Source organism: Protopterus annectens, chromosome 5.part0, assembly GCF_019279795.1.
Source record: "Protopterus annectens isolate FY-2018-M chromosome 5.part0, PAN1.0, whole genome shotgun sequence".
Classification (NCBI taxonomy): Eukaryota; Metazoa; Chordata; order Ceratodontiformes; family Protopteridae; genus Protopterus; species Protopterus annectens.
The window spans coordinates 552,109,220-552,181,308 of NC_056735.1; positions in this window are offsets into that span (position 1 = coordinate 552,109,220).

Consider the following 72,089-nt stretch of genomic DNA (forward strand, 5'->3'; position numbering starts at 1 on the left):
CCTACTCCTAATACTCCTCTCTCAGCTCCAAATTATACACTCCATTATTTATTCACCATCTTACTATCCAGCACTAGGCACCATAATTTCCCACTATGTCCCATCCAGACTACTCAGGAGTTCCACCCAAGACCTTTTACAAATTTACAAGCCCAAGTCCAAAATAGGAGCCATTACATACAGCTACCATCCCTCTATTGCTTGGAACAAACTCCCACAAGAAGTTAGATCACTTTTGCATCCTAAAATATTCAAACTAGCCACTAAAGAGTACTAAACAAGTCACTAGATCTGTACCTGTTCTCAGCCTCCATGAATATACCTTCACTAAATAACAGACCTAACTTCCTCTGTCTTACCATCATTTCTTCTCCTCTGTACCAAAACATTTAAAACTTAAACTAGTCTACTTCATCATTTTTACCTAACACTATCTCCTTTCCTTCTGCTGCAGTATTCTTCATAACATTTTTATAGATAAGTGTAACTGCATATATATGATATCTGTTCTACAAGTTTTATTAAGAATGATTATAATATTAACTGTGTTTGTAATAGGTTATATTTTTTGTAACTCTGTTTTGGAGCTTTCCCCCCTGGGCCTCTGCTGAAAAAGGGCTTTTGCTCAGTCAGACAATCCCGGTTAACAAATATAAAATAAATAAATAATAAATAAATGTGTAAGGGTAGAAAAACAGCCTATATTAAGAGCAGAGAATTCTGCAGAATCGATGGAGTTCAATCATCTGTCTATATAGCTGGTGATGTTGGAAAAGGTGTGCACTTTCGGTCGCAGCTGTGGAGCATTCAGGAATCCAGGGTCATGGTTGGGACCTTGGCAAAAACCATGATGATAAGCTGCTGCAGGGTAGTTTCCAGAGCTCAGAGTATAAGGCAAAAGCCTGGAATCGGCTGGTCAGAGAACTTAACAGTGTTACCTGTATCCCCTGCACAGAAAAGCATTATCATCAGCACCATGACAACCTGAAAAGGCAAAAGAGGGGAATGTTGGACACCTGGGTCCAAGAAGTGAGGTCAGGGAATGCCCCACAAATATGTAAGCACTTTTTCCTCTGTTTTACCAATATGTAATCTGAATGTCTGCAAAACTGGCATGCATAATGGTGTGCTTCTCTCCCAACAGCTGCAGCTTAGAAGGCTCACAATGTTGAATCTCATGCCGAACACCAGGTTGCTCCATGAGCGTGGTGAGTATAGATGTATCATGCCAACTGTAATGCAATAAGCAAGAAAGAGTAAATCATTAACTGCAATAAAGTATATACAATAAAGTATGTAGTACAATAAATGTGGAATTAAAGCTGTAGTGCAATAAATGTGGAATTAGAGCAGTAGTGCAATAAATGAATAAAAACAACTGTAGTTCAATAAAAACAAGAAACAATACCAATAACAGCAAGGAAATAACAAAAACCAAAAACGGACAAAGAAATCCACTTATTTTATTCCAATGCTCTTAAAAACTAAGTGCTTTTGCCATTAACAAATGGCTTCTTCAGAGTTAATAAGAGATGATAGGTCCAAACCCTGCCCAGGCAGATGTAGTTGCAATTCATATAGGTTGGTTTATTTGGCCACTTGCAACACCTGCCCGGGATTTTATGTGGGAAAAACTATGCAGAGACTCAAAGATAGAATAGCAGAGCACCTCATGGCAATTAAAAATAAAGACACACACAATGCCCTGTTTATCCACAGTACTACATGTCCCAGTTATAAGAAGTTTATTTTTTTTTGTACTTGATCGAGTGCCTCCAAGTGAAAGAGGGTGAGATGATAAACTTAGAGCAGAAAAATTAGAATATAAATAACAAATCAGATTAAATGCAACATGCTCCCTGGTTTGAATGACAATATATCCATTATGCCAGTATTGAAACAAAGGGCAAATGAAATTTAGTGTTTGGTCATATTTGTATTATTTTAAACCTTAATTAAATGGATGTTGGGTCTGTAAAGTTTTGTATTATTATTTGTATTTTTGCATGAATAAGTGTGTATATATGTGTGTGTGTTTATTAGTTACCTAGTGAAATGGAGTCTTTACAGGGTATTCACATATCTATCTATCTATATATATATATATATATATATATATATATATATATATATATATATATACATATACTTTTATATACATATATTTTATCAAATTTATATATTAAAATATATTATATTTATTTATAACAAATCATTTTTAGTTTTTGTAACTCTGTTTAGACAGAATAATATAAATTATTGATGTTAGTTCTTTAATAAGGAGTCTTGTACTGAATTAATTAAATATTCATTAGTTGAGTGAAGTGATTGGATAGACAATGTGTTTTTTTTCATAAGTATGAAGTAAGTGGTGATTTTTATCTCTTATTAACTCTGAAGAAGCCATTTGTTAATGGCAAAAGCACTTAGTTTTTAAGATCATTGGAATAAAACAAGTGGATATCCTTGTCCATTTTTGTTTTTTGTTATTTCTTTACAAGTTTAATAGGGTCATAGATTCATAGGTTGGTACTAGGCTATCGGCCCTAGGACCTATACAAGCCTAGCCATAACAATTCCCTGGCTATTTCTTCCCAGAATATTTACTTCCCTGGTCCCCTGTCTAGTAGGGCAACTGACATGATCCCCAGGGTGAATTCCCTATCTCCCATCCAATCGTCAAGGTTCCCTTTGAAGAGGGCCAAAGAGGTGCTCATATTGACCATGTATGGGCAGTCTATTCCTGAGTATGCAGAGTCTCTGGGTCAGGAACCTATCACCCCAGCATGTTTTCTTCATTGTGATGACCAGGTTTAGATCCCTGGAGCGTGTGGCTCTGAGGGATTGGGATTTCTTTATGTGTAGCATGTCCAACAGTACTGGGTTTGACATGGCCTTGTAGATTAAGCAGAGATCACCTCTGAGTAGGCAATTATGTGTGTAAACAGTATAGGATGTTTTTAAATGTCAGTCTGAAAGAGGTACCTAAGGATTCGAGAAGGGGCAGTCACAGAAGTGTAGTTCAACAAACAGATGCACTTTGGCAGTTACAGGTAACAGCAGATAAGGCTCCTGATTTAAATGAGACAAGGAATCTAAAATGCCTTTTAAAATACAACAAGTTGAAGGCAAATACATTAGGCAGTGAAATGTGTATTTCCATATAATTGTGAAGAGAGTTGTACTGGGTTTTATGTGTTGTCTTTTTTTAATTATAGTGTCATACTGAATAAGTAAAAGTTAAATATTACTAGTCATGTTTGACTTGATTTACTTCAAGTGATGGTCCTAAAGGTCCTGAGTTGAATTTGAATTGTGTTCCAAGGTGATGCTTTGTGGAAGAAGGTGGAGAAGTAAGTTGTTTGACCACTAATCCAGTTCCTTGTCTTCATTGTTATGAGTCTTGGATGCTTTGTGTACACAGTAGAGCAGGTATTAATGTACTGCGTTCTACTTTCTTATTGCAGGTGACCATGGGAGTTGGAGTCTGCCCCCTATACAACCTGTCAATGTCTCCTCGGACACTGATGATGATGATGACCACAATGAGGCACAGGTGGGGGTGTCAGTGGCTGAATCTGTCCCAGAGGTAGACATTACTCTTCCCTCATTGTCACTGCACACAGTATGTATGCCCACACATACCCCATTTCCGGAGGCCACAGATATTGGACAGTCAGAGGGTGGAGACATTGAACAGGTAAGTTGGCAACTATGGCTCCAGTGAATGCAGACACTGGCAATAGCCAAACAGCTGGCAAGGTCCCACACAGGCAGATTAACAGGGTTGCCTCTAGGAGGCCTGCTGCTCATCCAACACCTGTTGCAGGTGTCACATGAGGGGTCACTCGACTCACGTTCTGGGCCATCATGAAGGCATAGGCACATTCTGAATGAAACACCAGGAATATTCTTAAGATTATGGATGCTGCAGAGTCTGACATCTCTGACAACCTCCACCACATTGGGGACACCCTGTATCAGTTAACTGATGCAGTTTACAGATGGTGGGCTGAGAAAGTGTCTGTCTTCATCCGCACATTGTCTATGCAGGAATGTGTGGTTGGAGTTGAATGTCTGACCCATGGATGTAGGCCAGCAACACCATCTGCTTAGAGCCCATGTGGCCGTGCATACTCATGCTCTTGTAGTGGCAGCACATCCAGTATTACAGAGAGGAGTGTGCTATCCACACCTGGACATGGCAGGCCATGGGCTTGTGGTCCTGGGTGGTCATGTGGGAGACACGGACCCAGCAGACAGCAGTCACTGTCAGTTACTAGCACCACTTCTGACCTTGAGCATGGAGGTGCCAGTGCAACTTCTGGCAGAACCAGTTCCCGTGCTTGGGGCCAGAGACAGTGAACTGTCAACTCTACCATGTACAGTCCAACATACACACATGTAGGGCTAGCACTAAGCTTGACTGTGTACATGCATGCACTGACGTACCACTATCAAATGCAGGTCACCTACAGACACACACACATCACCTCTCCATGGTCCATCTTACATGCTCCCCGTGACTCACACACATTCTGTCTACCACTTGTGCCAGCCTAGGCCTCCTGCATCCCCCACACAATACCCTGTGCAAGTGATGATACCTGTGCCACATTTCTGGCATCCTTGACATCGCTGCAGGGAAATGAAGCTATGGGTCTGATGCAAGGGTGACTATATTACTTAACATGTACTTGTGTAATGCAGTGCTGGTTCACCATGCCACTTGTAGTGATTAACAAGAGATACTATATGTTGGTATTTGTCATATGTATGCCACATATATTTGTGTACCATATGTGGTCCTTTTGTATGTTGTTGAATAGGCTGTATAGTTACACAATGACAGGTGTGTCACAGGCCTGTTTATGTTTCTGTTACAGGAGTTTGTTGGGATATCCTATGGATACACAGTGGAAATAAAGCAGCACAGGATGGCATGGCAGTGGACATGTGGCATCAGCAAGGTAAAGCACTATACCTGCACAGCTCCATAGGTTCCTATGTGTATAACAGGCTAACGAGGACAGTGTTGGCATTCAGCATACTCATTCATCCCTAATCTGTGAGAAGGTCTGCTACCCTTCAAAAGTGCCACCAGGGTATTGACGGAGACAATGCATCTACATATATCCTCTGTCCAGTACCAATAGTTGCCCGGTAACAGTTATGTTTATTGTGTCTTGCATCTCAATGTGTAACCTGCACATGATGTGTGTTACAGCAGATGTGTGTGTGACATGCACAGGGAACCTGTTTCATGTAGGGTATACTGTCTGTGTTACATACCTGTCTCACCGGCATGTACTATAAATACCACACTGATCTTGTTAATGTGTAGCACAGGTGACACATGTGTTAGTCCTGCCATGGATACACAGGAGGTACACAGTGGGAACTGACACCTCCTTGTATCTAGCCATACACATCCCCTCCAAAGCATTTCAGAGACAGACTACACATGTATGGTCCTTACATGGACTCCATAGGATATGTTCGCTACAATGTGTATTGGTGTACCTTGGAACCTGTGTAGCTACTGCAATTGTATGATATGCCTGAGTACTGACATGGCAAGGGTGCCATTGCACACAATGATAACTGTGATGACTGCCACATTCAGTATACCAGTGCCAGTCTGGGATGTATGCCCCAAGACTGTCAGTACTGGTTGTACAACAGCAAATGCATCTACATCTTTCTGACCAGTGACAGTCGAAGGCTACAGTACTCTCTGTGAGCAATCCACATGTCCCATGGTTCCATATCATGTTGGAAAATGCTCTAACAGGCTCAAAAACACATGGTTATATTGAAGCTAGCACTACTTCCAATCAGTGTGTACAGGACACAGGCACACATGTGTTACAGGTTGGCTGTATGTAGGTGTGCACACTTACCTATGTAATGATGCATAGTACAGATCACAGTACATGGAGCATGCAACACACTTCATGTCTGCTAGGACATATTTTGCTTGATGACATATGCAGGCCTTATTGTGGTCAGTCCTTTGGGGGCCACATCAGCCACTACAAAAAAAAACACTGCAAAACCCAACATAAGTCTCAGCTACCAAGGTTATGCCATAAAGATATATACACATGCACCAAGTGGGCTTGAGTGAGATGAGAACTCCTACCAATCTAGTCTTATACAATATAGATCACAGTATTTATCGCATGCACCACAGCTTACATCTGATATTACACTGTCAACTGTAGTCTTAAGGTGGCTGACATAATCAGGCCTTGTAGAAGAGGGCAATGTGCAAACCAGCAGCAACTTACAGGGCCAAAAAGTGCATATCCACTGCAGGTGGATAGCCCATGAGGGCATGTCCATTTATTTGCAGGAGGATACACATACACACACACACACACACACACACACACACACACACACACACACACACACACACTCTGACACAGTCACACACCAAATGGGTTGGCGTGATAGTAGAACCCATACCTATCTAGTCTTATACACTATAGATCACAGTACTTATCGTACACACCATACGTTAAGTTTATTGTATGTGTAATTGCAGGCACAGTACTTGTACATTACACAAACTAGGCCTGTGCGGGCCAGCATCTGTGGCAGCAGTGTGATATTGCTTCATACTGTTATCTGCATCTAGTATCCTAGCAGTGGGATAACTGTAATTATCTTAGCTATGTGTGTAGATTTACCAGTATGGCCATATGTGGCAGCTTGCAGTTACATAGGCATACCTGTGGGCAGGGACAAGTTGCCCTGTCCATACATGCATTGACAACATTATACATTACAGCACCTGCTCACTTGTGTCTGTCGACATGGTGACATCCATCAGGTATAGGTGGTCTGTGGGTAAGTGGAATTTCTAATGTTGTACCCTTAGCTTGGATCCTTTGAGCAACAGTATGGTGGTGTGATTGTGGAGATTTACTCAACATTATTAGGGTATGTCAGGCAATACAAATATCCACACAGATATTTCTGTATATAACAGGATGTATATATAGCTGTAGCTGTGTATGTGCATGATATGTATATGTGTTATGTAGATATATGGAGGGTGTTTATATCATTTTCACATATATATAGCTATATATAGCTTCACATATCTATTTGACAATACATAGCAATAGATATACTATGCATGTGAAAGAGAGATAGTGGCAGACAGATATGTATACGTATATCTTTATGTATTGACATTTATACATAACAGGTCATTTTGATGAAGGGGCAATGGGATTGTGCTCATTTTAACTAAGTGTATGGGCATGCCTAGTGAGACTGTCAGTACCTATAAGGTGACTCCAGTCCACACCTACCTGTAATCCCGTTGGGGATTTTGTGTATTACATACATTAACATCTGCCCCTGTTTCTGCTGTACTACACTTCACTCAAACTGTCCACAGCATTCCCCAGCTGTGTGCTGTACTTAATCTGTGACTGTGGTTGGTAATGTTACACAACCAACAGACTAACAGTCTGCAAACCTCTCAACTGTCCTGATTTATACAGAATGTCCAGAGTTTTGTCTCATATGATTGATTGATCTGTTCCTCATACATTTGTGGTCTTCTGGTGAATTATTGGATATTGACGTCACTACATAATACTACTTACAGACAAACATTTGTGTTTAAGACATTATATCCTTCAGAACATAGGTAATAATGCAACACCTTTACCACCAGTGACTTTCTAGATTTATGGGGACAATATTTGAAATCTGTCCCTATCTTTGTGCCTTTGTCCCCCCAGTCTTACCGGCTTTGTCTAGATTTCTTGCAGTAAGAGGTATGACAGTCTGTGAAAACACCAACTTAGTACTACCTCACATGCAAAATATGTGAGTTATTCCAGATTAGACTCATCAACACCATCACCCATGCTAGCTTACCTAGTCCACTGAGCCACACAGGTCTCCAGACAGAGAAGAGTCATTTATCACACAATCAACAGCATAAGTATGTACATTGTTATCCTGCTTGAGGACAGACATACAATGGTGCACACAATATCTATGTTACAGCCCTGAGTTTGCTGGCCCACTGATATGTCATAGGTGATTTTCTGTTAAAGCAGTTGTATGGCTACACTGCTATGTTGGTGGTGAGGGAACAATGGCACATGATCTGCTGGGCTATACAGTAGTCCAAATATAACATGAGCCCACTGTTTAATATCTCTCTTGACTGATGTACTGAATATTTCAACCCTAAGGCCAAGTAACTATTAAGGAACATATACTATTAGATTAGGTATCTGTAGTCCCATGTGGATGTTACATCTGTCCAATTAGCCCACTATATTCCCTTGCATAGCAGCAGCAGATCCATACATATCATATATTGTTGATCCTTCATCAATACATCAGGGTGGCATGAGCAAACACAAATAAAACTTAGTAAATAATACTTCAGAAAATGTAAATTAATCCTAAAAACAGCATTGGCATCTAGGCACAAAATCCAAGCTATAACTCACTTTGCTCTTCCTGTCATAACTTACAGTTTTGGACTGATTGACTGGCCCCAAAACATGTTGGATAGATTAGATAGGAAAACAAGAAGGATGCTTCATACTTATAAAAATCAGTGCATACCAAGATTATATATCCCCAGTTCTGAAGGAGGGATGCGCCTCCTAGAAATTGATTACCTGTATAGATCTGCAATTGTGGGACTCCACACATATCTGCTGACCTCACAAGACCCAAACATATTGAAAGTTTTGAAACATGAGGAGAATAAATCTAAGATGACTTCTCTACTTAATCTAGCAGAAGCATATCAGTGTCAATCAGGAATGGAAATCAAACCAGAAGTAGATACAAATCAGGCAGCAACTGAATGTGCAAAAAACAAAAGAAAGGATATAAGGTGAAGGACCAGAGGAGAAGGCAGGAAATGTGGAAAATGCATATATAGTTGCAAGTGTAGAAAACTTCTGGAAAAATCTCTCATTGATCAGGAATGAACGCAGGAATGGTTAAGGAGAGGCAAATTCAAACCAAGAGATGAAAGGTTAATATTGGCTGCCCAAGATAGTGGGCTGCATATACATTGGTTTACAAAGTCCATTGAACATGCAGGAGAAACAGAAAAATGTAGGTTTTATAAAACTGAATTGGAAACAGTCACACACCTCGTTGCTGGTTGTGATATACTAATGGCAGAAGAACTGTATACTAAATAGCATAATAATGTGGCAAGGTTGTTGGACTGGGGATTGTGCAAACATAATGGTATTGATGTGGCTGAAAAACACTGGAAATATAAGCCATAAAGCATCATAGAAAATGAAGAAGTCTACATCACATGGGATCACCCCTTGCCAACAGTTCAAAAGACAGATGCTAGAAAACTGGATATAGTGGTCCATGAAAAGAAGACAAAAGTAGCATTGATCACTGAAATCACCACACCCAGTGACTACAGTGTCCTGAGTACAGACAGACAGAAAATAGGATTTGCAGGCAGAAACAACAGCAATGTGGAAGAAAGATTTCCAGACAATCCCAAAAGTGGTAGGAGCAATGGGTCTTATAAAAAAGAATCTACAATCATATTTAGATATGTTACCAATACATGTAACTCCATATGAGTTGCAGAAGGAGTCATTACAGGGCAAATTGTGGGTGCTGCAAAGAGCACTCCTGGCTGACTTCAAAGATTGAAACAATACTAATTTCATGAACTTTAATTGTACTTTGACTTAGGAATGGGGTCCATACCCATCATCGTATTAGAAATCCAAATGATTTGGAGAAATTAAAAAATAAATTATATATTATAGTAATCCTTACAATTAGTGTTTAGCTTAGAGACTTACCTTGCAAATGCAGCAGTTTGGAAATCTGTAGTTCAGGGCTGACTCTGTGTGATGCAAGCTATATGCAATGCATATATGGATAGGTACAGGTTGTGTGGGTTGCCTGGCATCAACACATTTACTATATGTATGTGAGTAGGAGTAAGGTGTCAGTCCCTAGGGCACTAGGTTGTCAGTGAATGTGCTATGTGTTGTCTCTTAGCCAATGCCAGGGTGTAGTGGGCATGACTACGTCACCTACAGGGACATCATCAGAAGGCTCTTCCTCCAATTCCTCATGTGAATATGGCTGTGGTGACCTAGGCACTGGTGGGGGGCTGTGTATCCTTTCCTTTTGCTGATTCTACTGCAGCTGTTTCCACAGGATCATATTGCGCAACATGGCACATACTGTGAACATATCTGCACATACAGCTGGAGAGTACTGCAGTGCTCCACCAGATATATCGAGACAAAGGAACTGTGACTTCAGCAGCCCAAATACATACTCTATGATGATCCTAGTTTGTGCATATGTCTCATTTTGGCATTCTTACGTGGGTGTGTGTGCATTTCTGATAGGTGTAGCCAGCATCCCCTAGTAAATGGCCATATGGGCTGTCCCCCCTAGCAAACAGTACAGCTGTGATTCATACCAGATATGAGAGTCGGGACAACTGCCAGGGCTGCCAGCACACACATTCATGATAATGCCCTGGGCATTGCACACAACCTGGCAGCTGATACAGTGGTACCCCTTGTGGTTGACATAGATTCTACCTTACCACTACTGGATGGTGCCTTAATGTGTACATGAGTACAATCTATGACCCCCAGTACCTCAGGGTAGTGTGCTACATGGTAGAAGTTTTGCATATTGTTGGCCGTTGCCTCAAGGGTGAGGGGAAAATAAATGTGCTCACTGGCATATGGTAGCATGGCATCCAATAACTGGTGGAGTACCCTGGATGCTGATGCCTGTGAGACCCCCATCATGTCATCAGTTGGTCTTTGGAATGTACCTGTGGCTATTATCCTGAGGGCTACACATATCTTTGTTTCCACTGTGATGGGTTCCCCTCTGTTTGCTCTGGGTCTGAGTTGACCAGCCCCAGCAGCATCATTGATTGACTTCATCATCTAACACATACAGATGTAGCAGATCTGCAGCAGCCCCTAGCATTCTTTCACTTAAAATTCCCAACTCTGTACTCTAATGGTGCAGAATATGGGAGAAAAATCAGAATGTAGGGTATATGCATACTTTACAGTGCTCTGCTGTAGGTGCTGACTGTGTGATTGGCTACCTATGATGCATTGCACCTGCCAAGTACATCATTAAGAAGATTTAGTTGCCCTAGTTTAAGTGAAACAGAGGTCATCAGTAATTAATATATCACTGGCTTTTAGATACAATCACCACAGTGGTGCACAGTGCAAGCATGCAGAAATAAGCACCGCAAAGGTAAATAAAGCTTAGCAGTCAGTGTACACATCCCTTGCTGAGCACAGCAGCACGCTGCGCAAACAGGTGCAGCTGAGCTCCAATCAGCTTACAAGTCCTCAGACACCCACTTTCTTGATGTCAACTACTTCTTCTGTGGACACCAATATGGTTCTTTGCCTACATGGAAGGGATATGCGTACACAGATACCCATTTGTGCTATTCAGTAACCCCACCTCATATGCATAGAGATTTGTGCACACAAACTGAAAACTACATGGTTCCTGCCCTTACCTCATTAGCAACAGCACCATTCCATCATTGTAGATACTCTACAAAGGGTCCTGTAATACATTTCTGTCACATGCTATTAAATGTGACGTTTCCACTCTTCTTTTCTTTTTTCATAAAAGCATGTTTCCGCACTGTGACAGTCTGAGCAAGCATGCCCAGATCATTAAAAAAAATAAAGTTATTTTAACTTATTTCCCTTACATTTTTGGGTACCCTGTGGATAGTTTTGTTAATATCTGTATGTGCTATGCCATTTCTGTCTATCTACCTATGCTTTTAAAGCCCCTGTTGTCTGTCTAAAATCTTGTACACAGAATTTTTCCGTGTACACTACAGACACCGACACGGGTTCTGCAGGGCTGCCTATCTGCTTTCTGGATTGCTCTAACTCCCTTATTTCCATGAGATTTACCTGCTTCTGAGGTGATTTGTGTGCCACGGATGCTTCTTTGTTGACACCTGCGTGCGCACCACCCAGCTGTGTTTACTGAATTGCAAACCTGCTTACTTTTGTGTAAGAAGTGGCCACAATGCCTACATGGTAAAAAAGACCCTGCAGGTATTAAACTCCCCCTGTGAAAAGCCTTTTTTCATCCTAACTTTGCCTGCAGTTTTAAGTTTTAATCAGTGCACTAGCCTGTTAAATAACCATAAATAAATAAATAAACAAATAACCAAATAAATAAATAAATAAATAAATAAATTGTAAAACTGAGATTTCATGAAAGTGGTTAATTTTTTATTAAATTTCTATCCAGATAATCTGTATAACTTAATCAATCAATCAAATCAATCAATCATTCAATAGATAATGATTCTCGACATACTATATTAAGAGAATAACAAAAATGTTTTCTGCAAAGAATATGATGTAGAGTTTAGTGTCTGGCTTTGTTAATCAGCATAGTTATTATCGCACATTGGAAGGAATAAGAAGTGGATCATCACAGGAAAAAATAGTACCCACCTCCAAAACTTCTTCTGCAACACATCATTTCAGGTTCTCTGACGGATTATTCTTTTAATTTGCATTTGTCAGTTGCATCATACTCTCTTTCATTTATATTTTCATCTGTCCCATATAGCACCATTTTCATGGCCACACCTTTTAACCATTAGGGCTGATGTCCAGCACCACAGTAATCTAGTGTTTGGCACCAACAAATTCCTTTTTATTTTGCTGTCAGGTGAATGATGATCATATTATTTTATAGTCAGATAATATTAAAGATTTGCATTTATAGTATAGTTTGTGTAATGAAATCACATTGCTTAGATCCTCCTTCATATCCTTTGATACAGTAAGAATCTATAGCACCATGTAATGTATTTCCCTAATAATACAGATCGCCTCACATTGGTACTTTTACTGTGTGATCAGATTCAACCAGATGTAATCTTGTATCATGTGCACCTCAAACATGAATGAGAGAGTTTGTTACTTAATGGGAGCAGAATGTAAATCACCAAGAAGTCACTGTGAAGGGGCAGAATCTATCTTTTTGGTCAATGTTTTTTATTTCATTTTATTTGTTTTCTGGGGAACAGCACTGACCTGCATGGACCTTTTTCAGATTCAGCCTGTGAGCAGTGTCTGGTTAAGTGATTTGCTCAGAGTCACAGTTAAGAATTGGAGACTGAAGGATTCAAACCTTGTACTACTGGACAACAGCAAATAGCTTGTTAACAGCTCCTTAATCCACTAAGCTTATAACTGTTACAGTATAATTGTCACAATATAACTGTTTTAACATTTTTGCTGTGCTCTATTATGATAGCTACATAGGGCAAAAAAATTCCTAGATAATGCCGCAGTATGTAGGAAGTGATACTAAACTTTCTGTGGTAAGCGTTTGATTCAGAACCAAAAGACACAATTACTATCTGATTTAGCCACATAAAAGGAAACAACAAGATTGGAACAATGAGATATAAAACTTAGCTTAAAACCCTACAACTCTCTTTTTGCGCGGTTTTGCGCACTGAGCAACGTCGGGCAGCGCCGCCTAAACAGGTTCAAACTATTCCAGGCTCCACAAAGTCTGCTCTTCACTTTTTCCCTTAAAACCATTCAAACTCTCAAAGTAATCACTCTATTCTCTTTCTAAAGCCCTGCACTTGCTCAGCTCTTATAAGGAAACACTAACTAACTAAAGCACTACACCCTCCTTGACTTCACATAAGTATTAGGCTCCCGATTGGTCCTTCCTGATCAAGTGAAAAATCAGTTCCCTTCCCTAATCCACTCAGAAAAAAAAACAGTTCCCTATACTAATCTGGTATGTCCAAGGGTCAGTTTCAAGGTTACTCTCCAGTCCAGCTGGTGAATCTGGGAATTTTGAGGCAATGTTACAATTGCCTTATGTACACAGACAACCCTCTCCTCCTTCCAGCAAACTCTAATACATGTGAGAGATGCAGTTACACAGCCAAACTGGAGGCAGAGCTCTCTCAACCCAAGACTGGCACAGTCAGTCAGGAGGAAAAGGTAACCACCCACACCACAAATCCAGTCTCACACAGACCTATTGCATCTGCATACCCAACACATAAACACACAAAAACATACTCAGAGGCTCTAAATAAAAATCTGCCTAAACAGCAAAGACCTTCTAAGCAGATATCCAAGCAACAGCCACCTCTCAACAATACCCATGAATCACATACCTCACAAAATCAGTGTGCCTCACAGTCACAGCCCTTAAGGCCAAACAACACACCAAATACACTTGTTATAGGGGACTCTATTGTCCAGCACACTGACGTCCCGCTCACCACACTGAACAAGGAGAAGGGCACTATAAGCTGCCTGTCGGGTGCCAGGATCCGCCACATAACGCAAGCACTCAGGTCACTCCAAAGCAAGTACAAGTATGACTCCGTCATTGTCCATGCTGGTGTGAATGACCTGAGATGTACCTCCCTGGACTACATGAAAAGAGACAGAGAGGAGCTCTCTGACCATGTAACCCAGGCTGGTATGACCCTGACCTTGCGTAGCATCTTGCCCTCACCAAGAATGATGCCACAGTATAAAGACAAAATGATCAGTTTCAGCAATTGGCTAAAGTATTGGTGTCATTCAAACGGGATCCAGTGTCTGTCAGCCTGGGATGACATGCTCAATAAGCCACGTTGCTTCACTAGGGACGGCTTGCACCTGTCAACCCTAGGCTTTCGTATCCTGGCCAAGGCTCTTGCCACCCCCATAGTGCCTTTTTTAGGCAAGGCTCAAAGGACAAACCCACCTCCATAGACAACCCAAGGACAAAAAAACTAAAGGTAATGCTACTCAATGCCAGAAGTCTAAACCTCAAGATGCACACACTCGAGGCTCTCCTCAGTATGGAGAAAATCGATGTCTGTGCAGTAACAGAAACCTGGTTCAAGGCTCCTGAGAGCACCCCAGCACTACCAGGTTATAACTCATACCATGCATTTTGGCCCCAAAACTCGGACCAAAGCACAAAAGGTGGGGGAGTATCTATATTCATCAAAGATACCTACACCTCCAGGTTAGTGGCACTGCACGAATCATCGGAAACCATCCATGTGCAACTAACAGCAGGCAAAACTGCCTTTCAGTTTGTAGCCTGCTACAGAACACCCTCCCTATTACAGGAACCCCACTTGGCATTCCTGAGAACACTGGAGAATATGAAGGTCTCTCCAAACACTATGTTATTGGGTGACTTCAACTACCCAAGCATTGACTGGGAAAACTACTCAAGCCCAAACACCCTCGCCCAATGGTTCCTTGAATTTATAAACTCTAACGCAATGGAACAATTGGTCACTAGTCCCACAAGAGGTAATAACATATTGGACCTGGTCATCACCAACATGGGGACTCTATGTTCCACACCAGAGGTAAACCCTTCATTGGTAAGATCAGACCATAAACAAATTTCCCTGGGCATCCACATCCCGTCCCCACCCCCAGACAAGGAAATCACTGTAAAGAATTTCTCAAAAGCCATATTTGCACTTCTCAAGACTGAGGTGGAATCCTTCAAAGCCCCTGGGCCAGAGGATAATACAGCCCAATCTGCAGAATCCTTTACAAATGCATTCTATGAGCACCTGCAGGAATGCATGGATCGTGCTTTCCCAAATAAAACCAAGACTCACTCCTCCAAAAACAGGAGACCGGTCTGGTGGACCCCGGCCATAAATAAGCTATACCACAAAAGGAGGAAGCTACTACATGACAGAGCAAAATCCCAAAAAGTGAAGGCATCTCTGATCAGTATTAGCAAGAAACTTCAATCCCTCATAAAATCATCAAAGGCCAGCTTCGAAAGAAAAATTGCCCTAGACATTAAAGATAATCACAAGGCCTTCTTTAGTTATGTCAGGAACATGGGCGGAACCTCCCAGATATGCTCTGAATTGTTGCATAACGGTACAAAATATACCAAACCTACAGACGTAGCCAACATCCTGGCAGACAGATTCAGCGCAAACTTCTCCCCCCCTTCCCCCCCAAGGAGCAAATGCCTATCCCAACTGAAACAGTAACAGTAATCCAAAGCAGAAGAACGAATAAAACCAAAGAGCAAACACCAGAACCTGGAAGCAAATGATGTTCAAACAAAATTATTACATACATTATTAGGGATCCACAAACACCAAATTTAATAAACATATAAAGTAAAGTTTGTTAAGAGACCAAGTAATTGATATTAATAAAAAATGTATAAAAATTTTGACTAAAAAACAGTCTTGTTAGAGTGTAATCCTTCATAATTTTAAACAGTATTTATAAATGACTGTCATAAAACATATACATTTTTTATTAATATCAATTACTTGGTCTCTTATAAAGAAAACAAACTTTTTACTTTATATGTTTTAATTAAATTTGGTGTTTGTGGATCCCTAATAATGTATGTAATAATGTTATTTTAAATATGTTGTGAAAATGTTTGTGTAATATTTTTGTTTAATGCAGTTGAAAAGAATTTTCTAATATGACTTTAAGCACCAGGGATTGCTTAATTAAGCACAAGTAATTCAAATCAATTATAACCAATAATAGCATAATTGGGAAGGGTAAAGCATATAAAAACAGAAGGTATTCCCAGTTTTAATTGTCTTGAAAAAGCCTGGGAGAGCCCGGGCGAAAGCACTTGACTGCATCAGTGTGTTTATCTGTGAGCTGTCCGTTTTTTGTGGATATCGAATGTGCAAATAAAGGATTTTGTTTGAACATCATTTGCTTCCAGGTTCTGGTGTTTGCTCTGGCCGTGAGCTGTTGCTATCCCAACTGAATGTAACCTCCCTGACATCACAGATGCACAGGTGTAAGCTGCCCTCTCCAAAGCAAAAAATACAGCATCTATGGGACCGGACGGTGTCCCAGGCTGTGTCTTACACAAGCTCCAAGAAGAACTGAACCCTCACATTAAGTCACTGTTCAAACTTAGCCTTACTACAGGATATGTACCCAAAGAATGGCGTACAGCTACAGTGATCCCACTCCACAAAGGTGGTGCCACAACGGACCCCGGAAACTATCGCCCCATAAGCCTGACTAGTCTGGTCTGTAAAGCTATGGAGCATATTATCATGGAACTCATAAACAAAGACATTGGGAGCCTCCAGACACTGGACCCTACCCAATTCGGCTTTGTTAAGGGCAGATCTTGCCTCTTAAACCTAGTTGATTTATTTGAAACAGTTACTAAGGCCATAGATGAGGGCAAGGTAGTCCACACAGCATACCTGGACTTCGCAAAAGCCTTCGACACAATACCCCACTTGGGCATCATAAATAAGCTTACCAACTTAAATATCAACCCCTATATCACAAGATGGGTTGCAAACTGACTCAGAGATAGAACCCACATGGTCAGAATTGCAGGTGCCATGTCTAAATCCAAATCAGTTACAAGTGGCATCCCACAGGGCTCAGTTCTGGGACCTCTCTTGTTTGGTATATACTTCTCTGAGGTTCAGGCTAACACGGGGGGATTATGGCTGACCAAGTTCGCAGATGACTGCAAACTGCGGGCCATAATCGAATCTCCAGCTGACACAAGCATCCTCCAAAAGGGTCTCACAGAGATGGATGCTTGGTGCCTGAGCCACGGCCTCAAGCTAAATGCTAAAAAGTGCATAGTCATCCTCTTTGGGGAAAAAGAAGGTGCCCACAAATTACCACATAGGTGGTAATCCATTAAGTATGGAAGAAGTAATTAGAGATTTGGGGACCAACATAGATAGTAATCTCTCCTTTGATAATCACGTTGCCAAAGTGGTTAGAAAGACCTTCTATATAGCCCACCTTATCACGAAAGGGTTTGCATCTAGATCAAGAGAGGTCATTGTGACCCTCTACTCATCACTCATCAGGCCCATAATTGAATACAATGCCCGTTTTGGGATGTACCTTACCCGACACCTGCAGCAACTGGAGAGACCCCAAAAGTACCTCACCAAGAGGATCATGGGCTACAAACAGATGTCCTATGCAGCTCGACTAAAGAAACTCCAGCTCTACTCAGTTGCTTACCGCCTACTCAGAGGCGATCTATGCCTGACGTACAAAGCCATGTCAAACCCAGAATTAATGGACATGCTCCACCTCAAAAAATCTAAGTCACTTAGAGCTACACGCTCCAGGGACCTAAACCTCAGCACAAAAATAAATAGGACATGCTGGAGGGACAGATTCATTTCCCAGAGGCTCCCCTCACTCTGGAATAGAATCCCAATTCATGTTAGACATAGCCCCTTGCTGACCCTCTTCAAGCGAAATCTGGACGCGTGGATGGAAAATCGCAAATTCACCCCTGGGATCTCTTCTGTGACCTACTTTACAGAGGCACAGTAGGCTAATCTAATAGGGAGGCGGAAGCCAAATACACTCTGGCTAGGCTTATAAATGCCCTAGGGCAGATAGCCTAGTATCTACCTATGAACCTATGAACCTATAAGGGTATTTTAATGCTTTAAATAGCATCTTAATAATATTATTACTTATATATGTACTGACCACACCCATACCTCTCAAACACTAAGACCAAGAAATCTGGACAAAGCCATACATAATGGGGGGGGGGGGACAAAAGCCCCAAAACAGGGACAATATTTAAGTATTGCTCTTACAAACATGGAAAGTTGATAGAATAACAGATTTTGCATTAGCATGAATTTTCTGAAGAGTATGATATCTGCAATTCAAATGTCTGTCATTATTTTCTGACTTCAGTCCTCAATGATTTGCCAAAAAAAAAAATTTTTATGAGGAGAAGACCAAAAATATGAGGCAAAAGTCTGGGCATTCTGCGAAAATGTGTACAGTTGAGAGGTACATGCCAAACACTAAATCTCTTAAATGCCAGTGTTACTATACACAGAAAAGTGTATCTGTCACCCCATGTCAACTGTCTATTCAACATGTACATAAATGAGTACGTGACTGTTATGTGTATTTATATGGCACTTTCTGCTGTGCTGATAAGTGACAAAAAGGCTGTTGTGTTAGTAAGTCAAACACTGCTTGCAAGGCTCATGCATTATTCCTTATCTGATATCCAATTGATAAAGATTGTTAGGGCACATGTATTCTGTTACACAATGATGAAACTGTCACTACATTTTAAGAATAATATTTGTGACCCCCAAATGGGATCCTCTTATTGTTTTCCTTCCTTTGTTTTTATTATTTTATTTTTTCTGATCTATTAATCTTCTTTTAATCAGCTTGCTTAAAGAATTTGCACTTTGTGATAGTCAAGGCAGACAGCTGTTTAACAATACCCACCTACTTCTTTTCATAAGTAGACTAAAGAAGCCCACTCACTGAGTAAGCCTTTCAATTTTAGAACACAGACTGTTATGCAAAGGCCAGGTCCACCAGTATCTAGAGTTGAAATATCTCACAAAGTATAAGTAACAGCTTTATTTTGTTCTTTTTGAACTCCATCTCACCACTGCAGCTGAAAAAAAAACAAACAAATTAGCACATTAAATGACAATAGCATGGTTATTTTAAGTCATTCCACTACTTCTGAAATAAAGTTCATGTAGCAACCATGTTTCCCTATAAATATGCCTGTATTTATGTTATACTTGTTTACCAGTTTAGTTTTGATTTCTTTCCTGCTACTTATGTTTTTCTACAACTCAAGTCCAAGACAATATATTACAACTAATTAATCAAAGCATTCCAAAATGAGCTCCACATCTGGAAGTGTATCAATATTGATCTATTCCACTGGCAGAGTTTTTAAATATACCGTGCTACATTCCTGTGAGCATTGAAAAGAAACAAATGTTTCAAAACGTGTTCTATACTTAGGATGGTATTCATAGTCAGTAGTGCAAATGCATTAGGGAATTTGGGGGCGAGCGCAGACTGGTGCAGTTAAGCCGCGATTCATAAAGGTTGATTACGCCGATTAGTGGTGTTCCCAAATGTAGGTATGTAAATTAGCTTAGAGTGCAATGCAATGGTAATGACAAGTGACATAAATGTTCTGGTACTAATTAAGGATGTTTTATGCCAATTGCAATTAATAGTCAATTTTTCCCGCTTTCATGCAGTTGTCACAGAAGTGGTATAAAAGGGGAAGACTAGCCAAACTGCTATCCCGTGCAATCTCTTGTGGCAAGCTTTGCTATTTCTAGGTCAGAATTGCTTGACTTGGCCATGCCAAAACCACTTGAACCCACCATAAAGGTGGAAATATAGGAAAGGATTACGCATTATAACTTTGATAATCAGGAAATCCTTGACTGGTCTAGAGTGGACAGGGACATTCTAAGGGTCATAGTCGGTATGTTTGCCCCCACTGAGTCAGTGGAGGAATGCGTGGACTTCCTATTCCTGTCAACACCAAAGCATGTGTAGCCTTCACTATACTTGCCACGGTGACTTTCCAGAGACAGTCTGGGGACACCTTGGGGATCTCACAGGTTTCTGCTTCATTGATATAGAGGGATTTCCTTGATATAGACTTAGCACATGTGGATCAGTACATCTATTTCACAGTGTCACCTCAGGACCAAGCTAAGACTGTGCATGCCTTTTATGGGATGGTACATTTCCCTGAGGTACTCAGTGTGATAAACTCCATCAATGTCGCAATTAGGGCTCCTCCTGATCCATAGGGTAAGTAGTATCACAATAGGTAGGGCTTCCATTCCATTAATTGGCAGGTATTGTGTGACACATGGAGTGCATCACTAACATCTCTTCCCAGCATCCTGGCTATGCAAATGATTCTTATATCTAGCACACTAGGTTACTTTACCTCTTCATCCTGCATGGTAGGATGCCCAATGGTCATCTTCTTGGTAAATAGAATTTGTTTTTTTAGTTAATAATGTTGAAGGTAATTGCTGTATATTAATCTGTATTTTCTTGTTTTGATTTCCCTCCCTTTACTCCCGATCTCCCTTTTTTAAGCTGATGGTGGATATTCACTGAAGCTATGGCTCATGACTTTGGTGAGAAATCCTTCTGGAGCTGCGAAGAAGAAATATAACACATCCCTATCCCAAACCCATATTGTGATTGAGAGGATGTCTTGCTGACTGAAGAGCCATTTCAGCTACCTGGATGAGACTGAAGGTGCCCTTCAGTATAACCCAGCTACTGTGTGTTGGATGTTCATTGCCTGTTGCATTCCACATAATAGGATTGAGCACTAATCTGGTGGTGAAATTACCCATGCTACTACTGCAGCTCCCAGTTCTAGCCCCACTGTGACTAATAATGACCAGCTGGCAGAAGTAGTAAGGGACCCCATATGGCAGGCTTGTGCACAGCATGCAGCTGCAGAGTTTAAGAGGCAGCATCTAGTCCAAAACTATGGACCAATGTTGTCGCCTCACAGCTAGATGTTGCCCGTTTGATTCTCAGTTAGAGCGTCTTCTGTGTGTCGACATGTGTGAATGGGCGTCCCTTTGTTGAAGGTTGTACATTAGGCCCGGCAAGCCAGCACGTAAAAATCTACTGCCAATCATTAGTGGACCGGCATTCCGCTGTGGCGACCCCTAACTGGGAAAAAGCCGAAAGACACAAACAAACAAACATAGTGTTTCCTTTGTATTTAAAAAAGAAAAACAAACACGGGTAGAATGTACAAGATTGTAACACCTGAATATGGTGAAAGTAATAATAGGAAAGGGAATACCATGGCATATAGATCCACCCCCCCCAAACACCAATTAATTCTTCAGTTTCACTATACAAACATACTTATAAAAAGATATTAAATTACAGTTGCTCAAGATCAAAGGAGTCATACACATTTCCTATTGATAAGCCTTTAGATGATGAAGCACATGTGGATGATAGACTACCAAGAGAAATGTAATTTGAGCATACCTCTCAACCTGGAGACATCAAAAATCTGTATAAACACCCATAAAAAATTGGTACATCTGGCCAAAATTCTGGGCACTAATCAACATAACATTTGCATGTATAATAATGTAACTCTGCCCACTTCAATGGAATTGTGGGATACCAACATTCAAATAATTGTGAAAATGTTCCCCGAATTAACATTAACTCTGAAAATATACATTTACACAGAAACACCAGTTAAAGTCCCGTTACAGTATTAACAAAAAATGTAAGCAAAGTAGTAGACAATAGGCATGTAAAACACTTTGCATTCTAATTTCTGCCCTATTCCCCAATGTATCACTCAGCCCTGAAACAAACTTCCACTTCATGCCAAGCAGAGTAGCACCCTTGTAACCTTCAAGGTAAAACCTAGATAATTAGATGGGTTGTCTCAAATTCTCCACTAGTCTACCTTGTCTTGCCTTCCTTGATGCTAGAGGGAATTTTGAATAGGGTTTTTATGGCTAGGCTTGAAATGGCCTGCAGACTGTTTGCCTAGTACTTACCTATGAACCTATGAAGAACAGATCCCTGTATCACTGAGCATAAAAACAACTGGTGACAAATTTGTTATATTTGCTCTGCTTACTGTAAATGAACTGAAAGTTAGCTAGTTGTATTTTATTAGATACAGATAAAAATCAAGGAATTTAGAACTGTGGGACAGAAATGGTGAATATTATCTCACTACTTTCCCCATGTTGCTATTGATGAGTTTGAACTCTTTAAAAATAGCATTTCTACCACCTACAGAAAGTTACTGATTAGTTCCACATCCTAAATGCATCCATTGTTAAACTATGATCATTTTAATTACTGCAGTAACCTTACAGGCACGTCTGATGCTTTAGCTACCAATGCCATAGTGGGAATAAGGGAATACATTCCCAGTGTTGATTCCCAAAACATTAGGCTTTTTCCTACTTTATGTAGATTTTGTTGCCTACTTCAATTCTGATACAGTAAGAAAATAGTAATACAACATGTTGGATGAATACCCACCTGTCAAAGTTATCAACACCCCAGAATTTTTAAAGATATAGTTCTCAGCCAGATCAGGTAGCCTGGTAAAAATGAAAATATTTATAGTCTTTCTGATTTCAGACATAGTGAACTCTACAAACCAATGGTCTTTATTTAGCAAACATGGCATGGCCTTCTCAGCCCAAAGTACAAAGGGGCAATACATGCAGGAACGATTTTAAATCAGAACAGCTACTTAACTCTCATAGAAAGGATTATTAAATGGCACTCCAACTTTCAAAATGCCATCATCAGTTTTCATTACTTCTGGACTAAAAACACAAACACATAAAATCTGTAGTTCAGTATAATGGCACATTCTGGCAATGACCTCTGTATTTGAGAATCAAAGTCTCACATCCTACGTAGCCTGTTTCTATGACCTGGACTCAACTCAGCAACAGCATGGTCTAACCAATATAGACAAGAATGTTATCCTCTACTAAATTACAGCAGCAACTCTGAATCCAGCAAAGAGAAGGCTTTCTGTATAGCATGCAGGGAGAAAGCACTATCTTTAGTTTTACAGAGTGAATTTTATCTCTAATCTTTCCTGAATTTGAGAAATGCACACATTACCTAAAAGCATTCTCAAAAATCAGACTACCCAGAACTAAAAGCAGTTTCAGCATCTACTAAGAGGATGTTCTGTCTGAATCAAGCCTGGCAAATAAGATTCAAATGTACATTGTACAGTCATTATCTGTGCACATCCTAAAAAATTAGAAGTCTTTGTTTTATAAAGCTGGTAATACCTATCAACATTGTTATACTAAAATGATGCACCCAAATTATATATAATAACTGTACAATGATTTAAAAAATCCATAAACATATGCCTACAAACATTGCTAGCTTTTTTATATTAAGAGGATTTTGATTTTTTGGACCAGGTAAATGTCAGCTACACATACCATTTCCACAAGTGACGTGTCAAGGAGGTCTCACACACTGGGAGCACAAGTAAATAAATCACAGATGTTATTAACTACCCCATAGCACATTAATAATGCAGAAGCTGTAAGTGATAACCATACAGTTAGTGAAAACTAGTACACAAAAATTATAAATCTGGCATGAAATTTGCTTCACCTTAAAGAACCTTAAACTCCATCAAGCACAACATTTTAATTTATTAAGACAGCTGAACAACATAAAAGTGCTCAAACAAGGTGGTTTTGTTATTGCAAGACTAATAGAAGTCGGCACAGCTAATTTAAATTTAAATCTCTGCAGTGTGCACTGAATTTACATCCACGTTGTCTCATCATGCATGCATGTGAAGCACCCAAGGCTCTCCTTAAAGGAAAACACACCACCAACTCAGAGTGTTTTTTTTAATTTCATTGTTAAAACTGAAACATAAACAAAATCGGGATTTAAAGGAGTCAGTTGGGAATTAGTGGCACCGTATTTTGAACTCAAAACCGGAAAATACCGAGGAATTTGGTACAGTTAACAGGTATGAAGCTGAGTTAGTCCAATAGAGGGATGAAGAGGAGGAATGTGATCCTCCTGTCTGTGACCAGACAGTGCTTTGTGAGCATGACGTTGATATGAACTGGAGGTTCTCATAGGTGTAGATGACTGTTGACATAACCTGTGAGGAATGTATTATGATTATTGACTGTGCTGCTAACATTACTGTCTTGTGAGGCAGTGATACTATCACCTGATCTTCCCTCATGTGTCTGTAATGTACCATGTCCACTTCCATTGGTTACACTGAGTCCAGCTTGACTCTGGTATGCCCAAACCAGTGTACGAATGGAGGTTGTGAATGATGTTTGGTGTGCTACCATGCTGCACATCAGTGAAACCATAGCATTATTCTGTCTCTCTGCCATTTCAAAGTACTGTTTGAAATCTTCATGCATACCCTATAGAACTCCAACTATTTCTAGCTGACTCTCTGTTGCATTGGTTTGAGCACTAACTATGTCATGGCATATTTCCAGTTGTGTTCCCAGTGCTTTACGTGTTTCCTCAGGAAGTATCTCCAAGCAATTTCTGCACCTAGTACCTTAATATAATGCTGTCACTGTGGGCGAAGTGGCTTCAAACTGCCTGCCTTCATCTTGATACTGTTCTTCTGCCTATGGAGACACTGGTGTAGAAGTGCATATTTTTTTCCTGGTGCATAAGGGTGAGTGGAATGTCAGCCTGTGTTTGACTTTGTGATGCCGTGTCACTTTCTGTAGAGTTACTAAGATGTTGTGAGATGAGAGAGCCTGTCATTACATTGGGATACTGCCTGCCACTTACCTCAGGGTGCCTGACATTATCAGCAGCAGCAGTAGCACCTATGCTACTGCTGTCTTCATCTATATTTATTTGTATAGTTGAACTGTTTGTTTCTGATGCGGATTGTGTAGAATAAATATGGTGCATTATGGTTACAAGGGGTGGGTTGTGGGACACTTACCATGAAGGATGCTCTTATTTTCAATGTTAATGTATAAGGCTGACCGAATGATAATTAACTGTTATGTGCTTATTAAGCTAATTTATATGCATGTCTATGAATCATAGAGTAACACAAATGTGTTACAAGGTACATCAGTGGATTTCTGATGATTATGAACATGCATGACAAGCTACATGAATGAGTCTGAGAAGGCGTGGGCGCACTGCAGTCGGCTGCAAACACTGCAGCATCTGCAATGATGAAAAGCTGTTCTTGTGCTCACTCTGTTTGGCCAAAACTAGCTACTATACAAATACACTGGTGAAATTCAAAATGCAGTCATCTAAATGTCAGGTTGATATGGATGAGAATGTTAATCACTGGCCATCCATATGTGTACGTCACACCCTAATAAATACTACACATGCAAAATACTTCGAACTTCTTCCTCACTTTAGTATAGCCATTTCCTTCTCCACTACCTATTAATAAAAGAAAGGAAGAAAAATGAGGACAAAAAAATGACAGATTACGCTTGAATGCATACCACCATATGTAGACATAAGAAAAAATGTGAAAATGCTATGGATAAATATTACTGGCAACACCTAATTCATTTAGATAAAGTTAGAGATTATCTATTAGTAATCGTGTAATGTGATAAGTATTTGTCTAGAAGAGAAAACAGGGTGGCAAAGCATTTGTGGTTAAACCAAACCTGTCAATGTTAACAGCACCTGGTCTAATGAGCTTCCCAGTAAAAAAAAAAGGTTTGGTCAAGATGATATCACACCCAACACTTTGCTTAATACAGTCCTCACCATATTTTTTTCATTCTTGCTCTGGCACTTCAAATGAAGGCAGCACCTGTAAAGGCAAAAGGCTGCACTCCCAGCTGGTCTGAGACAGAGACCTAATCATGCTCTAACTTTGGCAGGACTCGTACCTGGAGAACATCCAGGCATGCACATGTACCAGCACCTGGAATAAAACCAACATCTGAGAGGAGTTTGGTGATCACCTGTCAACCCTGACAGGTATAACTTGCTCCAGTCAGCAGTCCCATCATAGGTATTATAACTTGCAAATGCATAGTGCTGACCAGCTGGGCAAGTGGGTTGATCAGGTTCAGGAAAGAAGGCCAGAGTTCTACAGCAAATATATGGCTGAATATATCTATATTTATATCTATATCTATAGCTATATCAATATCTATAGCTATACCTATCCATATATTAGATGTAGATATATATTATATAGCTATAGATAAATAAAGATAGATAAAGCTATATAAAATACAACAGGAGATTGAAAAATATGTATATGTAATTCAGTAGTCAATTATCTTATCCTTCAAATAATAAGTACTTGAGTTTACATTCTGAAATGCATTAAGAAAAAAATAAATAAATACCATTTCATGTAGTCAGCCATCCATCTCTTTATGATAGATAGAAAATACTGCTGTTACCTATTAAGATGTTACAGTCAGAAAGTTCTAATGCCTTTTCCATTTATTGCAAGAAGACAATTTTTGTGAGAGGTAAGTAAATATAACTAAAAGAACTTGAAGTACATAATTGTTTGTTCATAAGTATTTCTTGCTACACATACAAGATAGTTGAAATGATGCATCACACACCCTAGTTAAACTGGCTGTTGTGGGAGAGGGGCAGGGGTTGCTTTGCTTTAATAATGACCTGAAACTACCCTTTCAGAGAGGAAATTCACACTTCCTTAAATTGTTACATTGCAACCATTGCAGTTCAGATTTTCAACACCGTGATACATGCTTTTTCTAAAACAAGAGACATGCAATGCATTCATAATTCTTCACTACTCTGCACAATGCAGGAGAATATTTCACAAATGATCTGTAATAATATGCACATGTATGCTTTCAGCAGTTTCCATCTGACAGGGTGAGGTATAAATGAAAATGCATAAAGGGAATATAAAATGTGCATTTGTAGAGTACAGTCAAATACAGCTAAACAAGATTATAATTATCTCTTTTATTTGTAGCTGAGGAGGAAATCCAATATAATTCTTAACAACAAAAGAGGACAGTCATGAGCTTGGTGGAATCTGCTGGTGAGTGTAACAGGTGTCCATATGATATTTATTACTTAAGTAACCATAGCAGAAATTATTACACATAATTCAGGGTAACATAAACAGCAGCACTACAATGCCTTTAAAACTGATTAATCCTGGAAACAAATGGTGTTATTCCTCTCCAGCTGAAAGAAATTCAAAGGAAGAAAGAAAATGTTCAAGGAAAATGCACTGTCTTGTCATTTTTAAGCATGATTAGCTGCAGTAGTTAGTGATTTCTTTCGTGTTTGATAATTGTGGACTGTAAAACATGTTTGAAAAGTATGGAATTGAAACACAAAACCATGTCAGATCATTCCAAGTATGCATAAGCACCACTGTTACACATTTGTCCAAGTTACATAAGCACTTCCCAAATCACTACCCCCAAGTGTATGCATAAGCACTTCCCATACACAACTGATCTTCAATAAAGATATTTCTCTGAATGGTTTATTGACTTTATACATTACGTTACAACAGTACTATGTGGATTTATTGTACTGTTTTTCTGTTTTGTCTACCCCATTCATGTTTTCTCTTTAATTTACTATTTTGCTTATGTGTTTCTTTTTACTTTGTTGTTTTGCTTCTCTCCCCTTTCATTTTTCTTTTATATATGTTCAAATCCCTCAGGAGCAGTCCTGGCATTACCCCTCAGGATAGGGAGGGATCACTTTCTGCCCATCTGGGGCTGTCCTTGCAGGGTTGGAGTGGCGATGTCAGTCCTGCATGCACTCCAGCATGTTGCAGCCTGGAAAGCCTCATTTAATGGGAACATTGGAGTTAGGTTGAGGACGTATTAAAATAGGGAGTATGTAGTGGACAGGAGAATTATGCCAGTTGAAGCCTCTCTTCAACATGTAGAAGACACATTCGCCCTGTTGGTGCTGACCATCATGCCAACATAAGCCTATATCCCCTCACCACCAGGGACATTTACTGCAACACTATCTTGCAGTAGATATGTTTGAGGATCTGTGGACTGGGTACACAGCTGAGACTTCCTCAAACCTTTTTCCCTTATCATTTCTCCTACACTCTGTTCTCTATTTGCTGCACACCTCCTACAAAAAAAAAAAAAAACTTCTGAAAAATTGGGGGGGGGGTCTATTGCGTGACAAAAATTCAGTGCCCATTCCCTCCTACCTCCTCCAGTTCAAACCTTTGTGTGTTCTCCTCTTTGTTTGTTTACCTTTTTTCAGTCTTTCCTATCACCTCCTTTCTATTCTTTAATGAAACCGTCGGGGTAGCCAAAAAATGATACCCCTACATGAAGCTGCTGTAACCCTCTTAATTTAAAAAAAACAGACTTTTAGCTGCTGTGCAGTCTCCAGCTCTGCTTTATTGCTTTAAGCATGACATGCTCAGCCATGCTTTCCCACGATATTGATTTATTTATTTAACATTTGTTTATCAGGAAAGTCCGACTTTGAACAAAGCCAATTTTCAGCGGAGGCCCAGGGAGAAATGCTCTAGATGCATGTGTTTGTAACGTGGGAGGAAAATGGAACACCCAGACGAAACCCACATGGAAAGACATGCAGACTCCACACAAGAGGCACCCCAGCTGAGAATCGAAGCTCTTACTGTGAGGTGACAGCACAACTGCTGCACCACTGGCTGTCAATATACCAATGCACATCCTATTTACAAAACTGAGAAATAGTTCATACATACTAAAATAACCTTTATGCAATTTACACGTTTACAAAAAAGGGCATGTTTACAGAATTTGCTTCTCTCTTCTGTATTAAATGCAACTATGTTATGCTGACCATATTTGCATATCTGTGTAGCACCACTGTTCATAGATGTCAGCTGAGCACCTGCGCAGCTCCAGACTATGAATACCACCTTTACTCTTTTAGTGTTTCACTTCCAGCTTTGTTACCTTTTTCTTTTTCTTTTTTTTCCAGAAACAAAGCTGTCATTCGCAATGTCTTGTTACTGGCTTTTGTATGCTCCATCAAGACTGCATTTTCAAATTACTTCTGCTTTCTCTTTCATTGATGCTTAAAATGCTCTTTTCTATCTCTTTATAGCTACTTTGTTCAGTTCCATCTAATTGTATGTGGTTTCTCATTTCTGGTTTTGCAATAAGTCATAAAAGAGTTTCCATTACTGTGCAATAACTGCAGTATAATGTGTGTTGTTAATTATAATGCAGATGGCATTGGTCTGAATTATGTAGAACAAGAGATCGCTTTTTAAGAAAATATTTTAATCTATAAATGAATTTATACATCAGTGCAATATGAATGAATAGTGCTGTTAAAATAATATTCTATCTAGGAATTATTTCCTTCCTTGGGACTATTGCTTGCTTGGATAGGCATCTGCTTCCTTTACTCCTGCTGTGGATTTAGCAAGCAATGACAACAGCTGAACGAATGAGACATTTTAAAATAAAAGTGATACCAGACCTTAATGAAGCTTTCAGGTTAACTTGCTGTTATTGTTAGTATTATTTACCATGTGCATCTTTTGCTTTATACTTAGTTCACCGACACCAGAAGATCTACTTTTTGGAGTACCCATACATCACTAACAAATGCACCAGCTTGCTCAAGGTCATGCATATTAAGGTGGTTCAGATTATTCCTGTATTTCCTGCCTTACTGTGTATCATTACAACCACTAGGATATTGCATCTCTAGTTGTTTTGGGTAAGTTCAGTTGTAAGCATGATATCAGTTCACATTCTGGTCTGGGATCTGGGATCAGTTCCCTGTACATGACATGAGATATTTATCTCACAGAGATTTGTTTTTATTACATGACTGGCAAAGATATATTTAAAAATAAATAAATAAATACAACTGATGGGTGAAGGTCCCTGACCATTCATAAGAAAAATTACCTTATGACAAAAAAGCAGAGAAATGTAAACACTGAAGAAATCCTTATACACATCCTGTTGTATTTAAAATATTGTTGTTTGCTGTAAGAATTTAAAACATTTCTTCCTAGATTATAGTGCTTCTGTAAGTGAAAATGCAATTTGTTGTTAAATGGCAGAGTCATTTCCCAGTTAAATTGCATTTGAATATACTGGCAGTTTTTCTATTTTCCATTTTTTCTAACCTGAGCATACTAATTTGATAAATCATTTCCAGTCACCACTTATATGTAAGACAGAAATTTAATTGCCTAATCCATGTGCCTGCCTGACTCATTTGAATGAAAGTTAGCATGTTCAAATATTTCTAAAACCCCAAAATCTGCATTACTAGACATACAAGACTTGTTTATCTAAAAATAAAAAAATAAGGATCTGCTTTATATAGTTGTCATGAAAGGATAAGGTGCTAGATGGAAATTTGATGTTTAGCCTTTTTTATTCTTTTCAAAACATCGTTTATCATAAGATTGTGTTATCTCATTCCAGATATGCAAAATAATTTGCACAAATTATATTGTGTAGTTGTTGTAATCTTAAAATGTATGTAGATTTCCAAAAGAATTTAGTACTAAATGAAGCAAACCTCACTATGTATGAAAACAGCTGATAAACATATGTCTAAATATAGATTTTTTTCTATCCAGCAAAGGTGAAAATGAAATACTGCCAGGAAGATAGTGACAAGGAATGCTTTAGCTTTGAAGCAGCAAAAATAGAGTTATGAAAAGAATCTATTGATCTCTTGAGGAACTTCAAGTTCTAAGTTAAACACAATGTATTTAAAAAGCACCTTTCTGATTGAAGCACTATGCTTAGAATTTGAACATATTTCGATTTAGCAGTAATATATAAAATTTAAATAGGTCCCCATGACAGAAGAAAATAACACTTTGTACTTCTGCTGCATTTATCTTTCAGTGTTCTGTTCAAAAACTCAGTAAAATAGATACTGAGAATTTATCAGTTTTATATTCAAAAGCAATGTTTGCAATCAATGGATGAAATAGTTGCAACTCACATTATACAATAAGCATAAGACCACAAAAAATAAACAAAAAAATGTTCAGATATGCTTGAATCTATAAATAATGTTTTATGCGCTAAATAAATGAGGATAACATTAGTTTAATATGTTTACTGTACTGGTACAGACACTGGACCAGAAGTTCATTGTTTGGAAGTTTAACAAGAAATGTAGAGGCAAAAGAAGATGAGTGTTCTACCATGATTAACAACCACAAGTAAATAAATAAACATGATCACATATCTTTTTTCTGTACTAGTATCAATCATTTTCTTCTTTCTACACAACATTACCACCTCATTCTAAAGCACTGCACAGAGGGTTTAAGCTACAACAACATGCTAGAGGAAGCACTCTCAAGCTGCTCTAGAAAATACAATTATTTTTCACAAGAAAATGTTATCAGCTTCTATCTAAAACAAGTGTTTTGTTGGGTTACACAGTTCTGTTCAAATATACGTTTTACTTATTTCGTGAAAATTCTACAATTCTCCCATCAACATCATCACTTAGCTACCTAGAAAAGTGAGCTCTGCTTAATTCATTTTCCAGGAAACCTAACTGAAAAGTGACTACAGATCAGGATCTTTATTTGAAAATAGACAAATTAGATAAAAAATAGATTTTGCTCAAGATAACTGCAAGAAGCAGACTGACCTAACAATGTTTGTAGTATAGTATTAAAGTAAAGTCTGTAATACAGAGTAATTGTTACATTTTATGAAAGGTGTGCAAAGTTAATCTTATTAAAGCAAAATAACTGGCTGCTTGAGGAATATGTGTCTTAGAAAACAGAGAATAGAGGATCAGCCTTAGGATATGTGTGGCACTGGAAAAAATGGAAGGAAAAACATGATCATCTTGCTCACTTGTTGGTTACCTAAAATATTAAATGTCCTTGGAGGCTTCTCACATGGTAAAGACAGAACACATACTTTTTTGATGAAGCCGCTCACCAAGCATGGCTCTCCTCCAAGTGTAATTTCATAAAATGTATCTTTCATCTAGACAAACAACTCATTGTAAGAGCAGTTTGAACAAATCCCCATACTAAAAGTGAGTTTCAATATTTTCAGGTTTAATAATGGTTATGATTTTATGATTAGCAAGCTCAGATGCTCATAAGCCTAGTACTTATTGTACAGCAGGAACTTCTTATTGTAACATTTGTTACTGTCTGTTATGTACTTCACAGATAAAGATTCTAGTTGTCTACTGATGTACTATGTTGTTCATCTGTAAATATGTTGTAAGGAATTGCTATGTTAAATTGTTAATCGCTATGTAATCCAATGTAACTACTGTCTGTTTACTTTAACTGTGGAGCTTTTCTCCCCGGGCCTCCACTGAAAATGGACCTACGTCTAGTCGGACACTCCTGGTCAACAAATGTAAATAAATAAATAAATAAAATTCAAACATTATAGGAAATAGAAATTTCCATTCTCCCTTAGTGAAATAATTAATAAGATCTCTGTCTATTTTGTAGTATTACTTATTCCAGTGGAAGCTTAGCAATACCGCGGAGGTTTTATAACACTAAGCAATGTAAAGGCATAAATATATCATGACTCTAACTTGCATGTTTCTCTTTTTTAATTAGAAACTTTGTCAAATACTGAAACAATAGCATTTTTAATCTGTCTAAATAAGAAACAGATAAGGTTGAAATGTTCATCTGTCCTCATTTCATAATGTGCATTTTCAAGAAACAATGAATATGATGAAGAGAAGGGTAGTAAAATGAGAGCAAACACGATATTATGAAGAGCATTTCTTGGAAACAGAAAAAAATGTTGGATTTAATAACATAATGAAAGTATATGTCAGCTTCAGTTGATTAATATTTTTAATCTGCATAGTATCAGTGATAAAAATCTTTATTTTTCCTCAGGAGTCTGTAGCTCTGTGCATGCACAGTCTCCTAACAGTTACATCTGTAAACTGATTTACAATTCCTAGTGCTCTCCTGTGATTCTCTTGCACTACAGATGAGACAGATTCTAATATACAGAACTATCTTTCTTGCTGCTTTCTTCATTTCAGATTAATCAAATATTTATTTAAAAAGTAGTACATAATTATGTAAATAAGGATACGTTTAGATAATATCTGGCCTGGTTTTAGATAAAAGGTAGTTTGTTTATATATTTTTATGCAGGCTTAGGAGCACTATGTTTCCATATTAGGAGTAATGATGGTAAAGTTCTTTTTTTTTTGCATTAGTAACATTTACATTTTCTTTAAAATGTATGTCTAAGGTAAAATATAGGGTGGTGTATTCCATACATATACTAAAACCCACAGAATCTAAGGCTTTCATACTTAAAGGTGTAGTTATCACATAACTAATACATTTTTTTTTATTATTTATTTTTTTTATTATTTAACATTTGTTAACCAGGAAAGTCCGACTTGGAACAAAGCCAATTTTCAGCAGAGGCCCACGGAGAAATGCTCCAGATGTTAATACATGTTAACTTGAATACATGTTATATACATGTATATATTATATATATATTTTATACATGTTTTAATTTGAATTCTCTATAATATATACAATTGAACCAAATGTTATGCTGTTAAAAATGAATGGTCTTAAAGGTGATTTAAAAAGAGAATGCTCAGTTAAGGATCTTAAACTAAATACAGTTCATATCAAATTTCACAAGAAACTCATCTTTGGAATCTAATGCACACAGTCTCTATTGTTATGATAATCAGTTGTAAATGTATCATTAAAAAAGAAGGGGTACAAGTATACTTTTGGAAAATCAGTAGTTAAATACTGGATACAGTTTTTTTTGTGCAAATGCTAATAGTATGTGTGCAGTGCTGGTAACTAGTCTATTTATTAAAACAGGTTTGCAACTTTAGCATACATGTTGGATACCATTCCTTGCTGATTGACTTAATAAAGGATTTCTATATATTTTACCGTATAAAATAAAAAGTAACTTAATGCAAAGGAACAGTGTTAACTGTATCATAAGTAAAGAGAACACCAGTGCATTTCATTTATAGATGATGTCCACTTCAGCCAAAACGCCTAAAAACTGAACAAATATGAAGATAATGAAAGATACAATTACACATTTTTTTTGCTGAGTCAGACTTCCTTTTCTTTCCTCATTATACTTTTGAATTGGATAACAGAACAGAAGAACTTGAATTTTCATTCTAATTACTTTTGTTCTAAAGAGGGGGATGTTAACATCATTGCATAGTTTTTATTAGGCATAATGCCTTAAGTTTTCAGTTAGCAGTATCTTTAAGGAAATCTATTAAAATAATACCTTGATATATGTTTAAGCTTAAAGGATTCATGAATAGTTAGTGAAGCAAATACAAAAGTATATAAATCTTAATTATAGTGGCCATGTAAGTGACTTAATCTTATTGGACTCATTAAAGGCGTACTTGTAAGAAAACACTGGTGTGATACATTAATGGAGTAGAGTAAGGAACTACTTCTATTACAAGGTATATTAAATGAAGCAAATTTAACAGTTCTGAACACAGGCTGTAAATATATTGGTCATACAAAAGAATAAAGAAAGCAAGAATGAATAAATCAAACAACATTAAACCAAAAGTAGAAATTTTGCTTCAAAAAAAAAAATCCCCACTATACTCTTCCACTCCAAAAAAATTCATAGATTAGCCAAAGGATGGAAGACTGTATCCATAATTGATCAGCAATTATTAAATAGTTATTAATAGCAAAAAAATAGCATACACTGAAGATATTTCAAAGGAATTTAGAGATCTTTTTTGGACCTTTGGACATCAAGTCACAAAGAACTCTCCCCCCCAAGATGGACTCACCCATCCCTCCCTGTTGCTCCATCATTCTGCCCAAGCCATTAATCAAACCAGTCTTGGCACTCAATGATTCAAATCCTGACTGGCTAATTATTCAAAATATCAGTTTATATTACTAAAGATACAAAACATGGTGGATTTGTAAAAATGTTTACTCCTCTTAGGTTATATCAGTAATGCACACATCCACGGTTATATCTCACCAATAAGATTGTCCTCTAAATCTCATCTTTCCAGACTATACAAAAATAATATTATGTCTAAAACTAACATATATAAATTGCATTGTAATTTTGTGGAGCAAACCAATTATTCAAATATTTTAGAAAAATTACATGTTTCAATTTTGACTTCTGTTAAATAATATCTGACATATTTTAAATAATTTTAAATGGTAATTTTATCACATAGTTTTTTTATGTTGTATACAATTATAAAATATTTAAGAAAAAAACATGGGTTGCTGGAGATGGAAAGCTTCAAAGAAAGCAGACTGATCATACCTCTCAAGCTCTTAGAGCAAGAAATCTGGACAAAGCCATAAATAAAAGTGGACAAAGGCCCAAAAATAGGGACAATTTTTAAATATTGCTCTTAGAAACTTAGAAAATTGATAGAATAATAGGTTTTGCATTAGCATGAATTTTCTGAAGGGTATGAAGTCTGAAACTCAGATGTCTATCATTATTTTCTCACTTCAACCTTGAATGATTTACCAGAAAACCACAATTTTATGAAAAACAGACCAAAAATATGAAGCAAAAATCTAGACATTCTGTGAATATTTTACAGTTGAGAGATATGAGAATGACAACATTTTCTAAAAGTAGTTAAAATTTAAAACATTTACTTAAAAATTGTGGCCTGATAATTTTGCCATGAGAATGCACATGATATCATTTTAATGTTTAATTCTTACCTGTGTCAACAAAGTCCAATATCCTCTCCTTTAGTTCTTTTATCCCAGTTTAGAAAAGTATTACCAAGAACTGAAAGAATGGTTTTAAATATCCATTTCTGGGATTTATAAGTACAATCATTGATGCATGCCAAAATGAAATTAACACAATCAAACTAAGAACCAGAAGTAGTGCTGTGGATTTTAAATACTGCAGAAAGTTGTATCTGTTACCATAGAAACAGCAAAACAATTTTATGTGATAAATTTTGTAAGATTTAGCTTGTTTCTTTTCTTTAAAAATTTGCTTTTCTGGGTTATACAAGTAAAGTCTTAGGCATTTGGGACCAGATTCAAAAAGATTCGCTGATCTCTGTGGAATGAGTCAAATTCCAGGAAAGATCTGCAGAAAAGCTGGTAATACATAAATGCGTTTCAATCAGAAAAGTGCATTTCATCATAATTTAGCCACAGCAATGTCAGCATTCAACAGTCGTAACTAAAAACTTCATGCTGATGAAAAAATGTCCATAGGAACATATAGCAAGATATGTGTATAAAAGATATATACAACCAAACAAACATGTTCATAATATGTGTAAAAGACTAACAGAAAATAAAGATGCATAAGCAACATCAATATTACATTAAGAATATCCACATATATTGTGGATGACATCAGCAGTGGAGACATGATGTAATTATACATATATATATATATATATATATATATATATATATATATATATATATATATATATATATATATATAGTTGTGAAATAATTTGTTGTAATCTGCAAAAAATTTAAAACAGATATTAATTATGGTGAAGTGGCATTCATGCCCCATTGCCGTCACTTGTAGCTAATAATGGGTGCGAAGCATTTGTGGAGAACACAGGTAATGCACACCCCACAGAAATAGGGTATAGAAAAGCAGATGTAGGATGAGGGTAAAGAAGACAGTTGCACAAGAGAGATGACAAGAGGAGGATCAGTGGGGCAAGGGTAACTTTCTTTTGGTGAGAATAGAAGGTATAGAAAAGCCAAGAAAAGTTGTGGTGGGGAAAAGGGTGGTTAAAAGCTATAACATATATTACATTACATGATGGACAAAGGTTGGTGATATATATAAAGGATAGATGAGGTAAACAGATAACACACATAAGGACTGCACAGCATGAGTCAAAGAAAGTTGATGAACAAGGTAGGTATGCAACAGGCTGTGCTCCACAATAATACATCATGTACCAATGCAAAAAGCTCAGATGTGTGACAGTCTTACCAAAGGTGTACAACTGATGGTAGGCATATGACAGAGAACACTAACTGATGACTGACCTAATTGCAGTTCATAACAATGAACAATAAACTTCATTATCCAGTAGGTTGTTGCCAGTGCAAGTGCAACACAAGCAATAGTAATTCTGATCACATCCACCTAAGGAAAAGTAGGTACAAGAGGCAGATGTGAGATTAGAACCCATAACCCTGCACACAAGAAGCAAACAACTACACAAGGACAGAAGAAATAAAATGCTATTGTCAGAAAAATCATTATATGCCTGGACAGCAAAGATGGTGTTTAGGTATGCAATGTAGATATGTGTCATGTAATCATGTCATACAAGCAAAACATCCAGAATTTTTGGTACACATTCCTCCATCAGATACATGCAATGTTAATATGCCATGCAGAAAGCACATGGTGATACAGACACATTACAAAAAACAGCAGAACATGTGAAAGGAACATAAGTAAACCTCTTGATGCACAGGTAAAGAGGAAGCATGGAGAGTATGGCAAAGGAATACATGGCACACCAGTAAAAATCCCACACAAGTAGAAACATCATAATGGCAACAACAGTGTGAAGTTATGAATCACAGGTGTGTAACAGCCTATCATGGTGGCATAGTGTCTTACAAGCACAGAATGCCTACTGGCCAATAATGCCACAGTACACAGAGGTGCACATAAACATAGACATAGGACATGTGTATGTGTAAAACATAACTAAACGCTCTAAGGGAATGAGAAATGGACATAAAATATCCACAGTACTAATGAAAAGCATGCCTGAAAAAGCAGTCATATAAAAACATATCTCATACAACTCCAAGAAAAACATGTGTGTGCCCCCAACACAACACAGACTGCAATTGTGGCATAAAAGATAATGCAAGATGCATGCATCAAGGGGCTGATGTCTGACAAGTGTGCATCATGCACATGATGGGATGTTAGTTGCTTGTGTACAAGTGACACAAGCAATGCAGTCATGTACAGCAGATAAACATGAAGTAGCATAGGTACACACAAAAATAAATGGTGACTATCATATATCCATATGTACTGCCACAAAAACCTAAGACACCAGATGGGGAATACAAACTTTAATTGTAACTACGCATGACTGATAAAAGTGAAGTCAGGTTTAAGAAACTCTAGCATACCACAAGTGGGAGCAAGAATCAATCATGTGACTAAATTACTAGGATCTGTTTGGGGATAGGTGTTCTTAGGTGTTCTTAGGGGAATACAGATTTAGAGCAATACAAAACTATGTTGGAATATTATGCAGAATGAATACTGTTGAGGAATGTAAACATATGTTACTGGCACCAAAGGTGCACACATTGCAGAATATATGCTAGAGGCACAATGCAGTGGTCTTGTGCCATAAAAACAAGGCTGATCCCTACAGTGATACAGTGTTGGTGGTATTAATATGAGAGGGTAACAACATGACAAAATAAGCACTTTTCACATCAACTGAAACGATTACTGCCATATAGCACTGATAAAGGATACTCACAGGTAAACACTTAGAATAACTGATGGGAATAGAATTGCACTGGATAATACAAGGCACTAAAAAGTCCAATAAACATTGTATACAGTGGCATATTACACACGATAGTCTCTGACACACCTATGTCACAAATGTTGCAAACTCTCAGAATGCAGCAAGTATGTCAAAAACACACACTTGTTTATGTGTGTGTGCACTTGAGTGCGTGTGTGTGTATGTGCATATGTGTCTGTATGAATTTTTATGCATGTGATTTTGTGAAGAGAGAGAAAAAGTGGTGGGATATGTACATATACAGCATTTCCTAAAAAAGGTAAATAGCATTTGAAAATATGTGCTGTGTGTTATGAATTACTGCATGACAGAGTACAGTGCCTTAGTATTTAAACATTACACAGTCACTAGGTTGCAAGCTCTTGTTGATGCCAACAACATGCTTAGTCATCTGCAGACCATATGGAGTATGTGCTACAACACAAAAGGATGTACTTAAAGATCTTGTTTAACAGAATACCTGCATAAATGTCTAGCATAACAAAAAGTGGACATTTCAGAAACAAGAGGACTAATGTGGGAGTTGAACCCATAATTACACAATCATCAACAATACAATTACCGTCTCAACCTAAAGTGCTATGCTTCAGCTATGCTGCATATTCTGAATTCCACCTATACATTTGCTTTAAGACAAGGGTAAATGCATAACCCAGTCATATTTAATCCCTTTTTACTTGCATTGCTCACATATCCCAAATTCAACCAAAAGGTATTGCACATTTACAGTTATTATTGAACATTTAGCAATGAGTAAACAATTATTTCCATATGTGATCTAATGGAAGCACAATGATATCCTTGCCACTAAGCTTAATAATGTGGAATACTCTTGAAGTGTTGCGGATAATGTATATTCATCCATGGCTTATGAACTACAGGCATTAATAAGCACTGACAATAAAACGTGTATGCATTTTACTAATGCAGCATCCAACCATACTACAGTGTCGTAGCTATTAAATTAATGAAAGAAATTAAGGCATATGAATGGAGGTGAAAAATGCTTTTATGGGTTTTGAACCCTAACCCATAGTCACTCAGTTTTACTTAACACTGCTACAGTGATTAACTACTTAAGCTGTTCAACAATACAGGCTTTCCCAGGGTGTATTAAGGACTCTTACTACATCACATTGTATATAGGTTTTCTTAGACACATACAGTCATGAATGAGGAATGCTGTTACTATACATTCCTGCACACCTGTTCTTCAGGACTTGCTTATCTACAGAAAACCTGGACTGAGCAGTCATGTTGCCATTAATGGTGTAATACTCAATCATGTTCAACAGTGCAACAAACTTTATGATGAAGGCAGACAATACATAAAAGATCACTGTAAAAGCAATCTGAGCATTATTAATAGGTAAGCACCCCTTTCCACAGCGCAAGTAGATAACCATTAAATGTTCCTGAATATACAATGAATACTTAGGAATCACAAATCAGTACTCCACAATATATGATCAGTAAATAATAAATGTATGTTATAGGCAGTAAGATGTGGAATTTGGCAGTTACTGTATGGATCTTGGGATTGTCAGTGAACCCCAGCAATTCTCTCCAGCAGTTGCACCTGTTCCCTGTGATGGAGGTTGTCATACAGGCGACAGGCCTGCACAACAGTCCTGAAGATCCCAGCCCATCTGAGAAGCTCCATGGCAATCTGGTTCCAAATATCTATCTCTGTGAAGTTCCTCTGGCATGCCTGCATCCTCACATCATGTTGAAGATACACCACCAGAATCCACATTGTCTCCTCATTCATCTTGTTTGGTGCTCAGACATAACGTAGCCTCCTCTTGGCTGACATCTACTCAACATCAATGGAAACATTGATTCAAAAACACCTTGTGAAAATTGCTGACTGAGTTATCACTCAGTTCACAGGTAGAAAGGAAATAATCTGAAAGAGTACCATTATCAGCATTTAAAATTGTCGCAAATAGGGGGGTAGCAGGCTCATTATTGAAATGCTGGCACTAGAAATGCTGAGTGCCAACAACATGAAAAAAAAGACCAAAAACTCAGGAAAAGAGTGAATCTTAAATATTGTTCTTCTCTTTAAAATGTATTTTTGCATGGTGGGCAATCTCCCCGCACTCCTCAAACTTATATATACCAACTCTGAGATCGCCATACCTCAGAGAAAAGAGAATATTCTTAGAAATGACATCTCAGGCTTAGTATACATAAGTCCGAACTTTTGGCCTTTCAATCTACATATTTCAGGTCTCGATTTAGTGGGTCTCGACATTTCAAATGGTTACAGTGGGAGCAGTCTGTTGGTGGGCATTAGGCACATGTTACACATATACACATTTCATGGCAATTATTGGACATTTGTGCTGAGCACTGCACAATTACATTAAGCTAGTGGTTAATGTTCTGATATTCAAGGACTTATGTGGTGGTTGGATGTGATTCCAAAACATTCTATGCTAATGAAGCTTATCAATTATGTATCATGCAAATAGTACTTAATAGCTGTGTGTGCTAAGGTAACCTTAATGTTAGGTGTACTTGCCTGACACACCCTACTCAAAAGGTCTTTCATGGGGTCTGTAGCTTGTGTTGCTATTGTGAATATCTGTGCTTAGTATTGCTCTGTGATGGTGAGAATGCCAGTTATGTAACATGTAATCATATTACACAAAGTTTGTACTAGGAAATTGTCTGCACATCAACATGTAGTGTCATAAAGGGTAAGGGGTGGCCTTCACCCATATGCACATTTATGGATACATGTCCATCATTCCCAGTGAACTTTCTTCCATATATGAAACATACATACTGCACATGAAAATGTTTCCAAAACCCCCATTGAACTGTGGATATGGAAAGATGCCAACCATATCCACCAGTAATCCATTTCTTCCTGTTATTCCAAAGACGTGTTTGCTGATAGTGATAGTTTCCTAGATTTTCCACAAAATAGATGTAATAAGTATGGGTTGCAGATATCTACTGCCGCTGAGTCTTAAATTGGAAGCCCGAATGCCATTCAGTGGGAGTGGTAAGGCATGTAAATGATTCAGGCTGTAACAATATTTCTATGTTCACAATGAGCCATCACAGCTATGTTCTATATGTTCATATGTTTTTAATGTGCTCAGATCCAGTTTGACATTAATGGATACATATGTTGGTGATATGTGGGTATATTACACCATTCTGCAGCAGTGTGTGAATTACTTAACATCTGTTCCATATTCCCAATCTTTTCAGGTAACATGATAGAGAAAATTGGCTATGCGTGTGACTGTAGGCATGAACACCCCCTACACACACATTAGTGGTGTAGTGGTAATGTGCATACTTCATGCTTATCAACATTCCCAAAGATCTGGGTTCTAAGCCCATCTTTGAATGTATGGTATATCCTGATCTGGAAAGTGTGTTTATCACAATCATGCATACTTTATACTTACCTCACACATGCTAGACATTGTATATTCTTACTATGGTCATCGGTACAAGAAGGCAGTAAGCAGCAGCTGATACATGTTATGTATGTTTACTGTGATTGTCTGTACATGGTAGCAGTATACATAATAGTTGGAATTTCATTTTTGCATTTCAGTAAAACGTATAAGAGGACATTAAACATATTACTAATGAGAATGATAGGTATACTACATGTATACATTTTATTTATTTATCTGTGTTGACAAAGAAAGTCCAATAAGGACAGATACTCTTTTTCAGTGGAAACCTGGGAAGAAAAGCTTTATATTCACATACATGGACAATATACAGTATATATTCATTTTCCACAATGTATACAATATTTCATCTGGGTTACATATACATTTTTGCATACATAATTAACTGTAACAGATGATCAATGCTAAAGCTTGCATCATATAATTTGTGAATGTAGATAGAAAGAAAATAAGAGAAAGCCTGTACACTTGCAGTAGGTTGTAGCCAACAGAAGTACAAAAGAAACAAAGAGAAGACACAGATTTACATTTGTTTTGAATTAGTAAGTAGTGGCACAGTGAGGAGGAAAGACGAAGTAAAATCAATTAAATGTGTACAAGCAGGAGATAAGGGGAAGTGCAGTATTTACCATACGGGAAGTTGGTACAGAGCAGCTATGGTTTTGTCAGAGGTACTACAGCTTGCATTATCTTTCTGGGTCAGAAATTAGAAAAGTGTAGAGCAATAGCAAACCCAGGTGCCTTGTTAATGCTGTTTTAGCAGACTTTTGAAACAGTTGTAGTTTTCTGTAAGTTTTAACTCTAGTGGGATGCAGTTCCACAGTTTTTAAACATTGAGACTAGAGTGAGTTTCCAGCAGAGTATCTTGAGTTAGTTACAACTACAAGATATTTGTTAATGGAGCATAGTATTCTGTTGTTGCTGTAAGTTTCTTTTAGGTTTGTGCGCAGTTGAGAGTAGGTTAGATTATTTGAGAGTTAGCCAGTTTAGGTCTTTCAGGACTGTGCAGTGGCGGGTTTCATGAAATGAATATGCAGCGAATTGTGCTATCTTATCAAATCATGCATCAGGTTTGGACGTGAGGATAATGTTAAGATTCATGAATCTAAGTGATGCACACAATAGAGATGGGAGTAGGTAGGCTGCTGCTATGGATTTTCTAATGGATACTATAAGATATTGATTAGCTCTATGTAGGGAGCTTATTTGTGTGTGTGTGTGTGTGTGTGTGTGTGTGTGTGTGTGTGTGTGTGTGTGTGTGTGTGTGTGTGTGTGTGTGCGCGTGTGCGTGTGTGTGCGTGTGTGTGTGTGTGTGTGTGTGTGTGTGTGTGTGTGTGTGTGTGTGTGTGTGTGCACGTGTGTGTAATTTTGATAGTTTGGGAGAATATGTTGGTCGTATTTGAGTTTGTCATCTATGAGTACTCCCAAGTAATTTGACTTCTGTCATGGTTTCTCTTATTGTATTGTATTGTATTGCATTGTACATCCTGATATGTCCTTCTTTCTTTTTTGCAGATGTCTGTCAAAAGCACAAGTGACATTTTCCCATAGGGAGAGTTTAATTATACTTACTTTGGCAGACAGGCAATGCATTCTGAAGGAATCAAGTATGGAGAGACATCACCAACATGTTGAATACTGTAGGTGATTACAATTGCTCTCAGGATATCTGTCATCATCACTGTACTGACACAATCCTCCATGCTGCCAACAGACTCCACCGATATGAGAGGGACAGGAATGCCACTGGTGTTAGGCCAGTTGTACCTCCCTTAGATGAAACAACATTAGTCCTGCCCTCCCACTATGGCACTTCTCAGGACCATCATATTCTCGCAGGAGACACTGAGTTTGGTGTCCCATTACATAGTGGTATGTACTCTGTTTACATACAGGATATTATATTTCACATATATTTCATGGGCAATCATACACATATGTCTTTTTTGTTACTATTAATTTCACAGTGACACTCCGTCATGATGACCAGTAGCACAAAATGGCTCAGGGAAAACCTGGTAAGACTGCTTGCATGTGCTGTTAAATAAACACTGCTTAGGGGACACTGTGAGCTCTGTGTGTACAGGTATTCTGTTCACCTGTAAAGGGCCATCCTGTTCAGTTCAGCATCTTCACCATTCACGTACTTGACTCTGTACTCCGATAGAATTGTGTGTATCCTTTGTCTGCCACTACATGATGATAAGACTGATATTTCTCATTCGTTGCTCATATTGCATTTTAATCTACAAGTTCAGCTCACCACTAATGAAGGTTGGTCTACACAGTGGTTGACAGTGTCAGACAAACTGATATTTCCTTAAGTGTCAATGTGACCATATGTATAAGCAGCATTCTACTGTCACCCAGAATGCTGCATCAATACAAACAGAACATGACTGACTTTAACAATTGGCTTAGTTTCTGGCGTCATTCCAAGGGGATCTAGTACCTGACTGCCTGGGAAGACATGATCGACAGACCATGATGCTCTGCCAGAGATGGCTTGCAACTGTCTCCCTTGGGCTTCAGGCTTCTGGCAAAGGTGCTTGCCTCTCCCAGTGTGCCTTTTTAGGCACTACCATGAGGTAAAAACTACCAACATGAAAATTTCATCAAAACAAAAATTAAAGGTCAAGCTGCTGAACACTAGGAGTCTAAACATAAAACTGCACTCATTGCAAACATTCTTAACCCTGGAAGATACTGACATCTGTGCAGTCACAGAAACCTGGTTCAAAGCTGCAGAGTGCACCCCAACCATACCAGGTAACTCATCCTATTATACATTCAGATCCCAAACCATGGGCAGCAAAGCAAAATGAGGTGGAGTTTCAATATATATTAAAGACATACACACCTCCAGGCTGGTCAAACAGTATGACGCACAAGAGACACTCCAGGTGCAGTTAACTGTTGATAAGACCGCTATTCAAATTATAGCTAAATACAGGCTCCCAACTTTGACTCAAGATACCCACTGCACCTATCTGGACCTCTTTGAATCTATCAAGATTTAATCCTTTACCCTGATCCTTGGCAACTTTCACTTTCCAACTATAGACTGGAAGAACTACTCATGTCAAAATACAAATGCCCAGATATTCCTTGATTTCATCAATACAAATGCTTTGGACCAGCTGGTCGACACCCCTACAAGAGGTGGTGATATCTTGGACTTGGTATTATCCAACATGAGTAACCACTGCAGTATCTCTAAAGTGTCATCCTCCCTAGTAAGATCCAATCACAAAACGGTCACTTTTGAAGTCACCCCCTTGGATCAAACATAAAAACTTCTCCAAAGCTGATTACAACATCCTGAGGAAAGCTATAAACAACTTCACAACCCTCTCATTTCCCCCTCTATAGAAACTGGCACAAATATCCAAACCTACACCAAAGTACTATACGAGCATTTATATAGCTGCATGGAATCAGGAATACCCGGCAGGACAAAATCCTCCTCCTCAAGGAAGAGGAAACTTGTCTAGTGGACATCTGCAATAAATAAACTCTATAATAATAAGAACAAAAAATTGTTGCCTAGGATCAAGAATGAGCAAGTGCCTAATTGGAAGCAATCTCTCTTTAGCCTGAGCAAGCAAATAATAGTACTAGTGAAATCCTCCAAAGGAAATTTTGAGTCCAAACTGGCCACATCAACTAAAGACAGTTATAAGGCCTTCTTCACATATGTCTGCAATCTCAAAGGCAGCACTCAGATCTGCTCAGAACTGGTGGTCAGGGGCACCACATACACAAATGCCGTAGATATACCCAACCTGCTGGCAGAAAGGTTCAGTGAAAACTTCACCCCTCTGTCACCCTCATCAGTAAATCAGGACATTCCCAGTACCTGCCCCCCTCCCCTTATCTCTGGGGAGCAAGTCATCACTGCCCTCTCAAAGGCAAAAAATACAGCCTCCATGGTACCTGATAACATCCTAGGCTGCATCCTACATGATCTCAGACAGGACCTTTCAGCACCATTAGGCACCCTATTCAACCAAATCCTGAATACAGGCTTCTTCCTAGCCAAGTGGAGGACAGCCACTGTCATCCCTTTGCTCAAAGGTGGAGCATCCACCAATCCAGGAAATTATACACCCATCAGCCTAACTAGCCTGATCTCAATGGACTATCATGGACCTCATTATCAAGGACATTGGCAACCTACAAACACTTGATCTCACACTGTCTGGTTTCATCAAGGGAGGCCATGCCTGTTAAATCTGGTCGACTTCTTTGAGGCAGTCACTAAAGCCATGGATGAGGGGAAGACAGTGCATGCCACCTACTTTGACCTGACCAAAGCCTTCGTTACTATTCCCTACTCGGGTATAATAGATAAACACTCTCAATTAGGCATCAATCCATATGTTACCAGATGGGAGCAAACTGGCTGACTGATAAAACCCACCTAGTCAAAATAGGGGGCGCCACATCAAGCAGTAGACCTGTAACGAGCGATGTACCCCAGGGATCGGTCTTGGGGCTTCTGTTGTTTGGTATATACTTTCTGAGGTGCAGGCCAAAACGAGTGGCCTATGGCTGATCAAGTTTGCTGATGACTATAAGCTAGGCACTGTCATCAATTCCCCTAGTGATGAGGACATCCTCCAAGAGGATCTCACCCAAACAAATGACTGGTGCCAGAAACATGGTCTCAGGCTGAATGCTAAAAAATGCATCATCATCTCCTTTGAGGAGAGTGACATCCTCACAAATTATTGCATTAATAACATGGTGTTAAGTACACAATCAGTCATGAGGGACTAGGGCACCAATGTTGATAATCTGACTTTTGACCATCATATTGCCTCCGTTGTACAGAAAGCTTTCTACATGGCCCACCACATTAGGAAGGATATTTCATCCAGGGAAAAGGAGGTCATAACATCCTTGTATTCTTCTCTTAAAAGACCCATTATTGAGTACAATGCCTCTTTCTGCATGTACCTCACAAAGCACATGCAGCAGCTATAGAGACCAAAGAGGTTCCTCAACAGGAGAATCCAGGGCCTCAAACATCTACCCTACACAGATAGGCTAAAAGCCCTGTCCCTCTACTCAGTCTCATACAGACTCCTCAGAGGTGACATCTGTCTGGCATGCAAAGCAGTCTCAGACACCACCTTGATGGGACTGCTGCATATCTGCAAGTCAAGCTCCACTCAATAACTGCATGTGTGACCTCAACCTGGTGTTTGACATCAATAGGACTTGTTGGCAGGACAGATTTGTGTCCCAGAGACTCCCCTTCTCTGGAATAGACTCCCTCTCCATGTCAAGCGCAGTCTGGATAACTGGATGGGGAACATAAAATACTCCCTAGGATTCCAATGGTGTCCCTGCTGGACAGGGGCATCGGATGTTGACTTTTTGGAACATGGGCTAAATTCTTCCTATGATCCTGTAACACTCTTCTGTTAATCTGAACAGGGCCATCCCATTCAGATCAATGTACATACTCTTCAGGTATGTGACTTTGTTCTCAGATATGGCTGTATGTATCCTTTACCTACCACTGCCTGATGCTAAAAATGATATTTACTCATTTCTTGCTTATGTTCCACTTTAACCTACAGGTACGGCACATTGCTGATGAAGGTTGGCCTCATCAGAGGATAACAGACCTGCAAAGATAATCTGTTTTGGTATTGTACTGAAACTACAGTAAGTGTCATTGTAACTATATATATCTTAATGCTATGTTCACTTGCGTTTGGCCCTTGCATTCTAGACAACTACATCAGACTTCAAGCATGTGTATCTCTGCTATGATGTGGGTTTTTTTTGCATCAGTTTACATGCACCCATCTGATATGCATGTGCTTCATGCTAAATTGTTGTGTATGTGTCAGTTTGTTAACACAGTGGCATTTCATCTCTCACCACCAGAAATGTAGTCAGGGGAGGACATGTCTGGTATGTCAGCATGGATGTGCAGTTTTACACTGGCATTCGCATATTTTTGACTAATATGGTCTTTCACTGCTCTCATGGGACATTGAACCATCTGTGGCCAAGCTGACCAGGTATGTCATTACCTTCATAATTACTCAGTGTTGTTAGTGAAGTGTTAAAATATTTCAATCATATCCTACCTGACTTGCACTATATTAATATATATGACATGTTTCATATCTGTATTTGTAGAGTGTCCACTTCCTGCCTCTTCCACAAACCTATCTACTGATTCTGAGGAGGGATGTGAAGTGCATCATACAGACAGTATGGCCAATGTCACACAGGACACTGCATTGGGGTCAACGTTGTCCATACCTGGGAGAGACAGTCCTGTGGCTCACGGTATAGTCTCTGATCATAAGGATAGTGTGGCTGCCTAGTCTAATGATTTTTGGGCACCAGATATTGACCATGATGATAATTTTAGCCTGCCTTTTTTTTTTTTTTTTTTTTTAATTGCTGGGACCTGTGTTCTGAGTCACTGCTTTCCAATCTATCTGCAAATATACAGATCTAAGTATATATTTTTTTGGTTTTAGAGTTTTTACTGTTAGTTGTTGCTTAGATCTCTGTTGAAACTGTTTTCTCCACCCCACCCCTATTTTCCGCTATGTCTTCAGTTGGTATAACTGTTTTTTACAGCTTGTGTGTTATCTAACTCAAGGATCACTTGCATAAAATGAGACCTGTTAGTGACAGCCTGCATTTAATTGCTGGAACCTGTGTTCTGAGAGACTGATTCCAATCTATCTGCAAATATACAGAGCTGAGTATATATTACTTTTGGTTTTAGAGTTTGTTAATTGTTGCTTAGATCTCTGTTGAAACTGTTGTCTCCCTGTTCTGAGAGACTGCTTTCCAATCTATCTGCAAATATACAGAGCTGAGTATATTTTTTTGGTTTTAGAGTTTGTACTGTAAGTTGTTGCTTAGACCTCTGTTGAAACTGTTTTGTCCCACCCACCCTCTCTATTTTTGGCTTGCAGTTTAAATTTGGTGGCTTTTACAGATGCCCGTCCCACTGTAGATTTGATCTGGGACACACCCATCTCTTTACCACGTTCTACCTAATAAATTCTTTAGTCCTTTTTAATTTAATTTCATTTTTTAAACTGTGTTTGGTCTAATATTGCTACATACTCAAGTGTGCTAGCTTGCACTGCATGTGAATTGTTTTTACTACTGTTTTTGCTACTTTTCTGTAAAAAAAAAAAAAAAAAAACCTGTAAGTCTGTTTCCTACCTGTCCTGTAACGAGTGTTCCAGATACAGATTTGCTGTATCCCAGGACTGTATGTAAGCTTCTGAGCCCCCCAAGCCTTTCTGTGTTGGAGGGAAGCCTTCTAGCTTATCAGTGGGACTGGTAAGCACTAGGTAACCTGTCTACCACATAAGGCGTGGTTCTGGCCCAGAAATTGTAGTTATTGGCCATTTGGGCAATTTCTTCCATCTCTCTCTCAACTTTCTGATTTGAAAGCCTGCATTTGCACTTGTTTCTGTCCTGTAACTCGTCTAGTGCAGATACAGATTCTTAGTTTTAGCACTTAAATTTGCTTATTCATGCTCAGCACTTGTTCAAAACTTGTAAGCACTAAATAAGCTACTAATTACTATAGCACTCAACCTTCCTCATTACCTAGAGGAAAACAGTTTTTGTACTTACTTTTCTCACTTGCTTAGAGAAAAACACCTCTTGTACTCACTTTCCTCACTTATCTAGAGGAAAATAGGTTTTTATTCAGGGATGTACAAGGGTCAGCTCCCAGTGTTCTCTCCTGTCTATCTAATGAATTTGGGCATCTTGAGGCAATGTAGAAATTGCCTCAAGTACACAGACAACCCTCTCCTCCTATCACCCAACACTACAACCTGTGAGAGATGCACTTATCTAGCCAAACTGGAGGTAAAGCTATCTCCAAGCAAGACTGAACTTGACAGTCATGAGGAGAAGGTTAACATTTGCACCACACCACACTTATATAGTCTCACTACATCTACACCACCAAAATCCACACATAGTAACACAAAAACATTCATGGAGGCTCTCAATAATAATCTGTCTAAGCAACAGAGACCTCCAAAGCAGAAATGCAAGCAATCTCCATCCCCCAACACAATCCAAATGACACATAGCCCACAGACTCAGTGTGCCATTCAACCACAGCCAATAAGGCAAAACAACATACCCAACACACTAGTCATAGGTGACTCTATAGTCAGGCACACGGATGTCCCACTCACCAGGCTAAACAAGGAGAAGGTTATTATCAGCTGCCTGTCGGGTGCCAGGATCTGCCGCATAACCCACACACTCAGGTCACTCCACAACAAGTGCAAATATGACTTTGTCATTGTCCATGTTGGTGTGAATGACCTGAGACGTACCTCCCTGGACTACATGAAAAGAGACATGAAAGAGCTCTCCAATCTTGTAGCCCAGGCAGGTATGACCCTAGCCCTGAGTAGCATTCTGCCATCACCCAGAATGATACCACAGTACAAGTACAAAATGATTGACTTCAACAATTGGCTAAGCTTCTGGTGTCATTCTAAGGGAGTCCAGTATCTGTCTGCTTGGGATGACATGGTCGACAGACCAGAATGCTTTGCCACAGATGGCCTGCACCTGGGATTCCGGATACTGGCTAAGGCTCTTGCTGCCCCTATACTGTCTTTTTTAGGCAAGGTTCAAATAACAAATTCACCAATATAACAGGAACAGGCAAGCAAAAACTGAGGGTAATGCTACTCAATGCTAGAAGTCTAAATCTCAAAATGCACTCACTCGAGGCACTCCTTAAAATGGAGAACATCAATATCTGTGCAGTGACTGAGACCTGGTTCAAGGCTCCAGAGAGCACCCCTGCATTACCAGGCTGTAACTCATACCACACTTTTCGGCCATGTAACCTGGACCGAAACACCAAAGGCGGAGGTGTGTCCATATTCATTAAGGTTATCCACACCTCCAGGCTAGTTGCTCAGCATAATGCATCTGAGGTTATCCAAGTGCAACTAACTCTGGGCAAAACTGCAGTCCACATTGTAGCTTGCTACAGATCCCCCACCGTGTCCCAGGATTCACACTCCTCTTTTCTTGAGGTATTGGAAAATATTAGGGTTCAACCAAACACCCTAATAATGGGCAACTTCAACTACCCCACCGTTAACTGGGAAAACTACTCATGTACCAACTCCTTAGCTCAACACTTTCTGGAATTCATAAGCTCCAATGCCCTGGATCAACTTATCCACACCCCCACCAGGGGCAATAATATCCTAGACCAAGCCATTACCAACATGAGTGACCGGTATTCCACACCTCAAGTCAACTCCTCGTTGGTCCGATCCGACCATAAGCTAATCATCCTTGATATCACATCCCACCCCCACCCCCCATTAAGGAAACCATGGTAAAAAATTTCTCCAAAGCCAACTTCATCCTTCCTAAGACAGAAGTGGTGAACTTCATGACACCCATGCAGATGGACAATACAGTTACAACTGCTGAATCCTACACAAATGCACTCTATAAGCACTTACACGAGTTCATGGATCTTGCTATCCCAAACAGAACCAAGATGATATCCTCCAAAAAAAGGAAGCCAATCTGGTAGTCCCCTGCCATAAATAAACTGCACAACAGAAGGAAGAAACTGTTGCAAAGGTGAGGAAAATCTCATGAGTGGAGGAGCTCTCTGGTCAGCCTCAGTAAAAAGTTGAGATCCCTTATAAGATCCTCCAAAGCTAGCTACGAAAACAAAATCACCACTAATCCTAAAGACAACCACAAAGCATTCTATAGCTATGTCAAGAATCTCAATGGCAACACTCAGATCTGCTCTGAGTTACAGCACAACGGCACGAAAATGACAGAACCAACTGATATTGCCAACATCCTGGCAGATAGGTTCAGTGCTAACTTTACCCACTTCTCATCCCCTAAAGGGCCCATATCTATACAGGAAGAATGCAGAGTCCCTGTAATCACAACTATGCAGGTAAAGCTGCACTCTCTAAAGCCAAAAACGCAGCATCCATGGGACCGGACAACATCCCAGGCTGCGTTTTACATGAACTTCAGAACGAACTGGCTCCCCACTTAAGCACCATGTTCAATAATAGCCTCGCATCAGGCTTTGTGCCCACTGAATGGCACACAGCAACAGTTATCCCACTCCACAAAGGGGGAAACCACCACTGATCCTGGGAACTATCGACCTATTAGTCTGACGAGCCTGGTCTGCAAGGCCATGGAACGTATCATCATGGAACTCATAAATAAAAAACATTGGTAACCTCCAAACTCTGGATCCCACCCAGTTTGGGTTTGTGAAAGGCAGATCATGCCTCCTGAACCTGATTGACTTCTTTGAGGCAGTCACCAAAGCCGTAGATGAGGATAAGGTGGTTCATACAGCCTATCTTGATGTCGCAAAGGCTTTCAACACCATCCTCCATTCTGGAATTATAGCTAAACTCACTAAACTAGGTATAAATCCCTACGTCACAAGATGGGTTGCCAACTGGCTCACTGACAGAACCCACACTGTAAAAGTTGCAGACTCCAAATCTGACTTCAAAGCAGTGACAAGTGTAGTACCACAGGGTTCCGTCCTGGGACCTCTCCTGTTTGGTATCTACTTCTCTGAAGTACACGCGAACACAGAAGGCCTCTGGCTAATGAAGTTCACAGATGACTGCAAACTAGGAGCCATAGTCAAGTCCCCAAGTGATGTGGACATGTTACAGAAGGGCCTCGCTGAGACAGATGCCTGGTGTCAGAGCCATGGCCTCAAGCTCAATGCCAAAAAGTGCAGTGTCATCCCTTTGGTAAAAACTCTGTACCCATGAACTACCACATAGGCAGCAATCTACTTAACACCGAATGTGTGATAAGAGACCTTGGGACCCAGGTGGAAAGTAATCTCTCCTTTGATAGTCACATCGCCACAGTAGTCAGGAAGCCCTTCTACGTGGCACACCTCATCATAAAAGGGTTCTCATCCAGGAAAAAAGAGGTCATTGTTCCCCTCTACTCAACACTCATTAGAATCATTATTGAGTACAACACCCCTTTTGGAATGTACCTCACAAGACATCTGCAGCAGCTGGAAAGACCACAGAAGTACCTCACAAAGATGATTACTGGCCTCAAACAAATGCCCAACACTGACCACCTCAAAAAGCTCCAGCTTTACTCCATAGCATATCGCCTACTCCGAGGTGATCTCTGCCTAACATATAAAGCTATGTCAAACCCAGAGCTGTTGGACATGCTACACCTAAAGAAATCCAAATCCCTCTGAGCTACACACTCTAGGGACCTAAACCTTGTCACCACAATAAATAGGACATGCTAGAGGGATAGATTCCTGTCCCAGAGACTTCCCATACTCTGGAACAGGCTACCCATCTATGTCAAGCAAAGTTTTTCATTAGCACTCTTCAAGAAAAATATTGATGAGTGGATGGGAAATAGGAAAAACACCCGGGGATCACTTCTGTGTCTCTGCTCGACAGTGGCACAGGAAAATAACTTTCTTGGGTGGCATAAGCCAGGGAACCTTGTTGGCTAGGCTTACATAGGTCATTGGGCCGATAGCCTAGTATCTACCTATGAACCTATGCTGTACCCAGCTGAAAATGGTACTGATAGTGACTCTGCCCCATAATGGACCCATACCATGCATAGGATTTCCCATGGAATGTTGCTGATGTGTGTATGTGTGTGTGTGTGTGTGTGTGTGTGTGTGTGTGTGTGTGTGTGTGTGTGTGTGTGTGTGTGTGTGTGTGTGTGTGTGGACACATCTGATGGTGTACACCTAATCTTAAATGAAAGTCCACAGCAATGACATGGCAATGACCTGCGTGCACTTGCTCAGGTTACTGATCACGTAGCACATTAGCTCTGTATGTTACATAAGGGTTAGGACTGCAGGCATGAAAAGGTCATGGCAGAAATGGCTGCACAACATAATAGAATCAGAATCACATTTATTGACCAAGTATGCATGCATACAAGGAATTTGACTCCAGTTTCAGTGACTCTCCGAGTATGAATTACATAAATGACATACATGCGACTATTAAGAACAAGACAAATGACATACATGCAACTAGACAAAGAACAAGACAAAAAAGTACATATACATATACGTATACATACAAGGTGCAAAGTTTAACTCTGAGCAAGAAATACTGAAATAAATTCTGAAAGAAACAAGCATTAACAGTATGTAACCAATACTGCAGAATCCTAATAGTTTGGTATCTGATGCACTGTCTTTTGAAAGTCTTATTATGGAGGTGCTGAAGCAGTGTCATAGTACAAACTGGTTTCTGTGCTCCCTGACATCATGAGCAGATTACCTCCAGTGTGAAGAGACAGACCCCTTTCATAAGATCCACACATAGACTTCATACATCATTTTATGTGCTACAACATGATGGTTGCCCTGTTTAGATCCCAGCAGTCACATCCACACATACTCGTCATAGTTCTGATTATACCCACATTGTGTCCCAACCTGTAGATGTCACCACACCCAGTTTATCAGTACAGTTCAGTGAGCATAGTTTTTCCAGGAATGGCAGAGCCAGACAAGGCCACAGCATGAGTTGTCAGTGTGGGTGCCCTAGACTGTGTTAGTGTAACATTGGCAGTTTCCTAATCCTTTGTCTTGTGTGGCATCATAACTCTGTGTGACAGTTGTGCTGTCCACTATATACTCCACCTGTTAGGTAGTTTGTTTTAATGACAACCCCAAACAAAAAAAAACAGAAATACTCACAGAACACTCCCTATAACCACTTATGTTAAAATAAGCACATAAAACTACATACATCCTACTATAATGAAGTTTAACCCTCCTCAGGAGAACAACTGTCCAAAATTGACAGCTGCACCCACAAACATTACCTAATCTAAAATTAGGTTTGTCCATGTTAAGGTGCATGTTACAGACTGTGCTACATCTTACCCTAATTGCTGAGTGTTCTTGTCTTTTCTTTATTCCCTTCCCAGATGTGAAAAAACAGTTTGTATGTTTCAGAAAACATTACCCTTTTGCCTTAAGAAAAAGCGCACTACCTGTTTTTTTAATACAACTAAATAATACACTGTTCTAGTAATTGCATTGAATGTTTTAGGTGACAGGGACGCTGGTATCTTTTATTCTCTTCCAGCAATTTCAGACTTTATTTTTTACAAAGCTGCTTTCCCTTGTGCCCTTTCATTTTATATTTCTCACAGCAAAAATTTAGAACTATAGCGATGTATTGCCTGGACCTGTAGTTAGCTTGTCTCTATGGAAATGTAAGAGCAGAATGTACAGCTGTCCTGAGCTGCAGACTTCTCAATTCACACTAAACATTTATTTTCTAAAAGAAAAATTTTCATTACATTCAGTGTTCTCTTACTTTTAAAATCCCCATGCTTACACAAGAAACTTGTTATTATATTAGGCCGAGGTTATTAATCCAGACATTCAAAAGTAAGAGACAACATCTCAACTGTACATATATTACAATCAGTGTTCTTTTACACCACATCCCCCACCCCAACAGCCTAAGATTACAGCCCATTAACTTAAGCATGCTTTTGTCCAGCCTTTCTTCTCTTTTTTAAATCATAATGCCTCATTTCAAATAAAAAAAGAAAAATACTTATTTACTTTAGTATCTGTATCGCATACAATAATCACTGAAAATGTTTTACTATACAACATGCAATTTATATCAAGAAATGTTTTTATACAAATATTGTGAAGAATAAAAATGGTTTTACTTACAGTTACTTTTTTTCCTTTTATGTCCTTCCAAACATTAATGATATGAAGTGGGGTATATACCATTTAGTACATCCCCACAAGTTTAAGAAAGTCAACAAAGTCTAGTCTTCCTCGGCCATTTTTGTCTTTTAAAGCCATACTTCTCAAATGTGATTAATGCTTTGTAGTCTCACATTTATTCACTAATTTCAGTTTTGCTGGTCTTATTCCTGTTCATTTCCATCTCCCAACCCCAGACTCTGGTCCAAGGTACTCCTGATTCTTTTAGTCAACTCCTAAGCTTTTTTATTCATTTGAAACCTTAGAAAAAGTTCCACTTGCAAAGTCTCTCTATGGGTTTTATTGTCAAAAGAAAGTGAAGCAGAGTCCCCTTCTGTTTGATGGCTCAAATTTTATTGGACAAACTTTTGTGTTTCCTCATTAGTCAATAGTCCTCAATAGTTTGAATCCCATGCCTACTTTACAACATTCTCTGATTTCTGGGACAAATTTTCTTCTTTTCTGCCTGGTGTACAGTGTATAATCATTTTCCAGAAACACTCTACTCTCTTTCTGCCAGTTTTTTCAGGATCATCTCTTCCTTTTACTATGATAGGTTCATAGGTTCATAGGTAGGTACTAGGCTATCTGCCTGAGGGCATTTATAAGCTTAGCAAGAGTGTGTCAGCTTTCGCCGCTCCATTGATTAATTAACTGAGCCTTTGTCAAGAAGAGCCAATGAAGTGATCCCAGGGGTGTATTTTCTGTTACCCATCCACTCGTCAAGGTTTCTCTAGAAGAGTGTTAGTGAGGGGCTCTGCCTAGTGTAGTTAGGAATTTTGTTCCAAATCATGGGGAGTCTCTGTGACAGGAATCTATCCCTCCAGCATGTTTTATTTATTGTTATGACAAGGTTTAGCTCACTAGAGCGAGTGGTTCGCAGTGACTTGGATTTCTTTAGGTGGAGCATGTCCATCAATTCTGAGTTGGACATGGCTTTGTAAGTCAGGCAGAGATCACCTCTGAGTAAGTGATATGCTACTGAGTACAGCTGGAGTTTTTCCAGTCAGGCTGCATAAGACATATGTTGAGGACAGTAATCTTCTTGATGAGGTACACTTTGTGGTCTTTCCAGCTGTTGGAAGTGTCTTGTGAGGTACATCCCAAATGGGGCATTGTACTCTATGATGGGTCTGATGAGTGATGAGTAGAAAGGGCACTATAACCTCTTTATTTCTAGATGCAAACCCTTTAGTAATTAGATGGGTTACATAGAAGGATTTCCTAACTACTTTGGCAATATGATTGTCAAATGAGAGATTACTATCTACCTGGGTCCCCAGATCTCTTATTACCTCTTCTGTATTAAGGAGACTGCCACCTATGTGGTAATTCATGGGTGTTTTGGTTTTCCCAAGCGGGATGACTATGCATTTTTTGGCATTTAGCTTGAGACCATGACTTTGACACCAGGTGTCCATCTCAGTAAGGCCCTTTTGGAGAATGTCCGTGTCAGCTGGAGGATCAATTATGGCTCCCAGTTTGCAGTCATCGGTGAACTTGATTAGCCATAGTCCTCTTGTGTTTGCCTGTACTTCTGAGAAGTATATGCCAAACAGTAGGGGTCCCAGGACTGAGCCTTGTGTGGGACACCACTTGTGACTGGTTTGAGTCAGACCTGGAGCCTGCTATTCTTACCTTGTGAGTTCTGTCTGTAAGCCAGTTGGCAACCCATCTTGTGATGTAGGGGTTTATGTTCAGGCTGGTGAGTTTTTCTATAATTCCCGAGTGGGGAATGGTGTCAAAAGCCTTGGCAAGGTCAAGGTAAGCTATGTGAACTACCTTCCCCTCAGCTATGTCCTTGGTGACTGTCTTGAAGAAGTCAACCAGGTTTAGTAGGCATGATCTGCCCTTAACAAAGCCGAACTGGGTCTGGTCAAGTGTTTTGAGGTTCACAATGTCTTTGTTAATGAGTTCCATGATGATGTGCTTCATAGCCTTGCAGACCAAGCTAGTCAAGCTTATGGGGCAATAGTTACCAGGGTCAGTTGTGGCCCCTCCTTTGTGGAGCGGAATAACCATTGCTGTCCACCATTCTATGGACATGTAACCTGTGGAGGGTTTACTATCAATAAGTCGAAAGATAAAATAAAATGTGTACATATTAGCGAAGTGTTTCACCGAACATACACATTTCCGTATGTACCTAATGTCGAAAACAGCTGTTAATTGTCGAAAATGTTGCTCGCGACATTTTCGACAATCAACAGCACTCCCACCCTTCCCTTTACTCCCTACCTAACTAGCCTAAACTCACATTTATGCAGGGGGGCAAGCCCCCCTGTACCCCCCCCCCAACTTAATATTCCAACTCTGAGATCGCACTACAGTGAGGAAAGGGATGTATTTCCCTAACCGCACTGTACCGCAATCCTCTTACATGAGCGAACGTTATAATTACAAATGCACAGTCCATTCGCAATAATAACGTTCGCTCACATAACCTGCCGAACTATGAAGTATTTGAACATATGTTATTCGAATACTTCATAGCCGTGCAATTGCACGGCGGCATTTTGATAGTAAACCCCTGTGGAGAGGCTGAGGTTGAACAGTGTGTTTAGGTGGGAGGTTAGTCCGTTCTGTAGTTCATGCAAGACGCAGCCTGGGACACCATCTGGCCCCATTGATGCTGTGCTTTTGGCTTTTGAAAAGGCTGTTTTCACCTGTGCATCTGTGATTTCTAGGACACTACACTTTTACGGTATTGTTGTGGGCCCTTTTGTGGGTGAGAGGGGGATGACGTTTGCACTGAATCTATCTGCCAGGATGTTGGCAATATCAGTGGGTTCAGTATATTTTGTGCTGTTTTGCATTAGCTCCGAGCATATCTGCGAGTTGCCACTTAGATTCTTGATATAGCTAAAGAAGGCATTGTGGTTATCTTTTGAATCCTTGGCTATTTTTCTTTCAAAGTTAACCTTGTAGAATTTTATGAGGGACCTTAGTTTCTTACTGATACTGATCAGGGATGTCTTTCCTTCTTAGGATTTTCTTTTATTCTGAACTAGTTTCCTCCTTCTATTGTATAGCCTGTTTATGCCAAGGATCCACCAGACTGGTTTCCTTCTCTTAGGGGAGTGAGTATTGGTTTTGCTAGGGAAGGCACAATTCATGCATCCTTGTAGGTGCTCAAAGAGTGCATTTGTAAAGGTTCCTGCATCTTGGACACTGTTATCCTTTAGCGTGGTGGCTGTGAAACTTACCACCTCTGTCTTAAGGAAGGTGAAGTTTGCTATAGAAAAGTTTTTCCCTGTGGTTTCCTTGGTTGGAGGTGGTGGTGTGGTGTGGACATCCACAGTGATTAGTTTATGGTCTGATCTAACCAGTGACGGGTTGACCTCCAGTGTGGAACACCTGTCGCTCATGTTGGTGATGACTAGGTCCAATATGTTTTCACCTCTGGTAGAGGAGTTTACCAGCTAATCCAAGGCATTTGAGTTGATAAATTCCAGGAAGCGCTGGACCTGTGAGTTTGTATTTGAGTAGTTTTCCCAGTTAACGGGAGGGTAATTGAAATTGCCCAATATCAGGGTGTTCAGTAGGACCTTCATGTTTTCCAGTATCTCCAGAAAGGCGGAGTGGTGGTCCTGGGTCATGGAGGGTGATCTGTAGCAGCTGCGCCACTAACCTGGAGGTGTAGGTATCCTTGATGAATATGGATACACTCCCTCCTTTTGTGTTTCGGTCCATGTTCTCTGGCCGAAATGTGTGGTATGAGTTGTAATCCGGTAGTCCTGGGGTGCTCTGTGGAGCCTTGAACCAGGTTTCAGTTACTGCACAGATGTCAACGTTCTCCATACTGAGGAGTACTTAGAGCATGTGCATTTTGAGATTTAAACTCCTGGCATTGAGTAGCATAACCCTCATTTTTCTATTTATGCTGTTTATGGAGGTGGGTTTGACTTTTGACCCTTGTCTAAAAAAGGCGCTATGGGGGCAGCAAGAGCCTTGGCCAGTATTCAAAAGCCTAGGGGTGACAGGTGCAAGCCATCTCTTGCAAAGCAATGAGGCTTGTCGAGCATGTTGTCCCAGGCTGACAGACACTGGATCCCCTTTGAATGACACCAGAAGCTTAGCCAATTGTTGAAATTGATCATTTTTTCTTTATACTGCGGTATCATTCTTGGTGAGGGCAGGATGCTACTCAGGGTCAGGGTCATACCTGCCTGGGCTACATGATCAAAGAGCTCTTCCATGTCTCTTTTCATGTAGTCCAGGGAGGTACGTCTCAGGTCATTCACTCCAACATGAACAATGACAGAGTCATATTTGTACTTGTTTTGGAATGACCTGAGTGCTTGTGTTATGTGGCGGATTTTGGCTCCCACCAGACAGCTAACAGTAATCTTCTCCTTTTCCAGCCTAGTGAGTGAGACATCAGTGTGCCTGACTATAGAGTCACCTATTACTAGTGTGTTATGTATGTTATTTCGCGTTAAGGGCTGTGATTGTGCAGCACACTGATTTTGTATTTTATGTGTTGTCTGGTTTGTGAAGGGAGGTGCAGGTTTTTTGGGTGTCTGCCTTGGAGGTCTGTGATGCTTTTGCAGGTTTTTATTTAGAGCCTCCGAGTATGATTTCATGTATTTATGTTTATTTTTTGCCAGTGCTGGTTTACTTTGTCTATGTGAGGCTGGAGGTGTGGTGCAAGTTTTAACCTTCTCCTCATGTCTGCCTGTTCCAGTCTTGGGTGGAGAGAGCTTAGCCTCCAATTTAGCTATATAATTGCATCTCTCACATATGTTAATGCTTTGTGGTAGGAGGAGAGGGTTGTCTGTGTACATGAGGCAGTTGTAACATTGCCTCAGGATACCAAGGTTCACCAGCTGGACTGGAGATTATACTTGAAATTGCCCTTTGGTCATTCTTGAATAGTAGGGTGAGCTGCTTAGTCTCTTGGTTGGTGAGGGGTGAATAATGAGCCTTGCCCTGCTGGGCAATCAAGTGTCAGGGTATATTAGTGCTTGCTATAAGGTCTGAGTAAGTGCTAGACTGTAGGATGCTTTTTAAGTGCTTAGGCTGAGAGTTAGACTACTTTCAAGGGAAAAACTGGAGGAGACTTGGTGGAGCTGGGATAAATTTTGCCCTAGCTAACCAGCGCTGCCCAGATGTGCAAAACTGTGCAAACATGGTTTTTACAGCAGGGAAATGAAAGAGATAGAAATTAGCCCAAAATGGCCTATAAACTACTAACTTCTAGGCTGGAACCACTCCTCCAGGGAGAGATGGCTGCTCAAAGCTCCCTCTCTCACAGGTGAACAGAGAAACCTCCCTCTATCCAAGTAAGGTATGGGCAACTCAGAAAATTGTAACACAGCCCTGAATTCAGCACTAGCCTGAAAACTGGACTTTACTAGCTTAGAAGGGTGGGAAACAAGGAACATTTTTTTCTTTGAAGATAAGGCAAAAACATTAAAAAATACACTTAAAACAGCTTTAAACTACCACAAACAGTAAAAAATACACTTAAAACAGCTTTAGATGACTACAATCAATCCAAAAAGGCTTTTAAACAAGCTACCCAATTAACCAGCCAAAAAATCACAAAACTGAGCCCTGTTCCTGTAGTCTTCAATCAGACAAGTTCTAACTACACAGTCCTGCCACTGGATTGCAGGGGAACCATCTCCAAAAGAGAAGGCCTGGATTAGTGCTCAAGTTATGCAAACAAAGCTAGGTTCAGCAGGCCTGGATCTAATCTATGCTACAGCAAACAAGGTAAACCAATTTCAGTAAGAAACAGTTCAAATATGCAGGCACTATAAGCCTTTAACCAGAAATTCCCAGCTCAGAAGGGCAGAGTCCAGCTTCTCCTCCCACAAGAGTGCAGACCACGAACCTTCTTAATGTAAAATAACTGGCCTGAAGCCCAAGTGCTTAAACCAAAACTAATGTACTTTTAGAATAACAGACACTGAGCCTTCAATCAGCAGTTCCCAGCTTAGAAGGATGTAAGCTACCTGTCCTGCCACAACAGTGCAGACCACAAACCCTCTTAATGTAAAACAACTGGTCTGAAGCCCAAGTGCTTAAACCAAAAGGCTTAGAATGAGTTACACTAAGCAGTAATAAATACAACTGAGTACTTTTAAGATGACACAAAAGCAAAATAAAGTAATAAAGTAGGAAGAAACACAAATACAGTAAAAGCAGATGAAAAAAGTGCAAACATTTTTTTTTTGAGTGAGCAAATGAGATGGGCCCAGGAGGAGTATCCAAATGCAAATTTACATGATGGGTGGGCAGTTTCAAAGCCACCAAAATTAAGCAGAAAATAATCCAAAATGTATCACTTATATAAGGCAGAAACCGAATAACAATGAAGTGAACTACCCCCACTTATCACTGGCTATGTAGGAATTCTAACAAGCATTAACTGAAAAAACAGAGCCACAACTTCCAGCTAGATAGTATTTAATGCAACACAAATAAATCAATTTAAATGTTGTATTATTTGAAAAATGTGCAGATAAAGATTTACTTAAATTCACTTATACGTCCAGTTGATTGCATCTAGGTCTTAGCTGACCAAAGCTCAGAATTTAAGCAGAAAATAATCCAAAATGTACCACTTATATAAGGCAGAAACTGAAAAACAAGGAAGTGAACTACCCCCACTTATCACTGGCTATGCAGGAATTCTAACATGCATTAACTGAAAAAACAGAGCCACAACTTCCAGCTAGATAGTATTCAATGCAACACAAATAAATCAATTTAAATGCTGTATTATTTGAAAAAAGTGCAGATAAAGATTTACTTAAATTGCATCTTTATTAATGAAGATCTTGGCTGCTTTCTCATGACAAGGTTTGGAACATGCACACAATGTGCCCTTTTAATTATCAAATCTTGCTGTGGAATACCACTTTACTTGCTTATCAGTGCTTTCATAAAATGAATGCAGTCTGTTCCTTCCGGTTTATCTGGTACTACAGGAAATCTCTGGTTTTCTCTGTGTGCTCTGTGCTCCAACTCTACCAGTTTTTGAAACAGCTCTTCTTGAGCAGTCTCATACTCAACCAGTCTTTTCTTAATTTCATTCTCAGATTTTTGCAGTTTTATCAGTTCATCTGAATAGCTGTTCAAAGCTTCTTCAATTTTTCCAGTCTTTAGTTATTTGAGCTGATATACTCTTTCAATATTTCAAATATTTTAATCAGCGCTGAGCACATTTGGTTTATTTTTTCCTTCAAATTACTGGAGGCAATCTCTTGTACCACAGCTGGAGCTTGAACTGCTTTTTGCTGAATAGCTGCAGGATTCTTCCCAGTCAGTATTTTATCCTCACCTTTTCTAGCTGATTTTCTTTCAGACTCTCTAGGTTTCTTTTTTACTGGTATCCAGGCAATATACTTACTAGCCAGTAACCTTACTAAAACTGGTAGAATTACTAACCTTCATCTCTCTTCCTTTTTCACACTAGGAGAGCTGAACTTAAGCACTGATCAGTGTGTAGCCATCTTAGAAGTCTGAAATCTATATTAGTTTTTAGCTCAAAATGGTAATTATGTATTGCCTCCATGGCATGCTTGCATAAAACTGTTGGAGCATGACTCTGTCATATTTTATTGTCATTGGTTGCCCCTGTTGTGTTTTGGAATCCTGTGGGCATACACAGAGTCTGAAGTTATCCTTCACTGCAGAAATTAGTATTTGTGTGTGGCTTTCTGTCCATTACGGAATCACATCTGCCACTGTTTTGCCAACATCTTCCTTCAGCACAATCTCCACAACTTTCTTTAGGAATAGTATTTGCTTGTTTTATATGCCACAAGTTACTAAAAACTTTAGACATTTTATGGAAACAGTTGTGTTGTTAATAGCTGGTGCTTACTTTATACTATAAGACTTGTACATTTTTATTTGTGGATGAATTTATTCATTTACTTATGTGTTTACTGATTTTATATTTGCTTATTGGTGTCAGTCATTGGTCAGTATTGATAAATTTCATGCTCAGACCAGGAGAAATACAAAACATTTTGCAAACAAAAATGGCCTATATGTAAGCAATGATAGATCAGTTAAGATTAGTTACATGGAAAACTGGATATGTACATTATAGTAAACAAGCAGAGTTTAATATACAAAATAAACACTACTTTCTAAAGTGGGTTAATCTTCAGTAATTCTGTGAGACAAGAAGAGAAGAGAAAAGAAGATAGGGAGAGAGTGTTAGGTGATAGGTCCTGTGGGGGCTACCTTATTCACCCAAAAAACCACATTGCCGACATTCACTTCACTGAGACAAATACACCGACAAACCTGAAGACTGACATCCGGAACACTGACATTCCAACACAAGGTAAGTAACCACTTGGCCATGGTTTTGAACTTTGCCCCTTACTCACACGGTAGTGTGATCTTGGAGTCAGTATATTTAGTTAGGGGGGTGTGAAGCCCCCACATGGGTGGGTTTATTTTTGTTTGTTTTTTTGTTTTTTTCGGGATGGCCAAGTGGTTACTTTCCTTGGGTCGGAATGTCGGTGTTCCGGATATCGGTCTTCTGGTTTGTCTCCATATTCATCTCAGTGAAGTGAATGTTGGTGAGCCATCCTGTGTTGAAGAAAGAACATTTGGCTTGGAATAGTTGCTTTTTGAATTGCATTCTGATTTTGGGATAAGTGTTGATTTCCTATAGGCTAACGGGAAGAACTGCTAAAGAATAGGTAACTGAGAGGAGAATGTTTGTGCTGTGCTGCAGAACTTGTTTTTTGAGATAATAGGAGTTAGTCTGCCATGTGAGTAGGGTCTTGTATTGTATAAGGAGGTTTTTCATAACATTTATGAATAAAGGAAGGAAATGCCAGAATTTGAGTAGTTTGTACTGTTGGGATCCATAGAGTAGATTAGATCTTTGTTTGACTGGAAACCATTTAGATTTTTCTAAAGTGATATACTTATGCTCATAGAGGAGTGAGTTTATATTACATTGGCAGATGCTATTGGAGATTGTCTGGAGTGTGGCAGTATTTCTCTTGAAGGAGGATACAAAACTGGGTAGTCCATATTTTTAGCTGAGAGAGAAAACCTTCTTTTCCAATAGTTGTTCTGACTGGATAACATAGAAAAAGAGATATCATTTTGGCCCATAAAATGACAGATTTTATTTTTGCTCTCACTCTAGGTAGAAATAGAAGTTTGGAGATCGATCAAGCCACAGCCCTAAGTATGTGAAGGTGGAGATTGTTTCTATGGTTGGTTGTGTAAGTCAAATGCAATTAAGAGTCAAGTGTTGGGGAGCTTTCTGTGGAGTTCTGAAAAGCATTGTTCTGGTCTTGGAGCAGTTAAGAACTAGTTTGTGTTTTATGAGCTATTGGTAAAGCTCATATAAATCCAACTGGAGAGGTGACTGAATGTTAATATGAACATGGCTTGATGGGTAAATGACCATGTCATGTGTATAGTTGATTAGGAGATCAGGAGGTCAGAATGAAGTTAAACTGTAGAATAAGAGGAGGTGTAAGAATTTTCCTTGTGGTACACCTTTGATAATAAATGCAGATTATGAGTGTGAGGATCCGATCTTAATTCTGAGGTGTCTGTCAGCGATGAAGTTTTTAATATAGGAAATGCTGTCCATTCTGATACCAATTTAATTCAGCTTGTTTAGGAGATGATACTAAATGTCTTTGTCATGTCCATGAACTGGCACCTGCAAGAAGGCCCTTATTAGTACTTTGCAGTATGTCATTCTTTGGAGAACAAAGTGCTGTCATAGTATCTGTCCAGGCCTGTTTGGAAGAGAACAGGTGATATGGCTGGATGTAGTGAGAGAGATGGGTGTTGACTATTTTTTTCTAGAAGCTTGCCCAGTTGGGATGATGGATATTAGATAGATGTGATAGGCATATTTTGGGTTGGTTTGCATTAGGAAAGTTTAATTGGAGCAGTTTTCCAAACTGGTTGCATGATGTTTTGTGTTAGGAATAAATGGCATATGTAGCGATATACAAACCAGGAGTTTATGTTACCATATCCAAGAGGGCTGTTTGTGAGACCACTTTCAATTAGGGGAGACTCTTTGGGATATATGTATTTGAAGTGGAGGATGGAGATGAATGGCAGTGAGTTGGGTAATTCATGATCTGTGGATGATGTACAGTTTATTGAGGGAAATTTGCTAAACACTTTAAGGAAGTCTTCCGGGGAGTGTTTTCTTGGGCCGGATTGAGTAGTGTTTGTAGAGAGGGAGTTATGATGAAATTTTCTTTATGTAAGAAGATTAACTTCTTTCCAAAATTGTTTGGGGGAATCTAAGTAGTTTGTTTCTTTATTTGGAGAAGGGTTTTGTGCCTTCAGATGGACTGCTTGGATAGGTTATGTAAGGCTATAAAGGACACTTGATTCTCAGTTGTTTCCATTTTTGCCATGCTTCATGCTTTTGACTGAAGAGGAGTGTCAGACTGATGGATAGCCATTCAATTTTTATAAAGGTTTGGAAAGCCTATATATAGGTGGAATGAATTTGTCTTGCATTCTGAAAAAAAACTTGATAAGGCTTACATCTGCTGTATTAGGGTCATGTAAGGACAGTATATTGTTCCAGGTGCTAGATGTGAGAAAGCCTGTGAACCTTTCAATATCAGTGCTGATATGGTTTCTATAGACTATTGATATTGGTGGGAGCTTGACACAATGGTCGATAACTGTAAAAGTGATTGGACAGTGATTGATTAATGATGGTAGGAGAAAGTTTATGTTGGAGATGGAATTTGGTATGTTTGTAATAATGAGGTCCAGCATTGAGTGTTTGGAGGATGTGAGGTTACGTCTTGGTACTTTTTTTCAGTTGAAGAAGGCCTAGGTCTGCTAGGAAAGTTCCCATATCAGATGAAAGAAGGTCAAGATAATTAAGTTTGAAGTCACCTAGAATGATGTCATTATTATTTTTGGGACAGCTATTCAGGATGTTAATGATGAGTGATTTGAATTTGTTTGTGGAGAATGTGGTGGTAGACAGGCTGTAACAATCAGTAGTGTTTTTTTTACATGTAGTAAATTTCAGGATAATCCACTTAGGACTAGAATCAGAGGAGATGTTTCATTGAGCAATGATTTTTGGGTTTAGATTATTTTTGTTCACTTAATAATAAGATAAAATGACATCACAACACAAGAAACAAAGTGAACCAAACCAATGTAGATGCTTGCCACATAAAACAAAAGTCTCAGAGTAATTCCAAATGTTTATTTGTGAGGATGAGTTATTTAAATTATTTGATAAAAGGAAGTATGGGAAAGTAGGAATTTAAATAGGGGTGAAAGGCTAGCCTTATCAGATTTACAAAAAACGATACATCCATTGTAATAATGCCAGCAGACAAAGGGGGTCCTATAGCGATTATGGACCACAATTTCTATTTTGGTTCCATGAGATGAATGCTGAGTAATACTAAAATGTTATAAAAATCTGACAAGGGGTGATGCTGATATAATGGTGACAAGGGTGAGCAATACTTGACTGCTTATTGTGTCAAACTATTAATTTAGATATTTATAACTATTTTAGAATAGATGAACTAATGATACCGGTCATACTGGGTTTTCCCAAGATCCATAAAGACCCTTTTTTCCACTCCTAAGATGAATTGTGGCAGGGAGGAATTGGTGTACAGAATCATTGTCAATATTTTTAAAAAAACATCTTAGACCAGTTTTAGACAAAAATGAGATTGTTCTCAAAGACACTATGCATTTTTTAAATGATTTATACAAGCTTGTAGAAGGGCTGTATGACATCAATAATTGCATATTGCTTATGTTTGATGTCCAATCATTATTTACTATAATACCAAATATTACAGGTATTAATATGCTGAAACTTTATTTGATTATGCATAGTCACTATGATGTGAAATTCATAGGTTTATTATGTCTTTTTTGGAAATGGTACTCAAAACTAATGTTTTCATGTTTGATTATGAATTTTATCTGCCGAAAGATGGCGTAGCTATGGAAACTTCTTATGCCAATAGCTATGCAAAAATTGTCATGGCCCTCTGGGAAGAGGAACATGTTTTGAATTCTTCATATAGACAACATATTTCCTTCTATCAAAGATTTGTTGATGACTTGTTCATGGTATGGAAAGGGAATGATAAAGAACTATTATTGTTCTGTGAGTATTTCAATGTGACTACATCTTTGTTAAAGTTTAGTATGAATAGATCTGCTATTGAAATTGGTTTCCTTAATGTTAGTATTATGAAAGGACAAGATGATATGTTAAATACTAGGATATTTAAGAAGACATGGTATAAGAATACTTTTCTGCATCGACAAAGTATGCACTCCGCACATATATTTAGAAACATCATTAAAGGCCAAGGGATGAATGCAATTAGATTAAATGCCAGTGAGGAAGGATTTACACAAGACTTGAGTCTATTGGCAAAGAGATTTAGAGAGAGGTGTTGTAAAGCAAGAGAGGTTGATACCATTCTAGATGGCATACCAGAATTAAGGACAACAGAAGGGAAACCTTATATTTCTGAAGGTCCATGGTATAGACCTGTTATACAGACAAATGCCTCTTCGGTGAGAATAGCTACGGTGAATTCCAGCAATGTTAGACAGATAATAGAAATCATGAGAAAACATTGGTAGATATTAATGAATCCTGATCAATAGTTGGTGACAGACCTAACTTTCTTTTCAAGAATAAGAAATTTTTGGAAAGAATGCTATGTTATTCCAGAACTGTTGAGAAACCTTTGGACATGGAATATGTGCATGGGACTTTTCTGTGCTTTAAATATAACTATTGTAGATAACCTAACCTTCTAACCTTAAACCAACTGTCCATAGCCCACAAAATAATTCACCAACCAAATGCCTGCCCTGCACTAAACAACCTAATCCAACCCAATCTAAATGCTAGATCACTCAGATCCTCTAATAAACCAATGTTAAAGACTACCCAACCCCACAACAATACTCCTATAGTATTGCCAAACTCTGGAACTCTCTTCCCCAACCTATAGCTAAAACCCCTAACTATCATGAATTCAAACAGCTCCTTAAGAATCATCTAGCAAAACAGTGGCTCTGCTCCTGCCATACTCCTGGCTAATCAACCTGACTCCACTCCAGCTCTCCCTTAACCCCCCTCCCTCTCTCCCTATTCCAGTTCCTACCCCACAATTACTGTGTTATATATGCAGAAGGATTACTGGTGTATACAGTCTGTCAGTAAACAACTAAACTGCTTACATCCAAGGCAATTAAATGTTCAACACTTTGAAACCAATACTGCCTCTTCTCAAATAAAATATGACAACATGGTCATGCTACTGTTTTGTAAACTGTATTTCTTATTGGACTATTATTATTTTCACTGTTAATACATATCATACTTTACTACTTTTTGTTAATATTGTTATTGGATTAAATTACTAGGCTGTTTATACATTGTAAATATTATTAGCAATGATTTTGTTGTGTGAAATATTAATTTTCTCTGCTGTATGTCAGGAGATTTTGCTCCCTGGGCCTCCGCTGAAAAAGGGCCTCATGCCCAGTTGGACATTACCTGGTAAACAAACAAAATAAATAAATAAATAATAAATAAATAGACCCTTCCAATAGTTTTAGACACCTGGACACAGGGAAATAGATGGAGTTTAGGGTAAGTGCAAACTGCAACTCATGCCATATAGTGTATTTAGCATACTTTGAAGTATGCTTATCCTTTTATATAGGCAAACCAGACAGACACCTATGCGATTGTATTAAGGAACACATTTACAATATAAACAATGGGATAGCTATGAATGCGTTGGCTAGACATGTTGCAGAATACAGCTCATCACATAGTTTTAAGTTTTTGTTAATAGAGGTGGTAAAATTGAATGAATGTGGGGATGATGTCAGGAATTTGTGAGATACATCAGAATGATAGCTAATAGAGGGCGAGGTCTGAATGATAAGGTTCCTATAAAACCTGTCCTCAAAGCTAGGAACATTTATAGGTAGTAAACATAGAAAAAAATTTAAACGGTTTTAACTAGATGGTTTTCAGGAGGGATCATGTGCTTATGATTTATATTTTGGTGTATGTAGTGAATGTTTTTTATATGTGTTTTATATTTTATGATATAAACATATTTTTCAATGAGAGTATTATGTTCCTATCCAACAAATTGACTGATTTTATTGGTTGAATGGGATATAAAGAGCAGCTTGGATGAAATGTAATAATGTCTGATAAAGCAGTACTTGGTAACTGTGAAAGCACTCACAAATAAATGTTTGGAAATACTCTGAGACTTTTGTTTTACGTGGTGAGCCTCTACATTAGTTTGGTTCACTTTATTTCTTGTGTTGGCATTTTATAAGTATATTAAGGCAAAGAAAATGAACAAAGAAATTATAGGTCCTCTTAGGCAGGATGACCAGGAAATTATCGAAAGAAAAGAAATGGAAAAACTTTTTAATGATTACTTTATGGGACTGTGATCTGCAGATAAGTTGTACTGTATAACTATGACAGATTTGTGGGATATTCAGTCCTGTTCCGTTATATCTGAAGATGAAGTCGCAGCATCTTTAAAAACAGTGAAAGCAAACAGCTCAGTAGGATCAGATAATTTACCAAGGCAATTAATTTGTTTAATTTCAGGCACCATTTTCTAGTCATTAATGGCTATATATTATTGTATGTTGTAAGAAGTAATTCTCCCCAATGACTAGAGAAAATGCTACATAATCTCAATAATTAAGAGATGTAATAGATCAGAGAAGATGAGTTATTGTCCAATCAGACTTACATCATTTTAGGGTAATGTTTTGAGAGATGCATAATAAAGACGTTTGTTGAGGATGAACTATATTTACCTGACCTCGATATAATCCAATATGGCTTCATTAAAGGAAAATCAGTGTTTACTGGCCAAATATTTTTTTATGATAATGTTACCAACTTAAAAGTTAAGGGGAAATCTTGAGTTGTAATTTATTTCGGTTTCAAAAGCAGTTAGTTGTTTTAAGACATTATTATATAACAGAAGGTTTACAAGTATTTGAAGTGAATTCTTACATAATATAATGGATAGCTAATTAGTTACTTTAATGTAAACAATGTGCATTGGCTCTGTATTGAAATGTCAGTACTCATAATGTCGTGTTCCGACACACCAAACAAAAAAAATAAAAAAAGATCAGACATGCAGGAAATGAGTGAATCTCAAACATCACTCTTCTCCTTTAAACTTTTTTTGTAGGTGGCAACCCCCCCCTCCTGCATTCCCCAAACTTATGTATATGTAGACATATTCTGATTTCTCTCTCTCTCTCTTTCTGTATATGTATATATATATATATATATATATATATATATATATATATATACATACATACATACATATGGGAGCCCATTTGTTCGAACTTTCAAATGTTCAAATCTCATAGGTTGACACCATATGAGTGAATGTTTGAAAGGCCTACAAATGATAGCGGAGATTCCACTACACTGCGGGACTGGGAGATTCCCTTTTCCTGCACTGTAGTGCAATCTCAGAGTGAAAATATATAAGTAGCAGGGGGTGTGGGGGGGTTCAGAGGGGCTTGCCTCCCTGCATAACACAGTTTTACTGTGTTTACAGGTAGGTAAATGGTGCTATTTCAGGATGTCAGTCTTCGGAATGTCGATCATATGGTATCGGCCATATGAAAGTCGTCATTCTGAATGGTCGACATTCTGAAGTAGACCTATATATATATATATATATATATATATATATATATATATATATATATATATATACACACACACACACACACACACACACATATTTATATCTACATATATACATATATGTATATGTGTGTGTGTATATATATATATATATATATATA